Source organism: Maylandia zebra, linkage group LG8 (genome assembly GCF_041146795.1).
Source record: "Maylandia zebra isolate NMK-2024a linkage group LG8, Mzebra_GT3a, whole genome shotgun sequence".
Taxonomy (NCBI): domain Eukaryota; kingdom Metazoa; phylum Chordata; class Actinopteri; order Cichliformes; family Cichlidae; genus Maylandia; species Maylandia zebra.
In genome coordinates this window covers 7270530-7340928 of record NC_135174.1, presented here as the reverse complement: position 1 = coordinate 7340928, position 70399 = coordinate 7270530, and the positions used below count along the sequence as shown (strand labels likewise).

Here is a 70399-nt window from a genome sequence, read left to right as displayed (position 1 = left end):
GATGTCTTTCGGAAATGTCCAGGACAAGTTAGTCCCCGGTGGCTGGCTCTCCTCCAACTACCGAATTATAAGTGTTGTCGGAGAAGGGACATATGGCAGAGTTGCCAAATGTGTCCAAATGGCTAACAAAAAGATTGTAGCCATTAAAATGATAAAGGATCAGGACCAAAAAGACCCGTTTAAAAACCAAGAGCTGGCTGCCCTGCAAAAACTTAAAGCCTGTAACTCCAGCAAGTACAATATAGTCGAATGGTACCAGGCTTTTACAGTCCGTGGACATCTGTGCCTTGAATTTGAATTCCTCGAAAAAAGTCTTCTTGACTTATTGCAAGAAAGATATTGCAATCCGCTCAGTTTAAAGGCTATTCGCCCCATCGTCATACAGATAGCTTTAGCTCTTAGCCACCTCAAGTCCATTGGAACAATCCATGCAGACTTGAAATTAGAGAACGTAATGCTGGTGAATAATCCCCAAGAGCCATACCGAGTTAAACTAATTGACTTCGGTCTGGCCTGTGAGACCTCAGCTGCCAAGGTGGGCTCATACATCCAGACACGTCCGTACCGGTCTCCGGAGATTATTCTGGGGCTTCCATTTACAGAAGCCATAGACATATGGTCTCTGGGCTGCATGGCAGTGTCTCTATACACTGGTTACTTGCTGTACCCGGGATACAGTGAACATGCCATACTAAAATACATAACGGAGACTCAAGGAGAACTCCCAGAGCAAATGTTAAACTGTGGGCAAAAGACTGCAAAGTATTTCTGCAGGGAGTTCAATTCCGACAACATCTACCACTGGAAACTCAAGACAACTGAACAATATTTCCAGGAGTTTGGGATTGAGTTTGTTGACAGAAGAGTTAAAAAATTGAAGTCTCTGGATGAACTCTTATATACCGAGATCATTGAAGATGAGGATTATGCAGATGCAACTGCAAAAAGGTGTGATATCCTGATGTTTGTAGAAATGGTAAAGCACTTGCTTCACCTCGATCCCCGAAAACGAATAACACCCAATCAGGTCCTTGAGCATGCCTTTTCAAAACTGAGCCACATTGCATGGATACGCCAGAGAAGCTCCTATGTTGAGTCCTGCTATGAGCACATAAACTACTTAAGGACAAAGAAGAAAGAGACGCCAGGACAGAGTCTCCATACCAGCAGGACAGAGTCTGCACACAAGCCCACCTCTGACACCAGACAATCTGCTCAGAGGAACTTCCCTCCCTCTGCAGCAGAGAGAAAAACACAAGTGGTCCCCCACAGCCAAAACGGTTCTCCCCATTCAACTCAGAGGAGCAGCCACAATTTAGTCAGGTCCAGTCAGAGTGAAAATTCTGAGACAATTCCAAAGAAAGCACAGTGTAAAAGAAAGCACCTGCAGGAAAATGAAAAGGATACGAGTGACCCAGATCTTAAAAGAAAAAAGACTAATTGGAAAGATGTGCGCAGAGAAACACTGTACCAACATGAAAGGTCAGATCATGACCAGCAGAAACGCCACGATTCTATGGCTCCATCCTGCGCAACCACTAGCTACAGGACACAAAATTCCATCTTGCCAATTAAGAGGAAGCCAGATGAAAGCATCTTTGCGACATCAAATAAGAGGGCCAGAACCAACTGCGAAAACGGCAAGCGCCACACCTTTAACCACAGCTGGGCCGAGGACCACCGCTAGAGAATCATTTTTTGAAATAAAAATGAAGACATCTACATCAGCCATTTCCAGGCTGAAGGCGAATAAGGCACCGGGCACAGACGGTTATCCGTCCGAATGGTATAAAGCATTTAGGACGCAACTAACACCAGTGCTGCTTAATTGCTTTAATCATACACTAAGAACAGGAGTAGCCCCACAATCTCAGAGAAAAGCAGTTATCCCAAAAGACGGCAAAGATAAAAAAGAATGCAGCTCGTATAGGCCAATCTCTATCCTTAACGTGGACTATAAATTATTTGCTTCAATATTAGCTAAGAGACTGGAATCAATTATCCCGGAGCTGATAGACCTAGATCAGACAGGCTTTGTCTCAAATAGACAGACCTCTCTGCATTGAATCATATCTGTTGTTAACCTCTGTCTCTCTTCCTTTTCTCACCCCAACCGGTCGCAGCAGATGGCCGCCCCTCCCTGAGCCTGGTTCTGCCGGAGGTTTCTTCCTGTTAAAAGGGAGTTTTTCCTTCCCACTGTTGCCAAAGTGCTTGCTCATAGGGGGTCATATATGATTGTTGGTTTTTTTTTTCTCTGTATCTATGAAGCGCCTTGAGGCGACTTATGTTGTGATTTGGCACTATATAAATAAAATTGAATTGAATTGAATTGAACCTGAGGAGAACGCTACAAGTGATGGATCATATAACATCAGGAAATATTAGTGCAATGTTGGTCAGCCTAGACACCGAAAAGGCATTTGACTTGGTGGGTTGGGAATATCTATTTAGGGTACTAGCAAGATTCGGATTCAAAGATGGCTTCATTAAATGTATCGAAGCACTGTATCACTCCCCAACAGCCAGGATCAGGATTAATGGGCACCTGTCTCAAAATATTGCTTTGAAGCGAGGGACACGCCAGGGCTGCCCCTTGAGCCCATCCCTGTTTGCCTTGTACATTGAGCCTCTGGCTCAGGCTATTAGAGAAAACTCTGAAATCCAAGGAATAATGATCAGGGGTGAAGAACACAAGACTTGTATGTGTGGGACAGATGGATCTCACGGTTCATCTGAAACGGCAGACGACCGAGGGTCCAGTACAAAACGCTGCAACTGAAAAAAGAGAAGGGAGGGAGAGCTTTGCCGTGCTTACAAGATTACTACTACGCCGCACAACTGAAGCCCCTGGTAAACTGGTGCTCCCCAAACTATGAAGCTAAGTGGAAAAATATGGAAATTACACAATTAGACTTCCCACTACAGTCACTTTTAGGAAATAAGAACCAAGCTGAAAGATTTTACGAAGATTTGAACCATTTGACCCGGTTCACCCTGAAACTATGGTTCAGGGTAGTGGGGAAACTACAAATAGAAAAACAGGTTAGGACCTTGAATTGGATAGCTTATGACCCGGAGTTTGTGCCTGCCAGGCTGGATGGGACCTTTAAACAGTGGTCTCTGAGAGGAATTACTTCTTTTTGTTCACTAGCAACAAATGGGGGATTCCAAAGCTATGAAACCATCTCAGACACATACGGACTGGCAAAGCATGACTTCTTTAGATACTTGCAGGTTAGAGACTATTACAACAAGACGTTACTAATCAGAGATGAAAACGAATACGACCTAATTCAAATCTTTCAAGAGGCATACAAGAGAAAGGACTCTAAAAAGATGGTCTCAAAAATATACGGTAGTATACAAGCCTCTAAAAATCACTCTACGTTGTACATTAAGCAGAAATGGGAGAGGGAATCAGGCTCACTAATTTCAGAGGACAGCTGGTGGGGAATATGTGAGTCTCAGGCTACCACTGCAAATTCAAGGTCTTTAAGAGAGTTTGGTTGGAAGAATGTAGTGAGATTCTTTATCACTCCTAAACTCACAGCTCGGCAAACAGGCTCACAGAGCCAGGGCCTATGTTGGAGAGGTTGTGGAACCCCCATGGCAAACCATTTTCATGTCTTCTGGGCCTGCCCAAAGATCCAGCCATATTGGGGGGAGGTGGCCCTTGAGATATACAAAATAATTGGGATTAAAATAGTCTACTCATTTGATACGTTGTATCTTGGCAAATTGCCTACGGCACTCCCACATAAAGATAATTATTTATTGAAAATACTTTTGGCTGGCAGCAGGAAGGCCATAACCCGAAGATGGCAAAAGGCAGACCCTCCAACTAGGGCCCAATGGCGTGGGATAGTGGAAGAAATTTTTGGAATGGAAAGACTTACCTTTGTCCTTAGACTCGAGCTTGAGAAATTCAAGAAGCTCTGGGAAAAATGGGTTGTGTACTCCCTTTGTATTGAATAATTGAATATTACCATGATGTAAGAAGATGCTATTACTGGAATTGTGTATGTCTCCTATGCTGACCGCAAGTTTTGTATTCACATACTGTAAACTGACAAATAAAAAGTTATAAAAAAAAGAAAAAAAGAAAGCAAAATAAATAAATGAATAAATAAACAAAAGTCTCTTTCAGATTTTTTTGTTTAGATTTGTTTTCTGGAGATTTTAAGGAATTACTGAATTGTGTACACTGATGCTTTAAAGCCAAAGCAGTTCATAATGATTGGCCATGCTTGTCTTAAACTCACAGGGAGATTACAAATATATGATCTAAAGCCAACATATTATTATTTTTACACACACTTTTAACATATTACACAAGTCAGGTTTTTGCTGTTATTTGACATGTTTCCATTAAAATAGGTTCAAAAGAATTGCACAGATTGCATGTGCAAACAGGTGACTCATTGAAGCGCTGATTGCAGTGCTGACATTAAATAGTACATGCTGTGCACGCCATGCACTGTGGTGTCAGAAGTGTCCCAGAGTGCCCGATGTGTTTGCATCTGTGTCTGAAATCCTTTGTGCCTTCTCTCACATGATGATAATAAACCAAATGCATTGATCATTTGAAACTTAAAAAAAAAATACATACAAGTATGTTTTATTATTTTTGCTGAGTGGAAAAAGACCTAAAATCTACCAAACAACCGGAAAGTATATAAACTGGGAACACAAGTGCTATATAAAAGTGGTAACTAACCAACTGCTCTAAAACTAAGCTAACTGACATAGTAAATTTGAAAACAGTTTAAAAAAAAACATCCCCATTCATAGATGATGTCACAATCTCAATGGCTTACAGAGTGATGATGTCACAAACGTCTTAGAATCTTTGATCCTTCTTTTTCTATAAATAGAAGTGAGAATCAGCAGTTATCAGTCAGTTTGTTGACAGCAGTTGAAGCCAGCAGCAGTTCGCAAACGTTCCAACGTTCAAGCAGAGATACATTTGGTCACGCCTGCAAGAACCAAGTTTAACAGTAAACCGTTTGAGCAGACCTTTCACCTTTTCACACTTTGAAGAAGAAAGAAGAACCATCTATTTTATTTCATAATATTTTGAGGTGAAATCTGCTTTACTCTTCTAACTTTTAGTGTTAATCACTTTGATAGCATCAGAGATGTCTTTCGGAAATGTCCAGGACAAGTTAGTCCCCGGTGGCTGGCTCTCCTCCAACTACCGAATTATAAGTGTTGTCGGAGAAGGGACATATGGCAGAGTTGCCAAATGTGTCCAAATGGCTAACAAAAAGATTGTAGCCATTAAAATGATAAAGGATCAGGACCAAAAAGACCCGTTTAAAAACCAAGAGCTGGCTGCCCTGCAAAAACTTAAAGCCTGTAACTCCAGCAAGTACAATATAGTCGAATGGTACCAGGCTTTTACAGTCCGTGGACATCTGTGCCTTGAATTTGAATTCCTCGAAAAAAGTCTTCTTGACTTATTGCAAGAAAGATATTGCAATCCGCTCAGTTTAAAGGCTATTCGCCCCATCGTCATACAGATAGCTTTAGCTCTTAGCCACCTCAAGTCCATTGGAACAATCCATGCAGACTTGAAATTAGAGAACGTAATGCTGGTGAATAATCCCCAAGAGCCATACCGAGTTAAACTAATTGACTTCGGTCTGGCCTGTGAGACCTCAGCTGCCAAGGTGGGCTCATACATCCAGACACGTCCGTACCGGTCTCCGGAGATTATTCTGGGGCTTCCATTTACAGAAGCCATAGACATATGGTCTCTGGGCTGCATGGCAGTGTCTCTATACACTGGTTACTTGCTGTACCCGGGATACAGTGAACATGCCATACTAAAATACATAACGGAGACTCAAGGAGAACTCCCAGAGCAAATGTTAAACTGTGGGCAAAAGACTGCAAAGTATTTCTGCAGGGAGTTCAATTCCGACAACATCTACCACTGGAAACTCAAGACAACTGAACAATATTTCCAGGAGTTTGGGATTGAGTTTGTTGACAGAAGAGTTAAAAAATTGAAGTCTCTGGATGAACTCTTATATACCGAGATCATTGAAGATGAGGATTATGCAGATGCAACTGCAAAAAGGTGTGATATCCTGATGTTTGTAGAAATGGTAAAGCACTTGCTTCACCTCGATCCCCGAAAACGAATAACACCCAATCAGGTCCTTGAGCATGCCTTTTCAAAACTGAGCCACATTGCATGGATACGCCAGAGAAGCTCCTATGTTGAGTCCTGCTATGAGCACATAAACTACTTAAGGACAAAGAAGAAAGAGACGCCAGGACAGAGTCTCCATACCAGCAGGACAGAGTCTGCACACAAGCCCACCTCTGACACCAGACAATCTGCTCAGAGGAACTTCCCTCCCTCTGCAGCAGAGAGAAAAACACAAGTGGTCCCCCACAGCCAAAACGGTTCTCCCCATTCAACTCAGAGGAGCAGCCACAATTTAGTCAGGTCCAGTCAGAGTGAAAATTCTGAGACAATTCCAAAGAAAGCACAGTGTAAAAGAAAGCACCTGCAGGAAAATGAAAAGGATACGAGTGACCCAGATCTTAAAAGAAAAAAGACTAATTGGAAAGATGTGCGCAGAGAAACACTGTACCAACATGAAAGGTCAGATCATGACCAGCAGAAACGCCACGATTCTATGGCTCCATCCTGCGCAACCACTAGCTACAGGACACAAAATTCCATCTTGCCAATTAAGAGGAAGCCAGATGAAAGCATCTTTGCGACATCAAATAAGAGGGCCAGAACCAACTGCGAAAACGGCAAGCGCCACACCTTTAACCACAGCTGGGCCGAGGACCACCGCTAGAGAATCATTTTTTGAAATAAAAATGAAGACATCTACATCAGCCATTTCCAGGCTGAAGGCGAATAAGGCACCGGGCACAGACGGTTATCCGTCCGAATGGTATAAAGCATTTAGGACGCAACTAACACCAGTGCTGCTTAATTGCTTTAATCATACACTAAGAACAGGAGTAGCCCCACAATCTCAGAGAAAAGCAGTTATCCCAAAAGACGGCAAAGATAAAAAAGAATGCAGCTCGTATAGGCCAATCTCTATCCTTAACGTGGACTATAAATTATTTGCTTCAATATTAGCTAAGAGACTGGAATCAATTATCCCGGAGCTGATAGACCTAGATCAGACAGGCTTTGTCTCAAATAGACAGACCTCTCTGCATTGAATCATATCTGTTGTTAACCTCTGTCTCTCTTCCTTTTCTCACCCCAACCGGTCGCAGCAGATGGCCGCCCCTCCCTGAGCCTGGTTCTGCCGGAGGTTTCTTCCTGTTAAAAGGGAGTTTTTCCTTCCCACTGTTGCCAAAGTGCTTGCTCATAGGGGGTCATATATGATTGTTGGTTTTTTTTTTCTCTGTATCTATGAAGCGCCTTGAGGCGACTTATGTTGTGATTTGGCACTATATAAATAAAATTGAATTGAATTGAATTGAACCTGAGGAGAACGCTACAAGTGATGGATCATATAACATCAGGAAATATTAGTGCAATGTTGGTCAGCCTAGACACCGAAAAGGCATTTGACTTGGTGGGTTGGGAATATCTATTTAGGGTACTAGCAAGATTCGGATTCAAAGATGGCTTCATTAAATGTATCGAAGCACTGTATCACTCCCCAACAGCCAGGATCAGGATTAATGGGCACCTGTCTCAAAATATTGCTTTGAAGCGAGGGACACGCCAGGGCTGCCCCTTGAGCCCATCCCTGTTTGCCTTGTACATTGAGCCTCTGGCTCAGGCTATTAGAGAAAACTCTGAAATCCAAGGAATAATGATCAGGGGTGAAGAACACAAGACTTGTATGTGTGGGACAGATGGATCTCACGGTTCATCTGAAACGGCAGACGACCGAGGGTCCAGTACAAAACGCTGCAACTGAAAAAAGAGAAGGGAGGGAGAGCTTTGCCGTGCTTACAAGATTACTACTACGCCGCACAACTGAAGCCCCTGGTAAACTGGTGCTCCCCAAACTATGAAGCTAAGTGGAAAAATATGGAAATTACACAATTAGACTTCCCAATACAGTCACTTTTAGGAAATAAGAACCAAGCTGAAAGATTTTACGAAGATTTGAACCATTTGACCCGGTTCACCCTGAAACTATGGTTCAGGGTAGTGGGGAAACTACAAATAGAAAAACAGGTTAGGACCTTGAATTGGATAGCTTATGACCCGGAGTTTGTGCCTGCCAGGCTGGATGGGACCTTTAAACAGTGGTCTCTGAGAGGAATTACTTCTTTTTGTTCACTAGCAACAAATGGGGGATTCCAAAGCTATGAAACCATCTCAGACACATACGGACTGGCAAAGCAGGACTTCTTTAGATACTTGCAGGTTAGAGACTATTACAACAAGACGTTACTAATCAGAGATGAAAACGAATACGACCTAATTCAAATCTTTCAAGAGGCATACAAGAGAAAGGACTCTAAAAAGATGGTCTCAAAAATATACGGTAGTATACAAGCCTCTAAAAATCACTCTATGTTGTACATTACGCAGAAATGGGAGAGGGAATCAGGCTCACTAATTTCAGAGGACAGCTGGTGGGGAATATGTGAGTCTCAGGCTACCACTGCAAATTCAAGGTCTTTAAGAGAGTTTGGTTGGAAGAATGTAGTGAGATTCTTTATCACTCCTAAACTCACAGCTCGGCAAACAGGCTCACAGAGCCAGGGCCTATGTTGGAGAGGTTGTGGAACCCCCATGGCAAACCATTTTCATGTCTTCTGGGCCTGCCCAAAGATCCAGCCATATTGGGGGGAGGTGGCCCTTGAGATATACAAAATAATTGGGATTAAAATAGTCTACTCATTTGATACGTTGTATCTTGGCAAATTGCCTACAGCACTCCCACATAAAGATAATTATTTATTGAAAATACTTTTGGCTGGCAGCAGGAAGGCCATAACCCGAAGATGGCAAAAGGCAGACCCTCCAACTAGGGCCCAATGGCGTGGGATAGTGGAAGAAATTTTTGGAATGGAAAGACTTACCTTTGTCCTTAGACTCGAGCTTGAGAAATTCAAGAAGCTCTGGGAAAAATGGGTTGTGTACTCCCTTTGTATTGAATAATTGAATATTACCATGATGTAAGAAGATGCTATTACTGGAATTGTGTATGTCTCCTATGCTGACCGCAAGTTTTGTATTCACATACTGTAAACTGACAAATAAAAAGTTATAAAAAAAAGAAAAAAAGAAAGCAAAATAAATAAATGAATAAATAAACAAAAGTCTCTTTCAGATTTTTTTGTTTAGATTTGTTTTCTGGAGATTTTAAGGAATTACTGAATTGTGTACACTGATGCTTTAAAGCCAAAGCAGTTCATAATGATTGGCCATGCTTGTCTTAAACTCACAGGGAGATTACAAATATATGATCTAAAGCCAACATATTATTATTTTTACACACACTTTTAACATATTACACAAGTCAGGTTTTTGCTGTTATTTGACATGTTTCCATTAAAATAGGTTCAAAAGAATTGCACAGATTCTGAAACCAATATGCTTGAATACACGTGACTACTTGCTTTAAAAGTCTAACATTTCAGCCTGTAAACTCTACCATATGATAAGGCAGTAAACAAGTGTACATATAATGAACTATATACTTTTGTTTACCTCATCATAATACGTTTTATTTTTATTTTTGAGTTCTTTTCACAAAAAGACATCTTGGTATTTAGGATAAGTGTCTATGAAGAGGCAGGTAGCAGCACTAGTACCTAACTAGTACCTTGTTAACAGGAAACAGGGGAGTTTGAGGATTAGGCGGGTGACATGAAAGCAGATCCTGAGAAGCAATAAAGAAGGCTGCAGGTGAGCATGTAGATAGGGAATCAAGAGCAGGAGGCGGTAAATTAGGCAGAAGATATGGACCTAAACTTAGTGCTGACATATGTCCATAACACTGGAATAAAGATCAGTAATTACAGGATTGCGTGGACAATTTTCATGAATAAAATGCTAAATTCATACCTAAAGCTTACCTTATGTATGCCAATGCCAAAAGCTCCTCAACATTCACTAATGAGGGCATTGGAAATAATCAAGTTAGTTTTTAACTAGCATCAATTAAGCTAACCTTACCATGGTAGTAGGCGACTAGTGGCAACATATGTTTCACATTACTTTCAGAAATGCCAAATTTTAAGCACCTAAACAAACAAACAAAACATATTAAAGTTAAATTAAATTAAAATAATCCCACAGTGTATGTTTGAATTTGAAGTTTACAGAATAAGGTGTGTATTTGATTTACTGCTAAAAACTGCCTCAAGCTCCCAGAATGCATTGCTGTTTACAGAATGTAAAATCATGTCAATTTTACAGCAGTCTATTAAAGTGTAGATATGATCATAGAATGAAACCGCCATGTGAACAAAAGTGCTTTTTGTGTGTGTTTTTATTTGATTTCATTTCATCCCGTCTACAAACGTCTAAACAATTTCACGGGTGACTTACCACAAGTTACTGTCCTATTCACAGTTATCTACAAAGGTGTTGTGAAACAGACTTACTTTGTCCAGGAAGGATCAGCAGCATAATAAAATAAATGACATACATCCCAGGCCCAGATATCACTTTGTCTTTTTCCCTCTGAGAAAGCTCCCTGAATATACTGATGCCTTCTGCTGAATCATGTTACAACAGCAGATTTCTGCAGCTGAGTGCAGAGGGAGGTTTGTACTGAGCAGTACAGTTTCATATGAGCTGCACACCTGTGCTTAAAAAATGCAAGTCCCACTCCCAAATTTTAAATAATACAAATATTTGACTCCAGATCATACGCGTATAATCTCAACATGTAAAACTGTGTGGAGCAGACCATTTATCACAGGGCATGATTTTATTTACCGGTGAAAGCATGGGCGAACATCTTACTGAGTATTGGAAGAGCTGGCACCTTTTCTGTATATCGGTTAACAGGAAAACATCTTTATTTTAGTAAGGAAAAAAACAACATGCTGAATATAATGGAACACAATGTGGTATAAATTAGACCTTTTTGAAGAAAGAGGAACACACCTGTACTTCAGTGTGGTTGTGCAATAGATTGTCCAGTATATCTCCTTTATAAAAGAGGTCCCCATGTCACTATAAGTTGCTTGGTTTCCTTGAAAAACAATGATGCAGTCTTGTCAGTAGCATGTTAAAAAAGCTAGATTTGATTGATGGTTATTATTCATCTGATCTGATGATGTTGGAGCCATAGTCTCAGTCATTTGTTTAAGTATAGGAGATGTAACTTTCTAAAGGCCAGCAGCAGGTGGCTCCTCTGGTTGCAAAAAAGCATTCTGAGCTGAATATTTATTGGCAATTTACATTAACAATGTCATAAAATATGATGCAACATTACAAAGCGAGGTGAAAAAAACCACCTGCTGTTACAGTGAGTCAGTCCCATCCCAGCTTCTGACAGCCTCAATTAAAGATTTACAGTATGATCATAACCGGTGACCTACTCGCTACAGGCCTATTGCATGATATGGCATTTTTAATATTCAGTCCAGTGTCCATTATAGCCCTTTATGCCAGAGTGGCAGAATAAATGTATGAGTTCTTAGCAAAGGAGATGTCAAAGGAGAAAACAGCCTTCTGATTCTTACCCAAAATATAACCAGAAGTCAGTAGAGAGGGAAGGGAATTCACTAACCTACAGATTGTACCTATAATAATGACGTAAGCTGTCAGTACTCGCCAACTTACATAATGTCAGAGTCATTCATTATATCTGGATTTTTTTTAACCTGAGGGTTAGAAAGGTTTTGCAGTGTGGATGTGTTTGTTGTGTTTGCATCCAGCGTGATTTCATGTGAATATTTTAGGAATTCAGCTGTGGTCTTTGGCTCTGGTTGTGACAGTAAAACATCCACTACTGTGACTGTTAGTGAGACATTTGTCCATCCTTCTGACGCAGCTGCTACGTCATCTTCCAAGCACCTGGATGACTGATATCGATGCTAAAGAGTCTCTGGATTCAGGGAGTGATGATGATGATAGAAGGAAGTGGTTTTAAACTAAATTATGATGTGATATTTAGAATCCCCTTATATTACTCCCTAGATAGTTTTATCTTGTCGATGGAAACAATGGCAGAAAGAAACAGCTTTGAATAACTCTACAGCATTATTATTGCTTTGACCTTCAGATCCATCTATTGAAGGAGAGGTCAGAGGTCAAATGTGACATTGTAAATTTTTATATATAATCTTTATATGATACTCTCTATATGCTAATACTTACCTCACTCGTAAGACTTATAGTTTATCAGTTGTAAGCCTCTTTCTCATTTTTCAACCAATAAATCATTGAGTTCACCTTGAAGACTCGGTCAAATTAACATTTAGTTATTATATAATTTAGTTAACAGTCTGACCCCTCACTACACCACTAAAAAGTTTTATCAGAATTCAGACAAAAACAGGAAGCCCACAGGTCTTTGTCATGTCTGAATTATGTCTTCAACTCATTTGGAACTATAATTAAGTACTGATTTTATTTGTGCTGGTTTAGCTCAGCATGTTGAACGGGTGACCTCATGTCATATGGCTGAGAGTGGCAAGCCCAGGTTTGAGTCCAACCTGCGGCCCTTTGCAGAATGTCTTTCCTGTCGTGTCTTCACTGATCTATCTAATAGAGCTTATTGCATTCAGGGTAGAGCAACAGCAACCCATCTAGTAACGATCACGGAGTCATTCATTCTAAGGTCGTGGCAGGATTACAAGACAGTAATATTGTGGATAGGTCATATGATAGACATAAAGATTAGTGTGATTATCTAAGCTTTAATAGCACTTGTAAATGCAATGGCAATAATGGCTATTCATTGCCATATGACTGAGTAACTACCCAACACCATAACTGACAACAGAAATTAGGGACAGGCAGTAGAAGGAAACTGTTAATCTGAAGGACGGAGGGCCAATAATGATTTGAAAACTAGGAAATGGTTGCATTGCAATTTTCATATTAATCCCACTGTGGTTCATAAACATACAAGAGGTTCTTTTATTCTGATCTCACAGCCTTTTTTCTTACTGGGGACACATGAAGATTTGCCTTTTAGGCTCTTTTACAGTTTTGTGTTTCTATTGTTTTCAAATACATGAACACAACAAAAATACTAGAAAATAATGAAAAGGTTTCAATGTATTAAAAATGACGCATTTAAAGTTCAACACAATTCTTACGTCTTATTATCATAAAACACCGCCTGAATGTCTTTACTGGGGAAAATGGTAAAGACTTTGGTGCTCCTGTGTTCGCCACTTAACAAGGTAACAACACAAAAACATTTTTCTTTCACATTTTTTGTTGCTCTGATCAAAAGGACAAAACAAAAGAATAAATTCAGAGGAGGCGAGGGAGAGGAAAGGCTTCACGATCGCTAGCGCGAGGAGTTGGAACTTGATCGCGACCGATGGCGGCGGCGGCCAGGCGATCGAGACCTGCGCCGCACTGGAGACCGTCGGCGTGGAGACCGAGATCTAGAAAAAGAGAAATTAAGAGAAAAGAACATAAATAACAGAAGAGGTAAAGGTTTCCTCTCTCCTCCTCCCCCTTCTCCACTGTGGGTGCCCATCATTTGCTCATTACCTTCTCCTCATACGAGGGGGAGTCCGGCGCCACATCGGGGGCGGAGGAGGCATCCTCCGGGGAGGGGAAAGCCTGCGAGGAGGGGGGCGCACCGTGGGAGTCAGCACAGCTGTGACAGTGATTTCCTGACCATCAATCTGACCTGAAAGACATCAGCGTGAGAGTTGATCCACTTTAAGCACATGACTCAGAACGTGGCTCTGAAACAATCTCTTCAGTCCTTCCTACCTCCGTCCATGTGCTTCAGAGCCTTCTCTGCCTCTTCGGAGGTCTCGTACTCCACATAGGCGTACCCCTTGGACAGGTGAGGGTGCATGCGGTTCATGGGCATTTCAATCATCTTGATCTTGCCATATGTGGAGAAAATCTCCTGGATGTGCTCCTTTAAAAGACACAGAAAACCTTTGAGATACCTGCTGTTTTTATTGTGAGTAACTTTCAGCTTCTAAACCAAAAATAATTTGTTCTTCCTGGTAGAACTGATTCTTTTAGCCTGATCACGTGACCACTGCTTGCCCATCTCTGGATTAAGTCTTTGGTGAGCCCTCTTTTGATTTTTGATCCATTTGTGGTTTCCCGGTTGTCAGTTGCTGATTACAGACTTCATTCATCATTCTGCTTGAACTTGAAATCTTTGCTCATTTAAAGTCTCAGTAGCCCGACGACTGCACAGATGAGGCTTAGCGGGGAAAACGTCACACAGAAGCAGCATTCCTTGTGGTGGTGGAGTAGGTATCCACATTAACAACAGATGGTGCATGGACACAAACAGGGCCTATCACATTGTTCTCCACACACTGAGGACTTGGCCATTAAATGCTGGCCGTTCAGCAAACTCAGTAATTTCCATCACTGTTCTTTACATCCACGGTTACACAGACACAAAGCTGTGACAGTAACCTGATACAAAACAACCAACAAATGGTTATGAAAAAAGTTCTCCGCCACTTTTTCCAACGTGGATTTTGTAGCTAGAGGGTCCATCATACTTGACTACTTGTGTTTATTGAAACATAACAGCAGCATTCAAAGCATTCAGTCCTCCGCCCCGACCATCAACTCATCAGACCACGTCTCTGTCTTGTAAATTCCAGCATACAGACCTCTGGTCATCAGAACTACGGAGCAGCACTGCAGGATTTGCACAGACTGATCGGTGCTTCGAGGGGCTCAGGACACAGACACTGAGGAGCATGCTAAGGCTCTATGTGGCTAGATCTAAAATTTCAATTCAATTTTATTCATATGCCACAAAATCACAACAACCGTCACCTGGATGTAGTTTATACTGTAAGGTAAAGACCCTACAGTAATACAGAGAAAATCATCAACAATCAAACCCTATAAGCAAGCAGTTGGTGACAATAGGAAGAAAAAAAAAATTTAACAGGAGGAAACCTCAGAGCTCAGATCCAGGATCAAGGAGAGACAGCCACCTGTCATGACCAGTTGTGGCTGAGGTTGCATGAAGAAAAAAAAGTATCAATATCAGAGTGAGTGAGAACCTTATGACAGAAACTCTGCTTTTAATTCTGGAGATTAAGCAGCCCTCAGAATTACAAGAGCCAACCTCTATAAGAAAATCAGTGGCAAAAAAGGCCCTTAGTCACAAAAACCCAAATTATAGAATCAATTTCAGGACCATAGAGATACAACTAGACTGGGACAGGATATTACATGTATTACAGACTCCAGGGGCCCGTTCTTCGTACGTCGCTCACTACATCCAAGATCAAATGACACATCCAAGACCAAACCATCGCGCTAACCGTGAGCTCGCTAATCCGGTTCCCCGAACACACCTGTTGTTGACGATTAGTACAGCTGGACGCAGTAATGTGACATCACTGGGTGTCGTAAAAGGGGCTACGCATCGATAGTAGAAACATTGATCGGCAACCCGCTGATTGGTCGGCGAAAATGTCGAAGGGGCGCGCTCGGTATTTTCCGGCAGCAGAGCAAGAACTCTTGATTGAGGGATTTCAGGAGTTTCAGAGTTTAATTAAAACGCAAGGGAACACTGCAAAGGCTGCAAAAGCAAGGAGAGAGGGCTGGCAGAAAGTTGCTGACAAATCAAACTCGTAAGTAATTCAATAATAACAATAATAATGGAGTGGGTTTATATAGCGCTTTTCAAGGCACCCAAAGCGCATGACAATACCACTATTCAGTCACTTTGTTATTTATTTATAGATTTATTATATTACACTATATTATCCAATATTATATTACATTATATTATATTGTTATATTATATCCCCTTTCACATTAGAGCCACAACAGGACCCACTAGAACATGGGAACAAGTAAAAGTGGAATATAAAAATATTCTACAGAATGGTAATATTTATCACTTATATTGCTTTTCGTCTCTTGGAAAGAGACCCTGAAATAATCTGTTTGTTTGTTCATAACAGCAACCAAGAAAAGGGCAGAGCAAAAAAAAGACAGGTGGTGGTCCTGCACCCCCTCGTCAACAAGTTGGTTAAGTGAATAATACCCTCACGGGGAAATCGATATCTCTCAATGAGCACACTGTCGCGCTGAGCTAAAGGATCCTGTCTGTCCCGCAATACACGCTGAATTCTGAGGACTCTCCTTATCAATCTTGCACCTTCCTCAATGGGTGGCTCGCGTAAACGGACAGGACATGGCTGCAACAGGCTTCCCAAATCCACCTTCGCTTTTATAGCCGTGGTCTCTCATCTTGATTACACGAAGTGATTTGCAATTACTACTCTGAAATATGAATTACATCTGTAATAATCACATACATGTAATAGAATGTTAATAGTACATTTCCCTTTTTTAGGATATGACCTTTATGTATCTGTGTGAAATCAATGAAAGGATCAAATGCTGCATTATCTTTAGTTACATTGATGTTATTTATTTATGTTGAAACAGTGGTGGAATATCGCTGTTGCTTTCGTATAAATGAAGCGGACATACCTGCGTGGCCGCGATCTAATCCTGTTTACATAAAGTAAACCTGCTCCCGAGCAGGTTTACGCTTACGGCTCTGTTGCTATGACAGCAAGTCCCGGATGAGCTTCGGGGAACCGAACGATCCAAGATCACGCGAAATCGTCAACAATCTAATCCAGCTAACTTACTTAGCGAGGTACGAAGAACGGGCCCCAGGATCACCTCACAGCCACAACACTGCATGATCTCAGAAAACTACTTTGTAAATTCAACATCTCATCAAAGTCTTAACAAGGAAAATAATAACAAGGACTACAAGGAGGTGAAACTTTTTGCAGCAATGACAATCTTATTCTGAAAGTGAACCCCCCTCCCCAAAGAGCTGTTATTTGACTATACGCAGCCCGATCTATATCATCAACACTGGTGTGGAAACTGTGCTTCATATAATATTCATGGGGGTTCATGTGACCCCTGCACATCTCCTATGTTTTCAAAAAAAATCTCCTGCACTTCCTACCGAGGTTAAAAAAAGGCTCATCTTAACCCATCTGTCCTCACCACTTCCTACAGAGCCACCACACAGAGTGCACCAACACGCAGTACCAACACTCTGTGGCATGAGAGCAGCAGTGCCTCAAACAGAAAGCCACTGGGGAGCGTGGCGATGGCAGCTGAGATTAATGGGGTCTCACTGCCACCTGTTGGGAGCCTGGCCCAACAACGCCACCTGTCAAGGGCAAAAAGGATCACCAGGGACAGCAGGCACCCCTGCCACAGACTGGTCTCTCTTCTACCTTTAAGCAAAAGCTATCACAGACTGGCGTGCAGCACAGTACGGCTCTGTGACAGCTATGACCTGACCTCCGATTTTTGTTTGTTTTTCTGTGATCCTAATTTTGTTCAGCAGTGCATCTGTGATGTATTGACTGAATGACAGTAAAGAAATCTGAACCTGAATTTGGATGATGGCTGGGTTCATTCTGGGGGTCATTTCTGTGTAACTGGCCAGTCTAAGCATCACCAACAAAAAGTTATACATGTGGTTACACACAGACACACATTACATATGACATATTATAGAATGCCATTTAGGAAATATGTATATATATTAGAATGAAAGCCTGAATATATATTTTAATGATTATTATTTATCAAGCGGGAAACCAATGAATTAAATCATCAAGAACCCCCCACGCCACCCCTCCTCTCTTCTCCAGAGGTCCACAGATGCAGCTCCACTGTTCTGCAATTAACAGTGTAGCGGACAGCTACACACTCTGAATCATCTGCAGCATTAATCCTCTCTCAGTCTCCCAGAGTGTACTAAAAATTCTGGCACACACAGAATTATCCAGAAAAGACTGAACAAGTTTCTGTACTGAGACAGAAAACAAACAGGATTTGAGGGAATGAAAGGCTGCTAATACTTATTAGAGTAAGAAATACCTTCTTGCAGCTAACACCTTATCAGTTCTTTGTAGCCGCATTCAGTGTAATCAGTAACTCCATGCTTGTTTCGTGAGCGTACTGGTAAAAGTATTAAGGTAATAATAGAAATGCAAAGCATTTCATTACAGCCTACATTTGTTTTTTTTAAGCAACTACAAAGATTTGCTTTACAATCAACTACAAATGATCAAATATCTTAAGTTTTCACAAAAATGAAATGTGGCCACTGTGCTTGTAGCTAACAGTGTTTACCAGAGATTTTAATGCTGCTGACTCAAACTCCAAAACAAAGGCTTAATCAGTCCCCTGTGAGCACTCTCCACCATCCCTACGATCCTCTTCTTCATTTGAATCAACAAAAAGTTTCAATACAAACTGTAAACACAAAAACTTTTTAAGAACTGTGAAAATAAACTCTGCTCACAGTTTAAAGCTGTGACTAAGCAGTATGTTTATTACTTGTTATTCTGTTGGCTGCAGTGTCCTAAAGTCCCTCAGGATCTATCGTAACGCACGTATCAACAGAAATCGGGTGTGAAAGAAAATCTGGCTTCATGGTTATCCATTTGCACACTGCTTGTATACATCACACAAAGATTCCCTGCTTTTATGACTTAAATACAAAAGTATGGAAGATAGTTTCCACCACTGGGGGGGATAAAAGAAAAAAAAATACATCCATAACTACATTTTTAGTTTATTTGAAATTTCAAGTTAGCTCTGCCAATCAGAAAGCTCCGTGAATGACGTCATTCCCTAGTTACCCACAAATGGTGCAGTCACAGGTGCACTCAAAATCAGGAATATGTATAGTAAACATGGAAAAATTCCTGTTAATGCTAATAATAACAGCATGTTTCCACTAGTAACACAAGGATGTCATCATTTTAAAACCATTTTGAAAGCAGTTTGCTCATTCGTGACCTCCATCTGTAGCATTGGTAGCTGATGCCTCCACCTTCTGTTTCCGGGTAACAGTGAAATATATTCAGAGAGGTCCTGATTGGTGGAGCTAACGGCTTATCAACTTGAAATTTTATGTTATGGATGACAAAAAAAAAAGCAAAACAAAAAACATTCTGTGACATAGCAAAAGAGCCAGTGTGATAACAATAAAAACAAACAAACAAAAAAACCCATCTTTTTAAGCACTTCTAGTTAAGAATGTACCTTGATGACGTTTCTGGTCAGCCGACCCAGGAAGACCTTGGTCGGTTTGGGTGTGGGACTCCTGCGTCGTCGATCCCTGCCTTCCTTCTTTGGCGATTTAGACCTACAATCACATCTGACTTTAATTTAACATGTGAGCTGTTAATGACAGCGTCTAATATGAAAACTCTTCAAGTACATTTAAGTTCTTTTTATGAAAACATCACCAGAACCAAGACTCACTGAGGATTACTCACTGAACAGGCAATGTACAACCTCTTGCTAATCTCTTACTACATTTAGTTTTTTGGGTGCTTCCTAGTAAACGCTTCCATACTTTGAGCGCGAGCGTCGTCTGTTGTTGTGGCGTTGGCGGCTGGGGCTGGGTGAGGATGATGAAGATGAGGAGGAAGAAGAGCGGGAGCTGGAGGAGCCAGAGTGACTGGAGGCAGAGGAGCTTGAGCCGCTGGAGGAGCCAGAGCTGGAACCTGAGCTGCTGCTGCTGGAGCTGGAGCTCGACCTAAAGAGAACATTATGATAATTTTTTATTTATTTATTTTTAAATGGATGATCTGCTGAGGGGAGCAATAGAAGGGTTTGGTCCCAAAGCTTTAATTAAAATGAGCTAACTCTCATTCAAACCAGAGGGGAACAGGTGGTTAGTGATCTGACCTGCTGCTCCTGCTAGAAGCGCTGCGTCGGGTGCGGTTCTTGTCTCGGCCCCGGCCTTTGTCAGCTCCCTCTTTAGTGGCTCCTGACTTGTCCTTGCTGCGCTGTTTGCTCTTGTCATCGTCCTTCCTTTTTGTTGGAGAAGGCGCCCTGTTAAAGGAGAAAAAACCCAAAAAGATCTAAGATTTAGGGTGCCAGACATCCCCAACACCTTTGCACTGTGCCAAAATAGATTATCATTTGCATACAGTAACATCAAACCATGCAAACTGACAGGCAGGAATGATTTCCTGTGTTATTAAGCGGTGCATTTGGGTAACTCAGTCTCTAAGTGAACGTGCTCCTGTCATAGAGTGGATGGGCTGTATTGTCCAGCATTGTCCTCATCTTGGACAACATCCGCCTCTCTGACACCACCTTAAGGGAGTCCGGCTCCATCCCCACTACATTACAGGCCTTTACGGACTAGATTTTGAAGGAACATTTCTATTTTAGCCTGCACAACTTTTTTTTATAATTTTGGTAAGGTTATTTAAAATCTCAAGGATTCAAGGAGCTTTATTGTCCTTCACGTCATATGATAACATGAGGTTAACATCTGCACTACCTTTCCAAAAATTTACATCAGCGGGACCCAAGCAGACTTGCAAAGTATAAAAGTAAGGAAAACAAAAATGGAGTAAAAGAGGCTTGAAGCTGAGCTGGTCTATATGTGAGATGTAACTCAAGAAAAGAAGAGAAGGGAAACTCAAACTACAGCTTTTTAATATTTTTTGAAGGCAAACCTCATTTTACTTGAAATGATAAGATTATGTCATAGTGAAAATTAATAATAAACTTTTTCCAACAAATACTGTTTGACTATACTTTTTTCTTTGTTTTATTGGACAGGCAGTTTTTAACTTTAAACAAACACTGGTAAAACTGTTAGGTGGCTTCAAAATACGCTGCACTGAAATATATTATATTATATTTTGGACCTGCAAATTTTCTTCATCTTTCTATGTTTTTACACACATACATTATCTTCATAGCCACCGTTGAAATTTACAGTATTTTGGCAGTACGGTTATAAGTGGCTGTAAATAATCTTACATTTTTACTGAATTATATTGTCCCTTTCTAGCTTTTTGAACCTAAATCTTGATTACCTATATTACTGATACTTTTTTGGATTTTCCCCTTTATCATAGTTTTAATTATTAAATCAAAATTCCAAAACTTTTGGCTTAGTCAGACTATGTTGAACACGTTCGTCATTTCTCCATTTTTAACTCCTTGCCTGCTATTGATCACATCCCAGTTGTTAAAGGTAACTAACACTCTGAGGTATATGAGGGAAAAGGATCTTTATTCTCAGTTAAATAATATTCCACTGATGTAACTACAGGGATGCTAAAGTAACGTCTTTCCGTCTCTGTGCAAAAGCATCTGCATCGTCACTTTTTCCAACACTGAGGTAAGAATGACCGCTTGTTTATGGAAGCATAATTCTTTGCGCTTTTGACATGAGCTACAAATTAATTTAGTCGATTTGTCAAATAGATGCTACCAATAGTTCTGTGTTAGGGGGAGAAAACGAACTTCCTTTTGTTGTTATTATTCTGTAGGAAACTCGCGAACCCTCGTTCATTTGCTCTTTGAGCAGTTCTGCAACACATTTCTGTAATCGCCACATATGCATTTTTAAGAATGAGGACAAATGCTGAGTGGCCACAGTATATCTACTCATAGAAAATGCAAAACAAAATCAAGCTAGCTCAAAAGTTAGCTAGCTTACCGTTGGTTAAATATATAAATAATAATAATATGGCTGTATATTGTGTTTGCTTATTAACAATTTCGTGTAAAGCTAAAAGCAGTACCTTTCGCGTTAACACTTTCGTGTAGTGATTTGCAATTTATAAGCCAAATACAAAAGAGAAACAAATTAAAACGACTGCGTTCACTTACATTTTTTCCTCGCGACAGTAGTAATCGCACAAAAATGACGTAAGCAGTTTGAACCAATCAGCACTCTGTACGCGCCTCACACATGCAAAAACATCCGTTAAGGTGGTGAAAATAATTATCTAAATTTAGACTAGCAGGATTTATTTTTCTGAATAATACTTGTTTCCCATAGCTGGTTTCACTTCTTTTTATTACTCTTTTAAATAATTTCTGTAATTTGAGTTAACGTTTAAACTTTAACTCTAAATTTGACTGGGGAAGGATCACTGCAGCAGAACTCTTGCGGGTAGGACGTTGCCTGAAAGGTTAGACTCAGGGAAAAGGCGCAGATTTATATAACCCCGGCTCTAACTGAAGAATCACGCTGCCTTTCATTTGAACCGCATTAGAGATCAGCCGTAGTCTCATATGAGTTAAAAACGCCTCTCTAAGCTACATAAAAGGTTTGGACTGATTGAACAACTAACGGAAGGGGACAAGTTTGCTCTTCCACTTAAAGAGCCTGCTTTGAGATGAAGTCTGCAGATAATGTACCAGAAAAAACCAGGAAACCTTCAGGCAATGGATTGACTCTTGGACTGACTGTGCTCTGTGCTGCCATTGGAGGAACCTTTCAGTACGGCTACAACATCTCCATCATCAACGCTCCTACCAGCTACATCCAAAAGTTTATTAATGACACCTACATAGAGCGCTGGGGTACAGGCTTGGATATCCCAGAGGTGACCCTGGTGTGGACCCTGATAGTATCAGCCTTTTCTCTTGGTGGCCTCCTTGGGGCCCTGCTGGCAGGCCCTATGTCAGTTCGCTTTGGGAGGAAAAAGTCGCTGCTTTTGAACAATTCCTTCATGTTTGCTGCTGCTGTGCTGGTGCTAACATGCCGGGTGGCAAAATCATTTGAGATGATCATCATTGCTCGCTTTCTGGTGGGGATGAACTCAGGTGTCAGCATGAATGTCCAGCCTATGTATTTTGGAGAGAGTGCCCCCAAACACCTCAGAGGTGCTGTGGCGTTTTCTTCTGCCGTCTTTACTGCATTTGGGATCTTTTTGGGTCAGGTTGTGGGACTTACTGAGCTTTTGGGTAGTGAGCCTCTTTGGCCCTACTTACTGGCTAGTAATGTTTTGCCAGCACTGGTCCAGCTCCTTACCCTTCCCTGGTTCCCCGAAAGCCCCAGGTACCTACTCATTGACAGGGGAGACAGGGAAGCATGTCTCCAGGCTCTTGGAAGACTCCGCGGCGGGGAGGCTCCCGTTTTGGAGATGGAGGAGTTGCTTCAGGAGCAGCAAATGTCCGCAGCCATAAATTCTGGAGCTACATCTTCTGCTAAGACGCCCTGGGCCCTGTTTAAGGATCGTAATTTACGATCACAACTCAAAACAGTCATGGCCGCCAGCAGCGCCATGATGCTCTGTGGAAACGACTCCATCTACTTCTATGCTTCCTACATCTTTCAGGAAGCAGGGATCCCACCAGAGAAAATTCAGTACGTCACCATTGGGACGGGGGCATCTGAGCTAACAGCTTCCATTCTGAGTAACCTCCTGATTGAACGCGTGGGTCGCCGGTACCTTCTCATCGGGGGTTACAGTCTCATGTCTTGTTGGTCTATAGTTTTTACTGTAGCTCTTTCACTCCAGAGCCGCAAAGTGACAGGGATGGCATACCTCAGCATGGTGTGCGTTTTCGCTTACATCCTCAGCTTTGGCCTGGGCCCAGCCGGAGTGACAGGGATCTTACCAGCTGAGATCTTTGATCAGACGGCTCGTCCAGCGGCCTACATGATCGCCGGCTCTCTAATGTGGATTAGCCTGCTCCTAATGGGAATGCTGTTACCTTTCATCGTCAATGGCCTGGGAAACCTCTGCTTTCTGCCTTTCCTCTGTGTTTGTTTGGTATCTGCTGTGTTTCTGGGGCTCACCTTGCCAGAGACAAAGGGCAAGACGCTGGCTCAGATTACAGCAGTGTTTGATAAGAAGAACCAAGGGAAAATGAATGAAGTTCCAGACCTAATGACAGAGCACGATCCCCTGAATGATCTCTACCAGTTGGGTAAAATCTGCTCATTTACTTCCTCAACGCATGATCCTGACCTTGACCATAAAGCTGCTGAATGAAATTTGACCTGTGGGATTATAAAAAGCCGTGCCTTTTGAGCTTATCTTCAGGTTTTAATTGACTTCTGTGCAGATTAAATCCTGTGTGTTATTTATGAGATGTGATCCCCTTAATAGTGACTGTTCAAATCTGTTCTTAATTTACAATTTGGTCTAGGCCTTTAATCCTACCCAACACACATTTTGTATTTATTTATTGCAAACCTATATAAAGCTTCTAAAATGTCTTTTAGATCGCCATTGAGAGTGATGGTGCTGAACCCTTTTGTAGGGTCCCTATGCCAAAGAAATTGTCCTCACTCATATTTATGCAGAAATCTCTCAAGCTCCTGCCAAAAACTGGCATGTGTTTGCAGTAGTTTGGGCAATCATTTGAACAGCATGTGCTGTAGGGATTACCTTCTCTAGTTCAACACTTGTGAGCTGCTAGATAACAGTTCATGTTTATTGTGCAATCTGATGCTGTTTTGTTTTTTATCTATCCAGCTCAGTGAACCATGCATGTGTGTTTTCCTATTTGATGACCTTTCTGGGAACGCAGACTGTGTGTAATTCTTTTTTTTTCTTTTTTTTCTCTCATTTATGTTTATGTTTATGCAGCAACTGGACTGCATCTGGAATTTAACTATATTAGTTAGTCCCCTCCAGACTTCTGTGTGCACCAGGGCTTCAACTACATGAGTGTAGCTCTGCAGAATGGCCAGTAGATGTAGCCATTGTGTCTGCCACAGTTTGTGCAGTGATAAACAAGGCAGCGCGTCATGAAAATGAATCACACAGTCAAGGTTAACACTTTTAAATTCACCAGCTTTTAAACTCAATGCAGCCCTTCCGAGCCTTCTGCGAGCCATCTGTCGCAGCGTCTGTATGTTCTGTAATCACCCTGCGTTGCTTGATCGTGTGCTGGAATGAATCCTAAATGCAGACGTCAGGTCTGTTCTTGCACTGTTGTAACGTGTAGCATGTGCTGCGCACTTACTGAATGACACTGTCGCACTTTTCTCTGCCTAAAAATATTATTACTATTTATTTAAATCAAAATACAACTGTGTGTACAACAAAATAAAGGAAAAAAAGTGGTGACCCGCATTCTCGTCATGTTTGTGATTTGGTTAGTGAGATTTATTCTGCTTGCTTTTTAAATTATGTTTAATCACCCAACTTTGGCTCCCTTCACTCCTGCGCACTTTAATTCAAGTACTTCTGCCCACTCTTATTAAAGTGGATGGCATAACACTGTTTATTTATGGAAACAAGAGCTGGGTGAGAACATCTCACTCTCCAGTGGGGTAAGGTGTGCATTTTCATTTGTCTTTATTACACCATCCAGCTGACAGAAAAGTCAATTTCTATTTAAGTGCATCCAGTGTCAAGTAGGATTTGTGAGTGCAAGGAAGAATGTTTTTATAACCCCGACAGCTAATGGGTATTTCTTCTCTCTGTGGCGCTCAGTTCAGCCTACAGGATCAGTTTGCCTTTTCCAGTGAAGCAAACTACACAGCTAAAAGTGACTTTGTGTTAAAGAGGTAGAGAGTTCAGATATAAAAGCAAAACATAAGAGTTTTTCTGCCAGCAAACCCAGCCAGCACTGAGAGATTAGTCCTTAAAGAAGGACTGGACAAATACAGAAGCGCTCTCCACCGCACTCATCAGAAGCAGTTCATCTGTGAACACGCTGCTGTGCTTTGGGAGATGGCTAATGATTTCAGGCCTCAGGCTAGAAGAACCTCAGCGGCTTCACATACTATAGAGTTAATTGCTAAGGCACTCATAATACTTACCAGGAGACAGAATGACTGACATTTACTGCATCTGCCATTTTTCCAGTTATGATTTCGCTGAGTTTCTGGTGAAGGGTCGATCCAAAAGATGTTACATTTTGTTGCAGTTAGGTGCAAAAATGAGTAGCATTATGTTGAAGATAAAGGCAGGAAATGGTTTGCTTACATTTACATACTGGAAATGAGTTTTTGTTTTTAAAATAATAGATTTAAACAGAATGGCTGGATCGGTTTGAGCTGATAAGAAGGCAACAGTAACTCAAACCACTTATTTCAAATAAGATATGCATACGAGCATCTCACACAGCATGTCAAGCTTTTAAGCAGATGGGCTACAGCAGCAGAAGACCACATCGGGTGCTGTAGCCCATCTGTGAGCTAACAGAATAAAAGGTGAGGCTACATTCACACTGGCTCACCAAGACAGACCCTGTGTGAGGTCCTGGCCAGGTTTCTCTTGGAAATGAGAGTTAAATCACAATGAAATAAATAAAGGTTAATAAATAAATAAATAAAAACTTGACAAAAGAGGATTGGAAATGTGTCTGTTGGAAGTGTGCACTGATGAGTCCTGATTTGTGCTCTAACATAGGTACAGGTAGGGTCAGAATTTGGCATAAACAACATGAAAGCATAGACCCATCCTGTCTTGCATCAGCAGTTCAGGCTGGCTGTGTTGGTGTAATGAAGAATTTAGTCAGTCCTGAAAGTAAAAGTTGCTAACCCCGTACTACAGTGGCAGCTGACTGTATAAAATAAGACGTTGTTATTGTCACTACATACAGTGATAGATTGAAATTTCAGTACATACACCAGTCCTAAACAACACAACATAAAGAAAACAGACCAAGGCAGGGTGTGATAAGATGCTGTGAGTGCAAGTCCAAAGTCAAGTGCTGCACTGACTGACACAATATTGCACACATAATGGTGTTAAGCTGTAAAGAACACTGAGTGTTTATCAAGGGTCTGGATCTGTTTCTGTACGTTTTAATTGACCTATACCGCTTCCTTGAGGGCAAAAGGTCGAAAAGATGATGACTGGGGTAAGAAATAGATATTATGATGTTCTCTGGAGAGGAAGCAGATGTCAGCAATGTCCTCGAGTGAAGGAAGAGGGCAGCCGATGATCCTTTGCGCTGACTTTATGACCCTCTGTAGGGCTTTTTTCAGGCTACTGAACAGCCTGAATACCACACTGAGAGACAGTGAAAAAATGCACTGTCACACAGTGGTGGAAAATAATCGCCAACTTCACACATGGGTTTTTCTTTTTTTAGGAGTCACAGATGTTTCTGTGACTTTTGTATCGTAGCAGTGGTGTGAATGGACCGGGACGGATTATCAGATACGTGGCAACCCAGGAATTTAAAGCTGTGGACTATTTCCACACAGTCTCTATTATTGAAAATGGGAGAGTGGTCAGGTCTGCACTTCCTGCAGTCCAGGATTGCTTCTTTTGTTTTCTTTGTCTTTAATGCGAGGTTGTTTGCAGGGCATCAGTGGGCCACTTTTGGGACCTTGTCGAGGTATGTACTGCCTAAGATGAGGCCAAACACTGTGTCATCTACCATCTTTATTATGGAACTGGAAGTGTGGGAGGACATACGTATGCACGTCATGTGTGTAATGTGAGCAAGCAATGGGCTCAGCACATAGCCCTGTGGGACGCCACTGCTGAGTGAGAAGGTGGAGGAGAGGTTAAGGCCAACCCTGACATCCTGAGGACAATTCGTAAGGAAATTACTGTTTAGTATATCTGGGATGATCGTACTGAATGCAGAGCTGTAATCATTGAAACGCCTCTGTGGACCTTTTTTACAAATTTGTCAGGGTCAAAGGTAAGAGGGAGGCTACCTTTTAACAAGGCTGAATATTATTTTCTCAAGGCACTTGGTAACAATGGGAGTGAGAGCAACATCTCTGAAATCTGAAAGTTTCAGCAGCAGGCTTCTTCAGGACTGGGACAATAATTGAAGACAAATATCATTATACATAGTTCACCTGTAAAAGACTGCAGGTGCTAAACTGCCTTGCCTGCAGTCTAGACCTATCACGCAGTGAAAACATGACAAAGGATGTCCTGAACTGCTAAAACACATAAACTCATTTACAAAGTAATCCAAGCAGTTTGTCACATCAGCTCACAAAGTGTTGATGAAAGACAGAGGTAAACATGACTCTGTTCTTGGCAACAAATTTAAAATGAGCCTACACATCTCAACATTTTCTACATTTAATACATTCTTTACTGAAAAGCTTTACTGACTTGGAAAACCTCTCAACTTTAGAAAACAGCTTGTAAGCAGTAAGACATTAGCCAAGTCCATTTTTTAAGTGGATGAATGGTTTTTCCATAATCTCGACATGTCACACACGACAGGCAGCTTGATCTGAAGTTTATAAATGGACCAGGAACAGAATGAACATGACTTTCATGTATTCAGAGTACACCTGTCTTTGCTTTGATCTCTACCCAGTGGCGTCTTTGGTTTGAGCGGGTTTAGTGAAGCGCTTCACAAATGTGAACAACAATGAGGGCTAGAGTGTCTTTCAGCTCGCTCCATTTGTTTGCATCTTCCTCCTCAACTGGAGAGTGCACGTTTCCTTTGGCAACCAGAAGTAGAGTGCTTAAACAGTGGGGGAGTTAAGAGCCTTACCTTTAAATGGACTTCCTGTTTGTTACTATGAAGACATTAGAAGATGTTGCCAGGCACCTGAGACAGTAGGAAATTGGGCAGTGATAAGATTTCTGAAACCAAAAAGCAATGCTACCCCCCACCTACAGAGTGTATCCACCTACACACGTGTACGATGGACAAGAATAATTCAAAGGAAAACAGCTGTGTAAGAGTTGTAGCCTCTGTGTGCATACGTCACAACAACACAGGCTCGTGATATTATTAGGAAGCAGACAGCGGCTAACGATGGGAACCACGTCATTATCCCTGTTGTCTTTCATGCCAGCTGGCTTCTACTTCCAGTGTGAGCAGATAGCACCAAGAGATTGTGTCATTATTACAGTTTGACCTTTCGTTTGGGAAAGGCGAACACAGAGGAAGCAGTGTTATTAAACACCCAATAAAGTGGTGTTAGACTGTCAGCCTTTTATCATAAAGCCTTTTTCCACCTTATATGTAATGGATATGCTTTAGTTTATTACATTTCGATTGTTTCTAAGGGCGTGTTACTAGTTTGATACTGGATAGACCAAGATCAAAAGGGTGAGATTTAGTCATTTGTAGCAATCAATCCACTGAGTTCTCAGCAGGCTCTGCAGTTGCCCATTATTTTGGTTTTATGATATGTTTTATGGCCCTTTTAGTTCCCTCTCAATGCATTATTTACCTTCACTTACAGATCATCAACAAAAAAAATCAACAACACTTTGGCTACGGACTATGCAATGTTGACATTTAAGTTAATAATTACAACTCCAAATGCATGCCAGTGTTGTTTTGAGTATGTATACCAGGCCTGTTTTCAAGGAACAGGTTGATCAAGTTCTTTCCTCACAGTCTAAAGAAAGCAAGTGAGCATAGTTTTAACTCATATTAAATACTTTACCCATCAAGATAACATGTTGGGCTAATTATGTTTGTGAAAAGATTAGCAGCCATGGCTTTGTGCTTCTGTTGGTCTGATTGCCTGTCGGGGTAATCATGGATAGACTTAAATCTTATGGAAAGCATGGGCATAGCTACCATGGGGTCATTACACTCAAAGCCTCAAGTTTGGGATTTTGGCTGCTGCCTAATAAAATGTGCAACATTTATTCACAATAATATTAACTGCTGTAAGAGCCATTTATTCCTGGGTGTTTGTTGTTGCACTAAGGGGAGGTTGACTCTTGAGTCACTGCATTTATATAGGAAGGGGTTCCTTTACTCAGATGCCCCACTGATGAAGCACACCAGTTTTTGGCAGTTTTCTTTAGCAGGTATGTCAGCAGTGACAAGTTGCAGCATATAAAGAGTATTACATGTTGTGACTGCTAAATAATAAAGAAGAAGCAGATGCAAAGAGGTTTGGACTTGTGACTGTACCAGCTTCCTATGAAGCTGTTACTTCTATGCTAGTTTGAAAAAGACTTTCAGAACTAAATTCACTTATAGAAAAAAATGTCTCAGTTTTACTAGAGTAAAAATAGGATGGCAACCTCCTTCTGACTAGTGAAAAACAAGTGGTTGACTGACTGCAAGTAGTAAACTGATTACCCAGAGGCAGAACATGCAACACTTTCAATCCCTGGGTGACCACTTTTGATCTCAAGGCGTTTACAGAGGGTGCCTGGTGCGAGGCAACCTGTCTCCAAACAGTTGCGGTCTGACTCAAGCTGACTGCAATCACTCTCACACAGACTGTTTAAAAACAACTGCCATCTAATTTATAAATGCACAAATTTTGCCAACATGTAGAAATCAGTCTGAGTAAGTCTGCGCTGATGAGAAAACTCCACCTTACTGGTTGTATTCTGGTTATATTACTTATTCCTGTTTTGATGCATCAAAGTCACTTTGAAGATGACTACTGCAAGTGGTCACAGACCTGGTCCCCATCATCTGAGCAACATTTTCAGAGGCACACACTTGTCAGCCATTGGTTTCCCTAGTGTGACTGTAGCATTAGCATTAGCCACTGCTGTGGCTCTGACTGTTTCTCTAAGGTGGTGATATGACAGTCACAGTGTCTCAATCCCCTTAAGCCAGGGTTGTCCAACTCCAGGTCTCAAGGGCCAGTGTCCTGCAGGTTTTAGATAGCACCCTGGATCAACACACCTGAATCAAATGATTCATTCATTACCATGCCTCTGGAGAACTTCAAGACATGTTGAGGAGGTAATTTAGCCATTTAAATCAGCTGTGTTGGATCGAGGCCACATCTAAAACCGGCAGGACACCGGCCCTTGAGGCCTGGAGTTGGACACCCTTGCCTTAAGCATACACAGATGCACAGTACCTATTTCAGACAGGCAGTGCGAACATGTATGTCTAAAATGGCCATTGCAAGGGCAGCAAAGTGGTCCAGTGGTTAGCTGTCTTGCCTCACAGAGAAAATGTTGTGAGTTCTAATCATCTGGATGGGAGTTCTCTCCGGGTGCTCCGGTTTCCTCCCGCAGTCCAAAGACATGCAGTTAGTGGGGCTAGGTTAACTGGTGATTCTAAATTGCCCATAGGTTTGAATTTGAGTGTGAAAGGTTGTCTATCTTTCTGTGATAGACTAGCGACCCGTCCACCCCGCCTCTTGGCCTGTGGCAATAAAGGAAGGGGAAGAAAGTGAAATTTTATGTAGGACAACAACAGGCAAACCCATGTGCGGGCAGATTGTAAAATAGCAGACAGACCACACCAATGGTATAAAAATCACTGGCAGAAGGGAAAAGACCCAGAGGCAGCCAGCAGGCATGGAAAAGCCACAAACGGTGGCTGTGCTGATGGCTAAGAGCCTAAAGGCTGAGCATGCAGGAGCTGGAGACAGACACCACAGTCAGAGTAGATGAAACTGGAAAAAAGAGAAGCTAATCCAGGCAAGCAGGCAAAAACTGAGAAAGAAAATCCCTGGTCATAACATAGACTATGATCCAGCCAACACAGCAGGCTGAGCTGCTTACAGATTGGCTGCAGCTGCTTAAGCTCTACTTTGAATTCAACACACCTGTCTCAGCTCCTGCAAATAGCAAATTTAGCCACTGTCAGAGTGGCAGCAGGTCAAACTGACCAATAATTAATTAATTAAGCCGAATCACTGTTTGTCTGAACCAGACTGCTTCAGTGTCAAGCCAGTGGGGAAACTTTGGTGCTGCATGAAATGAAATGAACAGCGAGTCATGCAAAAATCATGTCAGTGTCCTCTGTTCATTTTATTGCCAAAGAAAGCGTTTTGATTTGTTATCACTGTACTGCTATTGTAGTATTTTTGTGCAAAATATAGTGTGCATTTTAGGGAAAAATCTTTATTTAACCAGATCACTCATTCACCAATAGATGTATTGATCTCTGACAAGATGAAAGTAGAGGAACACAGAAGATAAAAGAAAATAATGATGGTGAATGACAACAAAATTATAAAAAGAAGCTTAAACGACACCTGTAGCTAAATGCCACAGTGAATAAAAGGCTAACCAATGCATATGCATGACTGATATACCCAGGGGAGGCCCAGCGATTATTAAATGATATAAATGATGCTCTTCAGCCTGAGAGAAGGCAGTTATAACAGGTGTCTAGCTCCTACATTATCCCCACCGCCTCTCGCAGGTCCCTCTGGATATCATGACAGGGTGATGGAGAGAAATCACATCATCTCTCTCCTTCATCATCCACCACTAGGAGGGAATGCATTTAGCAGCGAATGAGAGCCATTGCAAACATAATGAGGCACCTGGCGAGCACTCTAACAGCAGATTTTCATCAAATTTGGGCACAGCTGTCATTAGCTGAATATAATGGAGAGTCGGCCCATATGCTTAGAGTGCAAGAGGTGTTTGATAATGCTGCTTATATGTTTGCGTCAGTGCTTTGATATTTGTAAATGCATACAGGTCATATTTTGCATTTATACATGCTTATCATATGATTAATGTTTCAGTGGAGAAAAGCTGTCAGTTGTTGCTTTTGATTATTAAAAGCGCTTTTAGTGCTCAATTAGAGTATAATATGTACTGGTACATTAAAAAAACACATTGTGTGTTTGTATATATATGTGTTCCTAACGAGATGACCAACGGTGTTCTGGGCGATCTCTTCCTAAATCTGGATCAGTGCATCACTGAGCTCCTGGACAGTCTGAGGTGCATGTCAGATGAACTGAGGTATCCCAGAGATGTTCTCTTGGATTTAGTTAGGCCCTCCAATAGCTGCCTGCATACTCTCACCACATGAAGCTGGGCGTTGTTGTGTGCCAGGAGGAACCCAGGACCCATCTCACCAGACATATTTTCCAACAGTAGATCCAAGGATTTTATTTCAATACCTAATGGAGCTCAGGATGCCGTTGCCTAAGCCTGTCCCTCCACGACCCCCTAGACCATCACTGACCCACCACCAAACTGGTCATGCTGAACGATGCTACAGGCTTCTCCAGACCCTTTCATGTCATGCTCAGGGTGAAAATCTCATCTGTAAAAAGCACAGGGCGCAGCGTTAACTGCATTAAAAGGGTTCCAAAAACAGCAACAGGACAAATACAATTTAAAGGTCCTTTTCAGTGGCTTAGATGTTTTAGTTATGAAACAATTCACCCCATGTACAGCTGTAACAAAGACGTACAAAGTGTATGATGGATATTTTTATCATGGCAATATGTGGGGACTAACTCACTGTTGGAGACAGCCTCAAGTGGTCATTTGAGGAAACAGTTTTTAGTACTACTGTACTGACATAATATTCCAACTTTGCTGCTTGTGCTGTTAACATGATGTTTATCCACGGGCGCTGGTCTCATGGCTTCCACATGTATGATGATTGTCACATTGTTACACCAATTAAGGCCTCTGTTCTTAAATAAAAACAATTGAAACATTCCAAAACACTAACGAGCCAATCACGCCACTGCTAATATTTTTATGAGACAGACACTGTTCTTACTCACAAGCCGTTGAGACCGTGTCCTCAAAGCATCGATGTGTGTATCCTCAAATTTACCTTGACTCACAATATTTCTGACTGAAGTATCATGAATCTAATCATAAAGCAGCACTGATGAGACTCTGGTAAATGCATCATCTACTCTTATCTGCTCTTGTGTAAGCAGAACTACTTACAGCTTCTCTACCAAGGCCAGCAATAATTTTACACTACATCATTTTGTCAGGCTACAGGTTCTGTTTACACCCCAGTTACTGCAGATGTGCTACCTGAGATAGCCTTCCCCAAACACATTAGCTACCCCTTTCCTAAAAAGCTTTTTCTCCTGAAACATAATGAAGTGCATAATAAATACCTCGTTTACAGGACACTCTACAATGAATCCGCTGTAAACATTAAAACATCAGCGAGAGACACTTTTCAACCAGCTCGTGGCATTAACATTAACATAATTATCTAGAGTACTGTTAATTGAGCTGGAAAATCAGTGGGTGACAGCTAGAAATAGAAGCCTGCTTTTGCGCCATCACACTGAAATCCAAGACCCAGTGTTTTGCTGATTTTGAGCGATGGGGTGGATGGAAGGTTGGAAAACTTGACAGTCTTTTGACAGAGGAAGGTTTGTCTTTTTTTAAGTAAATTCTTTGTTCTTCTCTTCTGGCATAATTGAACACCTGACAATTAATCTCTAGTGAGTCACTAGTGTTAGAACAACCTTGCTACAGACTTACAGCTTTGATAAATAAGGCCACTATTTTGGGGTTTTACTCATTAGTTATGTACAAAACCCTGGATGTCTGAATATCTGAGCTCGAGTCATTTTTGCACTGCAGCTGCGCGGTACTGGCTGATTATTTTCCTTAGGAAGAAAGCTGGAGGGAAGACCCACAATGCAACCTGGGGAACTGCACCACAGGAAATATTAATCTAATGATCCTTAATTATATTGCCAGTTGTTAGTAAAAACTCATTCATGACAAGGCAGAGATGTGACAGATTCATTTCAATAGTTTCACAAATCAATCAATAAAAAACAAACTCAGCAGGATTGTGGATATATTACTTTATTTTAATATATAATATATATTTCTAAAAAACTATCAAAAAACAACAACAATATCAACAGTAAAATTGTTGAAATAGCAGGACAACCAAGCTAACAAATTAATACAGCTAGCTTGGAGTAACTTGGGGACACGATCTACACTGAGGAGTGCCCAGGAGTGCTACCCACTGCTCACTAAATATTTCTCACTGCAAAACAAAATGGTTTTCTTTGAGTCTGTAGTTCCCACATGCGTTACATATGACCTCTCTTCATGTATGCCTTGTTCCAGCAGCACTTCTCATCAATATATGGGTTTAGAGCTCTGGGTAGCTCCCCAGCTGGGTCTAGAGAGTATTTTAAATTCAGGGAATTTAAAATAGAAAGTAGCTCGTCCACAGAAGGACTGGTAGCTCCCCTTTCGATAAGGGTTCAGATCGCGCGAACAGGTGTGGGATTAGAGCTCTGGGTAGCTCCCCAGCTGGGTCTAGACTGGGTCTAGAGAGTATTTTAAATTCAGGGAATTTAAAATAGAAAGTAGCTCGTCCACAGAAGGACTGGTAGCTCCCCTTACGATAAGGGTTCAGATCGCGCGAACAGGTGTGAAATGTGTGTGTTTAGTTAGTTTGTTTGTTTGCTTGTTTTAATCAATTTTAAATCATGCTTTTTATTTGTTTTTGTTTCTAATGTCTCTGTAAAGCACTTTGAATCACCTTGTTGTTGAATTGTGCTATACAAATAAATTTGCCTTGCCTTGCCTTGCCTCAATCCTCAACATCTGACACACAGCTTGTTAATCTAAACAACATCTAACTTTAGCTATCTCCTGTTCCAAAGACGTTGGTGTTACCAATACACTATTCAGCTGCCCTACTCACACACCCCAAATGATTTCCAGGTTACCCACTGCCTCCCAGGTGGGGTCACACAGAGAAAGACAAGGCGTTGTTCCGGAATAAGTCGGAAGTCAGAAATTTTGAGGTTCCAGTTGGAAATGTTTTGTGTAACATCCCCTCAACTTGGATTTTTCACATGGAAAATTGGAGCAGACCAACATATCTCGAGCTAGCAATCCAAGATGGCGCCACTGAATGGAAACAGTATTAGCAGTACTGTCACTGTTATTATAGCACTACAGAGTCCCTCTCTATGTGGGTAGAGCAAAGAGAGTTATGACATTGCAAAGTAGTACTATGGAGAAACAACCTTTTCCCACTGAGCAAACAGGTGTCTGCTGTGTAGGGGCTACAACCACCCACGCAGCACGTATAGGCTACATTGGCAATATGTCACCTCACTGTGCTGGATGGAGTGCAAATTACTGACGTTACATTCCTCTGTAATGCCAACATTACCATGGTGGAGGGTAGTGACTGGGTCATACTGATGTCACAGGACTTCTGCTTACTTATATAATAAAAATAAAAACAGATTATCAACTCTAAAGAAATTAAAGAAAAAAAAGGCACCTCAGTTAATACAATCAATCTAAAATACAATAGCTGACAGCTAATAACAAGACAGAAGCATCTGCGTGGCCACAAGAAAACACATCGTCACGGTATCACGCGATAACTGTCTGATGACAAAATTTATGTCACTGGCGCCCGAGGGGAAACAGTTGGCCTAAACACATTAAATCCATTTTTCACATGAATGAGACCAAAACACCAATATACACTGGAAAATGGGCTACAGGTGCCCCTTACAGTCATTCTCTGATTGGAGAGTCAGGGCTAATAATACATTGAAGAGCAATAGTCAGTTGAGGAAGGATTTCCTTACTGCTTCTTTTAACCTATATCTAAAAACACAGTAGATATGTTAACAAAGATATAAACTAGGTTTTTGCAAAATAAGGTTAGTTTTGCTCTTGTAATACCTTTTTATATTATGATAAGACTTATTAACCAATGAAAAAAACATGTTTGCATTTTGTTTTCTTCACCTATGAAATTTTATAATGCATGCAATATTTTTATTGGACAATATGAAAGAAGTGTATTGAGATGTAGTTGACATAGCAACTGTAAATTAATTGCTTTAGGCCAGCAATAAATACTATTTGCTTTGTGCAATCTGCTCTATGGTGGCAAGAAGAAGCAATTCTACCAGATATTGTGCCATTATCACTGAAAACACAATCATTTCCCACTGTTGTTGTTTCCATAACAGAAAATGATCCATGCTTAGTAATAAACAGGACATATGGAGCACATTTATCATTATGTCTACAGCCTCGGTACCATCAGTATTAAAAACCAATGGAAGTCTTTCAGCAGCTCATCTTTTTTCAAACAGCTGCAGTAAAACTTCCATTCGCTATCTTGGCACTCCCAGCACTGAAATAAGAAAGGAGTGTAACACAACCGCATATTGTTTTATTTTAGATCTGAGACTTATCTCAAGATTAATGATGTCTTGACTTTCTTTGTTCTTGTTATGAAATCTGTCCTTCCCTAAATGTGTTTGAACTGTAGTTCCAAATCAAGTGTGGCTCTGTTATATTTAAGCAATGGTAGAACTCTGATTTCAAACTCAGGGTTCCAAGTAGCAGAGATTGGTGAGTGGATTTCTGTGGTTTCTTTCACTTTGTTCAGTAGTGGCTGGTGGTGTGCACCAAACATCTCCAAAGAAGAGGCTGAGGGACAAACAGCTTTTTGGAACTGAGCTTGAGCAGGTAATGAGGAAGTAGACAGAGAATCAAGGTTAGCAGGTAGAAAGCACAAACACTTGAAGGTAACGAAGAGCGCCTGTTTTTTATTATAGCACCAAAACGATATGCTGAAGAATTGGAGCCATTCAATTTTAAATACCATGAAGCTGATAATATTTTGTGGAATAGGCGGGAGAAGGATGATGGAAGCAGGGATACTCTGCCTTTGGGGAGATCCAGGAAGCACCACATCACTCGGAATCTGCTGGGTTGGGGGGTATCACGCACACTCTAAAAACTAAAACTGACATTTACTTAAAATTTTTGAGGCAACACTTTGGAAACTAGTCAAATCTGTTCAGTATACTTGATCAATTGAATAACTTACGCTTAAACATATTAAGTTGAAATGAATAATTGTAGTTGTTACACAAACATGAAAGAATTGAGTAAATAACACTGACATGCTTGGTCAATGTAACTGAAATATAGATGGTCAGTTAATCCAAAATTTTGTTCCATTTACTCATTATTGTAAACTGAACGTAATCAAAATTGTACTTAATATTAAATATGGTAAATGGCTTGTATTTGTATAGCGCTTTACCTAGTCCCTATGGACCCCAAAGCACTTTGCACTGCATTCAGTCATCCTGAATGTGTGTGTGAATCATTCAGTCATTCACACACTGGTGATGGCATGCTATATAGCAGCCACAGCTGCCCTGGGGCACCACCGGGCCCTGTGACCACCAGTAGGCTGTAGGCAACCAGTAGGCGACCGAGACTGTCGGTGCTGGGGCTCGACCGGCAACCTTCCGATTACAAGACGAACTGCCAACTCTTGAGCCACGATCACCCCCTAACATTCAAACATGAATGTTATTGTATTTCACTGGTAGTCTAAGTCTAAAAACCTAAACAAACTAATATGTAGTTGTGCTTTTCATAATACATGTATGAAAAATGACCACATGTTAAACATTTTTCCAATTGAAAACTTAATTTTCATAAACATGGCAATAACTTGAAATAAACAAGCATTAAAAATAAAAGAGATTTTTCCCTTTTAGCTGGCAAACCAGGACAGCAAACACAAGAGCTCAGAGTACTTAAAAAACAAAATGAGCAAAACAATGAAAAAGGCTCATGGTACTCAATTACTCTACGTTAACGTGTTTTACTTACACTTTTCAGTTGTAGTTGCTGACAATAAATAATATTGATTTGAATAATTAATGATTTTAGTACAAGATACTGATGAGTATAGATACATATTTCTCAAACATTTTGATTCAATTTTAAACAAAAATATTAAGTACATGCAAAGAAGGTATTCTGTGAACCACATACTGATTTTTTTGTCTGAGATAAATGTAAATAAATACCTTAATTTAACACAAACGTTAACATTTTAGACATTTATTCCAACTTATCAAACTCAAATAATTACTAAAAGGATATTTATAGATTTTATCAGGCTCATCTAACTTATATTTATAGTGATAACTAAGCCTCTGAATTACTTTTTAGAGTGCAAGTACCTGCATTTCTGTCCACATAGTTCAGTTGCTGACTGTTTTAAATGCAGTTTTGCAGACTCCGTAGTCTTTCTTGTGCCTTTTAACCTAACCTGTGCTGCTTTTCTTTTCTGGAGATTCCAGCAAACATTTTGATATTGAATGGCCTGCAGCTGGTGGTCTAGTTTTGCTTGGAAAAATTGTTTCAAAATGTGAGTTTTGTCAATGTGAAAGGTGGAAGTTCACTATTAGTTCAGTGTACTTCTTGTCCCGCCTGGACATCTTTTATACAAGGAAAGCTTGAGGGTCTATGGGTTCTATTGCAGAGTTCTACATAAAGTCAATCATTACAGAAAACCCACAACTAAATAAGTGTTTACACCTCAACATACACTATATGCAAATATACATTTAAGCATACATTTTGACATATATACTAAACTGGAAGGCTCACCTTTATCCCAGAGCATCATTACTAATTTTGAGTAATGCAGTTTCAGTGTTATGATCCTGAGAGAAACCAGATAAGGATTTGTGAAAGATTCAATTCAATTCAATTCAATTCAATTTTATTTATATAGCACCAAATCACAACAAAAGTCGCCTCAACCGGCTAAAAGGAACACGTTGACTCTCTTGGGGATATCATGCATGCAACAAGATGAAAGAGACTGACTGATAATAAAACAGAGAACAAGGGGAGATTACAGGCAGACCCTCTTGCAAGAAGAAACTCATATATAATAATCTCTGTCCAGGAAATCTGTTATCGGAATCAGTAAAACTCAGAAAGCAGAGCAGGGTGAGTAAAGAGGTCAGGTTGATAAGCTCCAGGGCTGAAGTTTAATCTGACACCATATATTTTGCTAACAAAGACATTTAGAAACTTTTCACAGTCATAAGAAGACGTGTGAGGAAACCCAGACTGAGTGGGATTAATTAGTTGGTCAATGGAGTTAAAGTTGATTGAGTGTAATTAATAATTTTATCATGTGAAGACAGTGAGCAAGTTTGTTTACTTGCATCTTTATTCAGCATTCTTACACTCGCTCCTGTGGCGACAAATGTACTTAGTAAACCAAGAGGAAGGATTGGCAGTTTAGAATAATCCATATTTTAATGGGAACATTTTATCTAGCGCTAATGAGCTAAGACTAACTAAACCACTTACTCGAGTCAAATGAAAACTGGAAAACCCATGTTTTGATATGAATATATCAGAGAAGCGAACGGAAAGGCTAGCTGTTGATGGTTCATCAAAGATGACCATACAGATTGCTTGTAACATGAGGGCCTTTAACATTTTCAACCAGCTGAAATGAAATGCAAATTTTGTGTCATTACAACCTGAAGGATCGTTGCTATGTAAGTTAAAGTCTGCTACTAAAAAAAATCGTCAAATTTGAAAAGAGATTAGAGCAAGCAGGAGAAATTTCAAGAAATCAGTGCAGGATTTCAGCGTTTGGTAGATAATAATGTAGCAAACTGGATTTTTGAAGGATAGTGATTCAAAATAATGAAATGGAAAAGTTGTAAGAGGATGGATGGATTATGGCCTCGATGAATTAAAGAAGCTGTAATTATTGTGTTATAAAAGGCCAGCAGTCCCCTTGTTTAAGCCAGGTCTTAGTGACAGAGGTTTTAAAATGGGCAATAAGCAACGGAGAAACTAGCTAATAAGACTTGGAGGGCACAGTAAGCAGAGTGACAAGCCTGGGTGTAGAAATTTAGTTGCGAATGATTGAGGTAGCAGCAGAACATACAAGTGGAGAATTAGATTTAGTACTAATATAGTGAAATCAATATGTTGAAAGAATATTTGCTAATAATGGCTGACATTTGTCAATAAAAAGGATTTTCTAGATGTAATAGTGTAAAGGTTTACAAAAGTGTCTGAGTGTCTTAAATTTATAATTTGAGTTTTTTCTGATTTTTGCAAAAACAGCTGAGCACATTTTAGCTTTGTCATTGTGACTTATGAAGTACAGATATGGTTGGGAAATGCCAGCTTCAACTTCATAAGGGCTATAAATACTTTTGAAATGAGCATACACACCTAATCGGGATACCTACTAATCAAAGAAAAAATGATATGGAATATCATTTGTGTATCAAAGTTCTCTTTGGTGGTTATAGGCAGCAGTGCTGAAATAAAGTTTTAAATGGGAAATTCTTTGCAAACTCTCACAAAGCTATCAGGGATTGGTTGATTTAAAAAAACAAAAAACAAAAAAAGGGGATTGTGTACAATATAGGGCTGTCACGATTAGTCGACTAGTCACGACTACGTCGACGACTAATTTAATAGTTGCAATGTCGTTTGAAGCTTTGTAAGATCCTGAAAGACGCAGGAATAAGTAGTAGGATTTAAGAGTGTAATAACAAACTGAAACAGAAGATAGCAGCACTGCATCTACAAGGATGCTAGCTGCTTTAAATGCCAAAGAAGAAGAAGAAGCAGTCTCAGGTATTGTAGCTGTTTCCAAATTCAGGGGCCGCATCCTTCGGAGGCCGCATTTATAGGCTGATTACGTGACAGCAACGAGATGAACGCTGTCCAAAGCCTTCTCCAAGACTCCTCCAAATGCGTCCTCCTTTTCCCCAGATTTGAAGGATGGGTCGGGTGTGTCATTTGTGGCCCAGCGTATCCCAGAATTTATAGCGCAGCTTAGCCAATTCCAGTTTCCATCAATGGCGGCAGCTACTTAGTTTTAATATTACTCTTATTACTCTTTTTGGGTGACAAAATAAACTTATAAGATATTTTCAGGCGAGAATGTAGCTGTGTAAACTTCTAATATCTGCTTGGTTTATCAAGACATCACATATTTGCAAAAGTGCTCCGACATTTTCAGCTCGATAACTAACAGGGAGGTCAAGGCTCACTAGATCCGGCAAGAACAGCGAACTCCCGGCACATCTTTTCAGATCCCCGCGGTCTTTCGCTACTCAGCTTAAACATGATATATAACTTAAAAATATTTTTGTTTGACTTTTTTCAGTGTTTTATTTGTTTGGCTGAGATTAAAGTTATAGTTTTCACACAGCTGAATAAACGTCAAACAGAAAACTGGTTAAACAGAAGTGTGAGATGGTCGAGATTTTACTCCAGTGTCCTGTTATATTTTAGGGAGCAAAGAGCAGATTGGTGAGTTTATTAAACTCCACAGAGACAATCTTCATTGAAAGTTTAATAAACTACCATCTAAGCACATACCTTAAACACTTCAAGCTGTAAGCTAATGATAGTTACATAAGAGCAGATGCATGCTGGTGCAATAACCTGTACGTTTTACGTCCAATGCATGCACGATTAGTCGACTAATCGCAAAAATAATTAGTGACTAGTCGACTATCAGCCCTAGTACAATAGCACGTCACTACAGTCACTTATCTTACGTCATGTACACAATTGAACCCTTTCCACGTGTCATTTTTCAGTGTTAAATGTCACTCAAATATTAACGGTAAATATAAGTTTCATTGTATTGAAGGGCAAAGACTGTATGGTGAAAAATTACTTGGCATTATTGACACAATGACTTTAGCTAACATTCACTTTTGTATATGAAAATGGAATTTTACAAAATGCTATGGTTCTACTAAACAGAAGCCACTCTCTTCTCTCCTCTTTTTCCCTGAATAATTTGGAAAGCTTAACAAGGCTCCTCAAAGTGGCCGAAAAACTGACAGCTGCTGGAGTCCTTTGGGTGCACTCCATGGAAACGTGCCTCAGAAAGTAGACCTCAAAGGGAAAATAATTAGTGGTGTGAAAGTAAAAACACTATATAACAAAAATAAATTCCTATATTCTCTAGTGTTACACGTCCTCCTTTGCAAAGCCACCATGCATTTGTTTTTTTCTTATTTTTTCACCTTGGTGAGGAGGAGGCTTCTCAGCTCCCCCACAGGTCAGAGACACTTAATAATGATGATATAAAGTGGGGAGATCTGTCTGCGTTAGCTCACTGCACAGCCCCTCTTCATTTATATTAATTGGAGAATATGCACAGGAGAGAAGAGAGTTGGGAGCTTGCTAGAAGTTAACCGACTGTTATTGTTTGTTACAGACTGTGACTGTGCTACCAGTGGAATAGAAGCTTTCTTCCACTCGTAAAATTTTGGCTCCAGCATGGTGTTTCACCCCTGCTTTCACTTTCCTGTCTGGCTGTCTGTGATTTGGAGAAGCAAACCATTCAAGCATGCACAATGGATTCAGAGAGCACTGGGACTGGATACTATTTTTCTGTGGATGTTATTTTGGCCCTCCTTAAAAAATAAATAAATAAATAAATAAATCAAATCATATCACGAATCTTCTTCTCAATAGAATTCTGATTAAAAGTGCACAAAAGTAAACTGGGTTCTTTCTGAAGGGCAATGGTGAGAAGGCAGTTGGGTCTCCGTACATTGCCAGTGTTTCCGAAGAGAGTGTGAGACTAAATGGTGATTTAAAGCTGCATCTTAAGATTAGATTAAATTGCAATTGTAGATATGATATTCTATCTAGCTGTAGGTCACAGCTCATGTGCACCCCTTCAAATGTAACTCCAAGTTTGTGGTGTGATGTTACTACCATGAATCAAAGTCTGGTCGCCTAGCTTACACCTTCATCAGATTTCAAAAAGTATGGCAGCTACAAACATAACTACTGCAAACATGCTGCTGACCAGCAGCTCTGAAAAAAGCAAATTAAAATGTGTATAACTTGGTAATGACACAACAAAAACCAATCACCTGCTGCATTGCTACTTATGCATAAAAGGCACCGACCATCGTCAATTTGTATCTTTTTGAGCACTTGAAAACACAATATGTGAGAAACCTAACCTACTACATACTGTATAATGCAAAGGGAAAAATAGAAAATGACTAACTGATATAACTCAGAAGGTTCATCATTGTATATATAAATAGCTGTGGGGTGGCAGGATTAAAGTGTTATATATTACGCACTCACTGGACACGTTCTTTGGCACATTTAGATACTTTAGGTACATTTAGGCATGTAGCCGTGGTCACAATGACATGGTGAAGTTCAAATAGCACCTTGGACACTTTACACCAATCCTTTTAAACACAGAAGAAAAAAAAATGACAAAGTAAATTAACTACTAACACTAGTACCAGAGCTGTTTTCTACACCCATCACAATTTCCCTAGTGTGGCCTATCTGTATGGGAGAGAAGGCTGGGTTAACTGAAAGCCCAGGACTAACAGATTATAAGTGTGTCCAAGTTTTTACTCCACTGCTCGCATATAGTTGTAAAAACCTGTAGTGTGTGTGCAAAAAAAGTGATCGCTGTTGTCATGTCTGCGTCTCCTAAATGTTAACTTTAGGTGAATCTGCAGAAATTCTTTTTATTTATGATGAGTTTCTCAGGTAGCCTTTATATACAGCTAGTTTGGTTTCAAAGTCCATGTGGCTCTCCTTTTCCTCTCTATCCCGTTGACTTTGTGTAATACTGCTCCCCTTATGTAATCCTTCATAGAACACTAGCCATCTGGCCACAACATCATCGGTATGCATTAACAGTGACCTCCTAGGGAAGCAGGATGACTCATTCTTCACCCTCTGAAAGCATTTATCCTGGGTATGGTGAAACCAGCAAGAAAGGCTTGAGTGAGGGGATTGGGTGGGGGACAAGAGGAGCACAGAGAAAGAGAGAGCGATGTGAAAGTAAAAGTAATGACTAGGAAAGGCTGTGGAGGAGAAATGAGCCCTGTTCTGTTGGCCATCTATGTAGAAACCAGAGAGAGGATGAGACAGCTAAGGGAGAAAATCACTCCTGGAGTTCTGGGATGAGTCACCAAAAAGCCCTTTTGCTATCTTTTGCTGTTGGCATCATTTGGAAGTACTGTAAATACTGTAAGAAACTCAATAGAAATGATAGGGAAAAAATATCTGTCATATACAATATATCTAAAGACGCAAAAATAAAACAGTTATGTTTCAGTAATGTGCTGCAGCAGAGAAAAAAATAACCAGAAGGGAGCTGGAAGACAAAAAAAACTCTAATCAGTTTAGCAAGGAGCCTCAATTCTGAATAATTTCATTACTGTTGTAAACAGAATAACAAAGGTGTGGCTAATGAGGGCGAATTACCAATTAGCAGCCTGTGTCAGCTGAGTCAGAGACACTTATGTGAAGGAATTGACCAATTATAGCAAGCAAATTGGGCAGAAAAAGGCTTGGCTTTCTACAGGGGCTCACAAAAAACTTCAAGTGGTATTAAAAAATCTGTCGAGAGTTAATCACTTCTTAATGTCAAGACATAGATGAATGTTAATCCTCTGAGGTCACAACCCTAACCCTAATCCTACTCCTTACTTTAACTCACGAATACGATTTGTTTGTTTTTATTAAATTGCTCTCCATGTTCAGACAAAGGTTTTTGCAGTTTTGCAAACTTAAACCGCGCTGCCATATACTTTTTTTTTTTGTTAACAGGGATCATCCACCCAAACAAGTCATACTTGTTCAGTCATTTTTGCAATTGTACTGTCATGAAGTTTAACAATTACCATGCTAACTGAGCCTTGTAGAGTGTGATATCTAGCTCATGTGAGTTCTCTAAACAAACTGCCCAAACCTCTGCTTTGATATTCAATAAATCAAGTGTATTTAATTAGCAGCACCTGGCTGATTTCAGTAGATGACCTCGATGTAGGGTAGGCCGCTCATGCAGCCTTTCTGCTTGAGTCTTTCTATGGCACCGAGCTGATGTAATATGTGGTAAACGTGGTCTGGTGTGATTTTGCTGAAATAAGCAAAGTCTTGCCTGAGCTACACATGATTTGGATGGCAGCGTGTCTTCTACAAAACCTCTGTGATAAAGGTGGGCAGATCGATCCAGATATCAATAGTATCAATACCAACACTAGTACTTGTATCAGATCAATACTAGCACAATTGGATCGGTACTTTGCTTTTATCCATCAAGTTCAGTATGTAGCCCGCTGAATTGTGTTAATTATTTCTTTTTTGAAAAATAAACCTCAAACATGCACTATGAAAATCTTTTTGTGTGCTTTAAAGACAGAAATATTTATATTCCAGGTCTCCAAAAACCCAGTTTCAAAACACACGAAAAGCTGAAAGGTGTGATTTGTTGTGATAGCTTATTGTGGAAAGTAACAATCACAGTGATATAGTGGTAATTAAAATGTGTTCAGAATTTGCAAATTGAGAATTCGTCTCATAAGTCATGGCACACTACGCTCCACCAGTCAGCTGCCTGAATAACTTAAAATTACTGGTACTGACATCGGCAATACTGGCCCTGTATTTACTTGGTATTGAATTGATATTAAAATTTGTAGTGTCGGCACAGCACTACTGTGAATGACTGAAAGTATGAACGTTGAATGTTTTTGTTGAAATGTCCAGGCAAGTATTCAAATAGCGTCAATTAACACACAACTCCAGTTTTTTTTTTGTTTTCAATATGATAACTCTTTACAATTAAACATTAAGAACAAGTAGTCTGATGTTCTGTAATCACTATGAAGCTAACATAGTGATTACTATGTTAGCTTCATAGTGAAGCTAACGTAGCTTCACTATGAAGCTATGTTTAAATTGGTTTAAAATTGATTTGAAACCAATTTTACTTGGTTTCAAATCAGTGGTATCGCACATTACTTCTCTGTGATCATTACATTTCATGACTTCATGTGGAAAAATCAAAGCCTGATGTAAATTTTGCCATGATGCAAATCAAGGTCGTGTTTTTTGCACATCTGGAAAGTAGGTATGAATGTGATTAGGTGTTTATAGCCATCAAGTTTTATAAAATGGTGACTACTGATAGTGAAGTATTAAATATTCTGATCAGCAGTCCATTACCTTAGAATTTACATATATATTGAGTCTGTGCCTAACAAATGGCTTTGACTGGAAATGAGGGATCCTGTTATATAGCTGCTGTTTTTAAAAACATTTTTTTTTTAACATGTCTGTGAAGGTTCTCAGTCATCCAGGTCATCGTAGTCAAAGAGCTTGCAAAGAAAAGCGTCTGGACTTCTTTAAGTTGCTTGAAGACGTTTCACCTCTCATCCGAGAAGCTTCTTCAGTTCTAATGTCAAATGGTGGAGAGTCCCAGATATAAACCTAGTGGGAGTAACCCCCCACAGAGGGACAAAAGGACCCCCTGATGATCCTCTAATCGCCTGAGCCAAGGTGTGAAACTGGGTGTGGGTCCCAATCAGCCAGGGTTTCGGGTGAGCTCATTGTGAAACCTGGCCCCACCTTATCATGCGAATTCCTGAGGTCAGATGGCCCAGGATGTGAGTGGGCATTAAGGCGTCTGGGGAGGGAACTCAAAACTGGATTATAGATGGCAGACAGTTGGTGTCGTAAACCACCGCCTCTGTTCAAAGATGGTCGCTCACAGTGGACGTAGATGACTTCTTTCACTCCTCTTTCAAGGACAAAGGTCACTCTTTCGAGGATGCCAATGTTCACATTTTGGACAGAGACGACAGATGGTTTGAAAGAGGAGTGAAAGAAGCCATCTACGTCCACTGTGAGCGACCATCTTTGAACAGAGTTCAAAATTTGCATGACAAGGTGGGGCCAGGTTTCACAATGAGCTCACCTGAAACTCTGGCTGATTGGGACCCACACCCAGTTTCACACCTTGGCTCAAGCGATTAGAGGATCATCAGGGGGTCCTTTTGTCCCTCTGTGGGGGGTTACTCCCACTAGGTTTAAATCTGGGACTCTCCACCATTTGACCTTTGAACTGAAGAAGCTTCTCGGATGAGAGGTGAAACGTATTCAAGCAACTTAAAGAAGTCCAGACGCTTTTCTTTGCAAGCTCCTTTGACTATTTTTTTTTTAACCTTTTTCATGATCTTTAACTCATTTTCTGGGTTTCAGTACTCAGACTCTACCAGTGCTTCATCAATAATAAGCTGGATTGCCCCTATTCTGCCTAAAGACACTTATCAGAGTTAGAGACCCTTTTGTCAGTGTTCAAAGTGCAGAAAAAAGAGAAACATAATTATTTTTCAGCTAGTTATTGGGTAACATGCTGTTTTTTTATGGGTGCAAGTAGACGCCTTTGTCATTTGGTCTAACTAGCCCTGCTGCGATCTGAAAAACCAATAAATAACACTTCTCAAAAACAGAACATTGAGTGTCTTATCGTGGTCTGTGTTTGCTCCAACAAAGAGGTAAATATATTAAAATGTACTGAAAACATTATTGAAAACTTCTTCAAAATTAGACATCAAAGCCCCATGGATTTATTATCCAGTCATCAATTAATCCTCTTGGTGGTATAAATAACTGAGTTCTACAAATAAATAAAAAATGTGGCACAAGAAAGCTGAGTGAGAGGAGAAGAGGAAAAAGGAAAGCTGCTGATGCATTACCAAATCAATAACACTCAGCAGGCTTTTGTTGGAAGACTGATTCAAACACAGTATATCTTGAAAGAGCAGGTCCTTTAGCATTTCAGGGCGGATTTGTTGGTTCTCTGTCAGGAGTTACGTACAATTATCCCTGTTAGTCCAGTTAGGTCACAGTAGCAAATCCTAAAAGCATTTTTAAAGTAAAGATTGTAGAGACTCGACCCAGTGTTTAAAAAGCTTATTTAGTAATATTAACTGAATTTCATAGAGGGCCAGACGGTAAAAACACAATATTAGCATCTTTATAAGTCTTAAATTGGATGTGTTAGCAAACAGTCACCTACCATCCAGCAAACAACATTAGGAGTATTGTTTCATGGGCTTGTCCTACCAATTTTGTTCAAAGTAGAGTAAGTGGAGTGTTACAGGTGCAATATATTGAAACTGTAGTGTAACCGAGGTAACATCTGACCCCACTTCCGGAAATCCCTTTATTGTGGCGGGAATGAACTCTTTATAAGTTCCGGGTCAATCAGCTGCACATCCCCTGCTCTCATTGCTGCTGCTATCTCTGTGGTTGGTGTGCTTGTCAGATATTGACTATTTACGGACTCCATATCGATTGACAGCGTGCAATAACCCGGCCGATTTATTCAACTTAATACCCTCTCTTGATTTTGTTCGTTTTGGATGTTTTTTGTTACTTTTCTGATATAATGCCAAAACGGCCTATGGGACTTATCCTTTTAGGTTATTGAACTTGTTGTGCAACACCTAGAGTTAAATCTGTTTTGTAGATATTTAATTGACCTTGAATAATGTTTAATAACTTTATTGCTAAATCACTTTACTTTGATGGGACCCATTTAAATGTTTTTCTATAACTTATTTTGAATGAAATTCATTATAAGAATGAGATATTAGGATTTGTTTGGTTATTGGTTTATTGATTGTTATATGAAATAATTATTTGACTTTGTTATTTATGGATTTATTTATTCTGTCAAGGCAGTAGAACGCTGTTCTAATTTAATATTGAATGATCATTTATGTTTTTTGACCATGTTTTGGTCAGGTTTTTTTTTTCTTCCCCAATCAAAGCCCTGATCAGCGTGGGATGGCGATCCACCCGACCACCGCTGCATTGCGGTAGGACCTGTGAATACGTGAACTGACAAATGGACTAATTTGAGCTATTGAACTGTTGAAACATGACCTATCACAGGTCAACAGAACTAGACTAGACTGAACTGAACTGGACTCAGTCTTGTTCCACTTCCCCTTTGGGACCAAATTAGTTGTTTTGTACTATTATTGTTATTCTTATTGTATATCTGTCTATAAAATCACCTCACATCACCTTAACATACATAATACATTTATTTTTGAGCTCTTTTTCTGTTTCCTGTGTTTTATTCACACACTCAGGCTCCATAGTCGAAGCACTTCTGATTAGCTTATTATCCATCAAGCTGCAGTCAGGCGCTCTGGTCCTTTACCACGTTACAAGGGCAATTTTCAGATACACAATTTTAATCCTACACATGTTCTGGTAACTATCATTTTGTTTTATTTTATAAGACTAACTTTTGGTTTTTAATTCCTGTTTTAAAAAAAATCTTGTGTGTATCTGGTGTTTTGTTTGCTGTCTTTGCCTTATTTCCTGTGTAGTCTGTTCTACACTCAGTGTGTCCAGACCCAGACGCGTGTGTATACATAGTCCTGTTTTGTATACATAGTCCTGTCCTGTTTTCCCCCTTCTGATTGTAAAAGATTTGGATTAAACAGAGCAACAAAATTTGAACCTTTTCACTATTTTGTCACTCAGTATGCATTTGACTCTGTCGTGTAAGATTGGAGATCCATAATCCATAATGTTTCATAATGTATTGAGTCACAATGTTTGTCCATTTTTATTTGAATACAATTTTATACAATTCCCTTCTTCCACTTCTTCCCATAATGTTCTCATTTTTCCACATTGCCAAAGACAATGAAACAGTGTTCCTTAATCATCTGTGGATTTAATGCACAGAGGCTACACAGCAGTTTTCAGTTTACAAAACTTTGTTTAACACATATAGTAATGTTTTTTGATGTTATGATCATTTCAGCAGGTTTTGTGGAGGAACTAGAAAGTTAAAAAAAAAATTATTATACTTTGAACTTGTGTTCCTTCCATGCTGTATAAATTAAATTCAGATAAAATAAATAAATAAATAAATAAACTAAATTAAACGACATGATGATGCCGCAATTTAGATGATACAGCTAAAAATGTAGCACACAAGAGCAAAGGGGCGCTACTAAACCCCAGACTTAATTTGGCCTGCAGTGTCCTAAAAGCTGAAATAACTGAAATTAGTGTTATTTAAGTCATGAATATGACCATGTGTTGTGTGTTATCTGTAAATATGAATATTTTCTTCACTTGTAGTACAACTGCAAGAGATAACAATCCTTCAAAAATGGATAGAATTACCAGGTTATGTGTTTTTTGTTTTCAAATGGCCATTACGTCTGACATAGGAAAAAGTTATTTTATTACAGTTTTACTACAGTATAAGTTCTACCGCTGAATCAATATCAGAGCTCTAATTGTAATTTTAATGTTTTGGACGTTTCAGTTGAATGCATTTTAATTTAACAACAGATGTCTCAAAGCAGAAAACTCATGTATGAGATATGATATACTTGGAGTTACAAGTTTAAAATTATTATAATATTCCACCAGTGTTGGTCAAGTTACTTGAAAAAAGTAATCAGTAACTAATTACTGATTACTTCCCCCCAAAAGTAATCCCGTTACTTTACTGATTACTTATTTTCAAAAATAATTAATTACTTAGTTACTTAGTTACTTTTTAAAAACACGATTTACATCCTGAAGAGGTGATAAAGCGATAGATCTTTCAGCCCAGTTCTACTTTTTCTACATAATCCATCATACAAAATGTAATCAAATGGAAAGGTCCCTTTTTAAAACTTGTTTTATTAGTTTTAATCTTTTAACTTTATGCATCAAGCAAAAATTTAATTATATGCAACATTCTCTGATTTTTGCAGATGATGTGGTTCTGTTGGCTTCATCGGGTGAAGGCCTCCAGCTCGCACTGGAACGGTTCGCAGCCGAGTGTGAAGCAGCGGGAATGAGGATCAGCACCTCCAAATCTGAGGCCATGGTTCTCAGCCGGAAAAGGGTGGAGTGCCCACTCCGGGTCGGGGATGAGTTCCTGCCCCAAGTGGAGGAGTTCAAGTATCTCGGGGTCTTGTTCGCGAGTGATGGGAGAAGGGAGCCGGAGATCGACAGACGGATTGGGGCTGCAGCTGCAGTAATGCGGACGCTGCACCGGTCCGTCGTGGTGAAGAGGGAGCTGAGTGTAAAAGCGAAGCTCTCAATTTACCGGTCGATCTACGTCCCTACCCTCACCTATGGCCACGAGCTGTGGGTAGTGACCGAAAGAACGAGATCGCGGATACAAGCGGCAGAAATGAGCTTCCACCGAAGGGAGGCTGGCCTCTCCCTTAGAGATAGGGTGAGAAGTTCGGCCATCTGGGAGGGGCTCAGAGTAGAGCAGCTGCTGCTCCACATCGAAAGGAGCCAGCTGAGGTGGTTCGGGCATCTGACAAGGATGCCCCCTGGGCGCCTCCTGGGTGAGGTGTTCCAGGCATGTCCCACCGGGAGGAGGCCCCGGGGCAGACCCAGGACACGCTGGAGAGATTATATCTCTCGGCTGGCCTGGGAACGCCTTGGTATTCCCCTGGACAAGCTGGAGGAGGTGGCTGGGGAGAGGGAGGTCTGGGCCTCTTTGCTTAGGCTGCTGCCCCCGCGACCCGGCCCCGGACAAAGCGGATGAAGATGGATGGATGGATGGATTCTCTGACTGGAAGAAATTTGTGTAATATTTAAACCTATTTTCTGCACATTCCAGCACATAATTTTTTTTTTTTGTGTTAACACTCACTCTTTCAAATAGATGCAAGTAAAACACAGCAGAAAATAAATAAAGTCAAAGACTAGCGGTCCTGTTGCTCTATTTTCACCTGTAAAGCAGGAATATGGCAGGCGGAGGTTTACCCTGGTGCAGGTGTGCCGCAGCGGTCAGTGGAAGAATCCGCGAGTTTCTCTGTGAGTTTCCCATTACGTTGTAGCACACTCGGTGCTTGCTTGGAAGTTTAGGGGTTTTTTTTCGCTGTAAAAAGAAGTTTTCTTCCCACGCACAACGGACACTAATGTTTTTGTCACTTTTTACGGAATCAAACTTAAAGTAAGGTCAGTACTTCCACGCTTTAAACGCTGCATGCTCATATATTATCCATTGTTGATCTGCACACAGCTGTTGTCACGAACGGCGCGCTCGCTTACGTCACTGTCATGAGACATTCTCTCAAAAAATCACGGTTTTAGTAACGCAGTAACGCAGCGTTCCTACGGGAAAGTAACAGTAATCTAATTACCGTTTTTGCAATAGTAATCCCTTACTTTACTCATTACTTGAAAAAAGTAATTGGATTACAGTAACGCGTTACTGCCCATCTCTGTATTCCACAGACATAATGTGATGACCTGCACAGTCTCAAAATGAATTAACTTTTAATTAATTAATTAATTTTTATTTTTAAATAAATAAATTGCTTTTAATGTACTTTTTATTAATCAGTTTCTGCCATACCTATTCCCTTATTTTTGTGGGAGTTTTGGTTCAAACATTATAACTATTGATAAGAGTGATCCGTACATTAATTTTGTTAAATATACAGTGGAAAAAGAAAATTTAGTGACTCACATATGTGTCAAAGTTACAGGCACCACTGGAGTGACATTTGAAGAAATGGTCACTCTGCAGTTGGAAGTCAAGGGACTTTCCTTTTACCACTCTGATAGCACTTTGATACTACCAGGGACGGGTTTTAACGTGGCCTACAAAGAGGCCGGTGATTCACCCAGTGCCATTTAAGCCCACCGCAAGTGGATAAATGTCATGAAGGCCCTTTTACCCTGGCTCTCCTGAGTTTTTACCCTGGCCCACCCTGTCACTTCAGGCCTGACATTTTACCTAACCATCCATCCATTCATTTTTTTAAAAACCACTTATCCAATTCAGGGTCATGGGAGTGCTGCTATGCTTGATAAGAGTGGGTAAGAGACTGGGTACACCATGGACAAGTTGCCCAGCCATCAACAGACAAATGGAGACAGACAATCCAGTTAGCTTTGATTTACTACAGTATCATTACTATTAAGTTTATCTGGTTAGTCAGCTGACACTGAGGCAGTCCCAAGCCCAATAAATGCAGAGGGTTGCATCAGGAAACACATCTGGTGTAAATTCTTTGTCAAGCATCCAGATCATTAAAAAAGAGCGTTTCACACCGGGTCCAGGTTAGCAATGACCACTTCTGATGCTGTTGGCTGATGCTATTTGCTAACAAGGTGAAAACTATAGTGCTGCTGGCTGAAGATGAAGGCAGAGGAAAGGGCGAGGGCATGGTTGGAGTAAGCGAGAATGAAGGTAAGACAGGTGTATGATCGTGGGAATAGGGATTAAATGTAGAAAGTATGACTGTTAAAGGGAGAGAGAGTTTAATGATAAGATGGAGAGACCAAGTAGAAAGGAAGGAAGGAAGAACAGTGGAGATTGGAGATTGATTCAAGCTGTTCTACCATAATGTAGGTAAGAGGAGGAACGGAGTACAGGTAATCTTGGAGATGAAGAGATTGTCGGGTAGGGTCCCAAGTCGGAAGCTGGAAGCTGAATCAGTTTGAAGAGAAAGAGGAATTCTGTAGTAAGTTGGATGAAGTTGGCAAGAATATCCTCAGGGGGAAGGAGTGGTGATTGGAGCAGATTTCCATTGACATGTAGATGAAGGGAACAATGGTGAAAAGGAGTTGTAGGGTTAGTATGGTATTAAGGAAAGAAATGTGGAAGGAGTGGTGGTAGCAGTAGTAAAATACACTACACGTAATGCAGAAGGTGCAGTCTGATAAAGATAGGAGACTGCAAGGTGGTGTCAGGGGAGAATGTAGCTAGGCAGTATCGGATGTCTGTAGGATGAACTTTAAGGAAATTAAGAAGAGGAAGCAAGTGAAAGATGTGTTAAATATATTAGATGTGCAGAGCTGGAGAAAGTACACAGGGATAAACCCAATGAACTCCATGAAGAAATGGGAAAGAGTTATGAGGTGCAACTGAACAATATACTAGATGCTTAGATTTGAAATTATAAATATCGTGCCAGCCTTGTTGATATAAGTTTCTTGTGTATTGTGTGGAATATGTGATGAGGAGAATTAGGTAAATATGTGGGATTAATAAGATGTTGAGCAGGGGTAGGAGTTAATAAGTATGTGTATACTTCTTCCTACTCCTTTTCAGACCAAACAATTGTTATTTCATGTTAGACGAATGTGTTTTATTTTATTATATTTCTTTTTTGCTTGTCTGTACAAATACGTGTGTGTGTGTATATCTACACATATATTCGTATCCGTAAACGAAAGTACATGTAGACGAGTATATATTGTTTTTTTTGTTTTTTTGGTTGTTTGTTTTATTATGTCTGAAATAAATAAAGATACAATACAATACAATTTCTGTTGGGAGTGAGCAAGAGGAAAGGGATTAGAAATGAGTAAATCAGAGGTGTAGCTCAGGTTGAGTGATTTGGAGACAAAGTTAGAGAAAGGACACTTTTTGCTTGGCAGAGGAATATTTGGGGAACTTACTGAGATGGAGGCAGACGATCCCCCCTAAAAGGAACATCTGAAAGGCGAAGATGATGTCAGTAGTGCCAAGAGTCCACCTATGACCAGTGTTGGTCAAGTTACTTAAAAAAAGTAATCAGTAACTAATTACTGATTACTTCCCCAAAAAGTAATCCCGTTACTTTACTGATTACTTATTTTCAAAAGTAATTAATTACTTAGTTACTTAGTTACTTTTTAAAAACACGATTTACATCCTGAAGAGGTGATAAAGCGATAGATCTTTCAGCCCAATTCTACTTTTTCTACATAATCCATCATACAAAATGTAATCAAATGGAAAATTCTCTTTTTAAAATTTGTTTTATCAGTTTTAATCTTTTAACTTTATGCATCAAGCAAAAATTTAATTATATGCAACATTCTCTGACTTGAAGAAATTAGTTTAACATTTAAACCTATTTTCTGCACATTCCAGCACATAAAATAAAATATTTTTTGTGTTTACACTCAGTCTTTCAAATAGATGCAAGTAAAACACAGCAGAAAATAAATAAAGTCAAAGACTCAGCGGTCCTTTTGCTCTATTTTCACCTGTAAAGCAGGACTGCGGTAGGCGGAGGTTTGCCCTGGTGCAGGTGTGCCGCGGTCAGTTGAAGAATCCGCGAGTTTCTCTGTGAATTTCCCATTACGTCGTTGCGCACTTGGTGCTTGTTTAGGGTTTTTTTTCGCTGAAAACAGAAGTTTTCTTCCCATGCACAGCGGACACTAATGTTTTTGTAACTTTTTATGGAATCAAACTCAAAGTAAGGTCAGTGCTTCCACGCTTTAAACGCTGCACGCTCATACTCTCTCCCACAATCGATATGTGATCCATTGTTGATCTGCACATAGCTGTTGTCACTACCTGGCTTACGTCACTGTCGTGAGACATTCTCGCAAAAAAATCACGGTTTTAGTAACGCAGTAACGCAGCGTTCCTACGGAAAAGTAACGGTAATCTAATTACCGTTTTTGCAATAGTAATCCCTTACTTTACTCGTTACTTGAAAAAAGTAACGCGTTACAAGTAACGCGTTACAAGTAACGCGTTACTGCCCATCTCTGCCTATGACATATTGCTGATAACAAGAAAAGTGCTAGCTCTACCATTATAAATATTACAAAAGGTTCAGTTGCTAGTGTAGACAGCAGTGGACTCAGTGGATCCTTGGTTACAGTAATGTTCATCAAGAATTCTGTATTTGGCTTTGTAGAAATGAAATGAATCGAACTGAAGTTTCATTTGTATTTTCTTATCTACCATGCCAAAACTAAGCCCTGTGACAGAATAGCAACCTGTCTGGAGTGTTCGTGCCTGGCACCATTACCAACCAGTCTCCCCAAATCGCTATTTGGGGTAATTGGTTAAGAAAATGGTTGGAAAAACTGTATATTATATGCATCATGGCACATAGATTAACTACTAATGGTTCTATAATTTCTACTACGGTGGCAGTGCTATGCAGCAAATCTCATACTTTGCACAGACTTCATGCACCTTGATAAAAAAACATTGTGGTCAGTAATTGCTATAACTGCTTTTATCTGAGCCAAAGTGCAAATGGCTCTTCTGGGATATCTTAGGAGGTGGACAGCATCAGACCACAAAGGTTTCTTTGTTTTGCAGAAAACGCTTTACTACTGATCTTGTTTCTTTATCAAGAAATTCATTTTGTTAGCATCTACAGTTTGTCATGTGTTGCTCTTAAAGGTCATCTCTACCAGACTAGTTGACATAAAATGGACCGAAAGACAGCATGTGGCTCAGACGGAATGTCTTGAATAAGAGACACACTCTGTAAACAGGGTCTGCGTGTCTGCATGCCCAAAGACACGCAGACAAGCAGAATGTTCTGCAGACAGATGAACAGGACCGTGCAAGGCTGTGAAATCAGTCAGTGCTCACTACAGCTGTGACTTGAGACATTTAAAGGGTAGTTTCTTATCTCACCCTGTGCATGCACACGCACACACTGACTTCAATCCAATGCCTGATTGAACTTTTTCTTTGTATGTTACACAGAGAAGGGCATGGCAGACACTTTCACATATACACAAATGCTTCCCTTTTCGACCACTTCACACACCCACCCACAATAATGCAATATTCATGACACGTGGGGCCATACACATGAAAACTTGTGTAGATTCAGAACTGAAACTATGCATAAGCATTCTTTTTCGTGGACTGCATGATGATCTTTTATAAGTCTCGAAAAATATGAAAATGCAAACCTGGTTTCCGCTTCCATTTTAAGCAATGAGTGGGCTGAACACTCACATGTCATTATCTGCACATAAAATCCCTGTTTGCACCACAGCTCATCAGACATGTTTTGTTTTATGGTACATTAAAATGTCAGTGAATCAACAGCAAGGAAGAAGTGTCTTTAACTCAACTTAAAGAAGTCCAGTTGCTTTTCTTTCCAAGCTCCTTAGATTTTGTTGTGTTGAGTAATTGTTGTGGAAAGTAAAAATCACAATGATTTATTAGTCACTAAAATGTAATCAGAGTTTGCAAATTGATGTCATGACACATTGTTCACATTGTTCTAACACACATAAGCTGCATTTATAAATTACAAGTATCTGTACTCGTATTGACAGCATTGTCTTTTGTGTTTAATCAGCATCAGACTGATACTAAAATGTGCAGTATCACACAGCACTGGTGCACACTAAATGATTTCCAATAAAGGATGGGAAATAGTAGTTTTGTTTTATGGTGCATTAAAATGTGCAGCTTGCATTCCTTCTTTGAAAAACGTGTGTGTGTGTGTGTCAGAGGTGTGTCTTGGGCCTTCACAATTTTTACCACAGATTCTTGCTTTATGAATGCCAGCTTTGTATGTGGGGACATGGTGAGTGCACGGTCATTGTGCATGCACACTGCACCCTTGAAATTTCTAATATTCAGATAAGGCTAGAGCAGGGTAAGAGTGTCAAACATGAGAACGCCAGAGAAAAACAGGTCCCATTCTGCAGACTGGATCACCCTGAAAACTGAAGGTGGAAGAGAAGGGCACGATTCTTTGGACTTTTCCCTTTATTTTGCATTAACAAGCACTGTGCTGTTGTGAAGAATTACTTATGTCATTATGTGGTTCTCAGAATTATCAATTATAATAGAGCTGAGAACCCACCATGTCATTGGACAACATCATTGTTTACATTTATACTTGTGTGCCAATCTGTCTGCATTGGTTTACAATCACATGAGAAACAAACGAGCTCATGTTGGACTTCAGGCTGATAACACTTTATATAGTTACTGATCAGGCATAACAATGTGAACACTTACAGGTGAGTAGCATAACACTGCTGATCTCTTCATTGTGGTCATGGGAGGCTAAGATTCATGCATGTGGAGATCGAGGGCTGGCCTTTGTGGTCCGATCCAACAGATGATTACAAAATGTAGCTGAAATTGTCAAAAAATGTAATGAGCCTCAGTTTGTTGTGTTTGGGGCAACATTGCCACAGACCAGTCAGGGTGCTCATGATGACCTCTGCCCACCACCGAAAGCGCCAACAATGAGCATGTGAGCAACAAAACTGAACCGAATGCTCTTCTGCAGACGTTGATTGTAACCAATGTTCCCTCTAAACTGCACGCGTGCGCAATTGCGCACTGCTGGCACGGTCTCTGTGCACGGAAAATCTGCATTGCGCACAAAAAAACATCTAACCTGAATTGAAATTAAAATGTATACTTTAACAATTCTGTTTTGCAGTGTTAGTCAGTAAGTGACTGGCTGGTCTATATGGGATTACAACGATGCCACTTTATCCCGTAGTCCAATAATGCGATTCACATTCGTATATAGGTAGCTAAGCGTTGACAGGCTATGACAGCGTCCTTATGTGCCGACACCGGTGTTTTAGCTAGCAAAGCGGCTGATGTGGAGTGGAGCCACGTTAATGATAATTTGTACAACCATTGAAGATGTGAGCAGGACAGACGGAACAATTGACGGAAAAAGTGTGGACTTTATACCAGTTTTTAAATTGTGTTGATAGGCCACGTAAAACCAGAGTTATGATAAAAATATATGCAATGTTTGGTTTTCTTCCTGAATACTGTCGTTGTTTATATTTACTGCGGGAAGAAACGGTAAAAACGGCCTTTTATAAGGAAAACGCTCTAAAGCACTCTCCGCCTGTGAGCAAAAACAAAACCCAAAACCCCCACCCTTTCCTATTGGTGGAAAAATGTACCATGTCGACCAATCAAAAAATGATATGTCAACATGGCATTTAGCTGTTAAGGAAAGGGGAGGTTTTAGGAGTGATGGCGGTGTTTTGAGATGTGAGAGATTTGCAACGTGTAGCGCAAATCTTGTGTAGTTAGTGTGTAGTGTAGTCAATAGTTTTGTTGTGTGTGTCAGAACAATGAGGCGACTGCTGAGTGTTACAGGTGTTACAGGAGTGATACATCTCCTGTAGTCAGGCCTGCAGGTATCAGGCTGTTGTTCTCCTTTATCTCATAGTGGACAGAAATTATTTTTTGGAGTGGCACAAATAATTTGTGCAGCATCAAATTTGATGCAGAACAGCTGATTGTTCTGTAAATATTTTGAAATGTTTATTTTAAAAAAACGCCTTGGCTGCATTTTTAGGTAAACAGCTGCAAAAAACTTTGTTGTTTGCAAAACTCAGTTACTTTTTTGAAGAAGTAACTATATAATTTATTGCCCAACATTGGTCTTTATATACTGTATTTTGCAGACAGAGTTACAAGACTCTCTCCCAGACCACAGACTCAGACTCATAATAGAAGTCAGAGCTTTATTAAAAAAAAATATATAGAAAGTTTTGTTTTCAAAATTGGAGTTCAAGTTATTTTTACTTCCAATAGTGTTAACATACTGCACAGGTCATGAACAAGATTTTTTTTCAATTTTCATTGTAAGTGGGCTAAAGCAGTTAATTAAAAGTAGTCTAACATAAATGTAAATGCTGTAAATTGATTATTTTAATAAACATGTAACTTAGATGGATTCGATGCTGGCGTGACCACAGTGCACACGTCTGCTGTCGCTCACAGTGGTCCAAGGGACCGCTCAGGGAGTTTGTGTGTTCGCTCAGACATGTGAAAAATTAGAGGGAACATTGGTTGTAACAAGTGGTTATTTGAGTTACTGTTGCTTCCGTATTCACTCAAAGCAGCCTGGCCATTCTCTGTAAACCTTGGAGACAGTTGTGTAGGAGCACTCCAGTAGATCAGCAGTTTCAACCATGGCCCCTTCAATGTCACTTAAATCACCTTTTTCCCCACTTTGATGCTAGATTTGAACTTCAGTGGGTCATCCCAACTGTGTCCACATGCTTAAATGGATTGATTTCCTGCCGTGTGATTGGCTCATTAGATATTTGTATTAACAAACAAAGTGATGTATGTGGCTGAGTTTAACACTCCCGATCTTGAGGCTCGATCTTGCAACGGGAACACACCAGCCATGGTATGTTAATATTCCACTTCTGAGTACTCAGTATGAGCTCAACCTGTGGGTACTTAGTGAGGTGATTATGTCAACAAAGACTGCTAAGAGACAAGAAATCTGCCAACTGACACAACGGCATCTTTTCAAATATTTCAGCTACAGCAGGTGTCTCCAGGAAAACACTTTTTCCATTATAGGCACACAGACACACACAATCACAATATCAGCTACGGTCTTGAGGCCGGTAAAAGTCTGAGAGAAGTGAATGGAGGGTGGGGAGAAATGCAGTCCTGTGTATAAGAGCACCACCCATATATGAGTCATCAGTTGCAGCGAACAGTGGAGCATTTTCCATCTGCATCTTCCTCTCTGTCTCTGTCTCTCAACGCCTCACTCCAGCACACATAAACACAACACAGTGACAGTATATGCAGTTTGTACTTTTATTTACTTTGTCTCTCGACTCAATTCTTGCCATAACCAAATGAATCAATTTTAGAGATAAAAAGCAAACACAAAACAAACAAAATAAGAATAATGAAACAAAAAAGAAGTGTTTGCTTTGCAGGTGTGTGTGTTTGTGCTCTTGTGCATCGACACCATATATCACTCTGGGGATGTATGTAAGGTCTCAGCTTTAACACACTTGTTAAGATAAGTCCCCAGAGTTTAACGTCTCGACTGAGTGTTTCGTCTTCTCTCACCTGTGTTTATACACTAATCATTAGTTATTATTCTCCAAAATGTTGATTCTGTTCATCTGGACGTAGCGTTTTGTGGGAGAAACGTTTCGTAACTCATCCAAGTGACGTCTTCAGTCTCAGCTGACTGCAGGTTTCCCCGATCTTATAAACAGTACATTTGCATAATGACTGAAACCAGCCCACTGAAGGAACAATGGGCTGGGAGGTCAGTTCCTTAATCTTAATTAAGCAAATTCTCATGACCATTGATCAACAACCACTGACCAAAACTCACTGATCAAAGACCACTGATCAATGGCCATGAGTACCATTCACAGAGAGTTGGGGAATGGCTGCAATCACAGCATTGTAAGATGGTGGCAGATGTACCCTTAGGCCCCCTCCTTGATTCAGAGATGCTCTTTCCCTTTTCACGTAAATGGCCTCCTTGACTCCACGCTCAAACCAGCGTTCCTCCCTGTCCAAGATGTGCACATCCTCATCATTGAAAGAGTGTCCACTGGCCTGTAGCTGTAAATAGACTGCAGAGTCCTGGCCTGACGAGGTAGCTCTGCTGTGTTGTGCCATCAGCTTCGCCAGAGGTTGTTTGGTTTCCCTGATGTATAAATCTTGGCAATCCTCCTGGCACTTAACAGCGTACACTATGTCACTCTATTTGTGTCAGGGGACCTGATTGTTGGGGTGGACCAGTTTTTGGCGCAGCATATTTTGGGGTTTAAAAGCCACAGAGACAGTGTTTAGAAAAAATGCGTCTCAACTGCTCTGATACTCCTGACACATATGTGCATATGGTACTCATGGCCATTGATCAGTGGGTTTTGGTCAGTGGTTGTTGATCAATGGTCATGAGAATTTGCATAATTAAGATTAAGGAACTGACCTCCCAGCCCATTGTTCCTTCAATGGGCTGGTTTCAGTCATTATGCAAATGTACTGTTTATAAGATTGGGGAAACCTGCAGTCAGCTGAGACTGAAGAAGTCACTTGGATGAGTGACGAAACGTTTCTCCCACAAAACGCTACGTCCAGATGAACAGAATCACCTCACTGAAATGAGCAAATAACTGACAGACTGACAGCAAGAACAGACACCGAAGAAACAAATTCTTATTAAATCTACAAGATCACGTCCACCGATCTTCCTGGATGCTAAAACAGTTAAAAAAGAACACAACTGCTTTGTCAAGCAGAATATTGTCTTCACGTGACGTCACAGCTATCAGTATCAGCAAACTCAGGGCCAAATTTTCTCCACATTTTCACAGACTTTTAAAGAGGAATCATCCGCATCTCCCACTATAGTTAAAATACGTGCCGCACAGCCACCCCTTCTTCCCCTCGGTACAGCTGCTCACATTTTCATATAGCTGAAGGTTTGAGGGCAGCCTGGCCAAGCCTTCTGCATGTGGTCAAAACAAGAAATGGAGCAGAACAGTGAACAGGGTGTAATTGATGATGTCCCAGCATGATGTCCATGGGCATGGATGGGATGATAGTGGATATGTCACCATGATTCATTATTTATCAATGTCCTTATTGTTTTCTCCTGGGTTTTCTGTGTGAAATGTGTGAAGCAGACTCAGGTGTGCAAAAGCTCCACTGTCATTAATCTGACAACACTGTGTTACAACGAGCAACTGTCAGATAAACATGCCAGCGTTAATCAGAATGAATTGATCCCTCGGAGGCACGCGGCTCAGATGGAATTTGGTACTGGCTGTCCACTGCTTGCTTTCCATCCCTGCTCTGCAGTGTGTCATAATTTATGTTGGCAGCTTGCAGCGTTTCTGAAAGAATGTCCTTTGACTCGACAAAACAAATTCACAACGTTTTGGTTAGTCACATCAATTCTATGTTCACAAAAGAAACAAACAGCTTTCTGAAGAAGAAACCAGCTTCCCGCTGCGACACGCAGAGGAGATTTAGTTGTATTATGGGTCTGCTCTGCTTTGTCTGTGCAGGGTACAATGAAATCAATAGATCATCAAGGCGAGGGAAAGATACCTCCAATGTCAGACAGCCTGTCTCAGTCGCAGGTCACAGATGCTTGAACAAAAATCTAAAGGCACCTAAAATAGATTGGACAAAAACAGTTAAGCATTTGGAAATAGCCTCGTTTGAATCCTGATCTCAGTCTGACTGAAAGTGGATGGAAAGAACTGAAACTGGCAGATAGGAGAGGGCGCCCATCCACTGAGGGAAAGGGAAAAGCTGCTCAAGAAGAGAGGGACAAGCTTGTTACTCGCACGAGCCCATCAGTGCAGAATATCTTTCCTCCCTAAGGTTCATAACTGTTAATGGCTTTAGAACACATCATTGTGATATATGTGAGTCTTTGACACTGGCAACAGAACTACATTATGTTTTATTTACTCAGCCCTTCTTGGCAAACCTCCAGGGTGAGTCACATATCTACATTTCATCACCCTGCACCACGTCCTGAGATTAATGTATTTTGCAGGCATACATGCATCTTGAGTGACTCGTTTTTTGTTTTTTTTTTCAACGCTGCCAGTGACTACAGCTTAATATCAGTATCCTTATTCTGTATGCCATCTCCTGTCCTTCAACAGTTTAATGACATCCAGACCAAGGAGTGGACTGGCTATTGAGAGGACCGGGATATTTCCTGGTGTGAGGGTCACTTTAGCCTGCCGTGAACACTCAAGGCCCAGGCGCAGCTCTCTCCCTGACACACACTGTGCTTTCTCTTTGAGGTCTCCATGGCATGTAGGTCTGTACAACAATGATGTACTTTAACGTGTGCATGAAGGCCCTCTATCACAGTAAGGGAGGCAACGTGAACTGAGTAACGTCAGACGCTTGGATCAGATAAAAAGATATAAAAAAGATACAGCTAAATGCTGAAAGGTTAGTCCGAAACACTAAAGTCAGTTTTACACTGTTTACAGCTCATCATCAATTCCTCCAGTGAATGTGTGTTTTTTTTATTCTTGATGCTTCAATGTTAAAAGACTAAAAAACTCTGTTTAAATAACACAGGTTCATTATTTTTGCTTTTCTTTGTACCTTCTTTGTACATCAGTGACCTCCTGACCCAGTATGAACCTTCCAGATCCCTCAGGTCATCTGGATCCGGTCTTTTATCAGTTCCCAGAGTTAGAACCAGACACGGAGAAGCTGCATTCAGCTTTTATGCTCCATATATCTGGAACAAACTCCCAGAAAGCCTCAGATCAGCTGAAACAGTCAGTTTATTTAAATTCAGGTTGAAGACTCACTTATTCTCAGCTGCATTTAAATAAAGCACCACACTTAAGCTTAAATTTCAAAACTTACATTTTAACTACTGATTTTATCTACTGTTCTGATTTTATCTGTTTTGATTTTTGATTTTATATACTGTTTTGTTTGTTTGTTTGCTTGTTTTAATCAATTTTAAATCATGCTTTTTATTTGTTTTTGTTTCTAATGTCTCTGTAAAGCACTTTGAATCACCTTGTTGTTGAATTGTGCTATACAAATAAACTTGCCTTGCCTTGCCTTTCATGTGATTGGTCTATTCCTAGCAAATATAACTGATACACCCGCAGCCATGGCATAGTTTGAATTTTGTATGGTACAGAGTTAGTTTTTACTTTTAATTATACAGGTACTGTTTTTAATTAAACATCAATTTGATAAACAACGTTCATTTTCTTTGTTTTCTTTTTAAATTGTTATCATAATATTAAAATTATATTGAACTCTTTTGATTGCTAAAATCTGACAGTGGGACTGACGAGAGCAGCGGGTACGTTCAGCCTCTGATATCAGCAGTCAGCTGCTTGGCTGAACTTCTGTTACCGAAATAATAAACTACGCAAAACTGTCAATAAACAACATCAATAAAACACCTCTTTTATGTTTTATTACTATAGCTTGATATTTTGTGTACCATCTGCTGTGCAAAGCTGTCATTTGAATAACATCCAGACGTCCTGTCAAAGCATCTATTGCACGTTTGATTCAGTTGTGTATAACTGACTTCAGTAACAGAGCGTTAATATTTTAAACTCTGAGTCCCAACTTTTTCTCATGTGGACTGTTTTCTGTCTCGCTGTCCCCACTGGGAGAAGGATCTAACAAGGCAATCCTACTATTTTGTCCAAAAATGAACATTATGTTCACTTTTTCAAATAAAAATGTGCGAAAAGCAGTAAAATAAAAACAATAATTATTATATTTCGAGCCAGTAGTGTGAATATCTTTGTGATAATATATGGGGTGACATTCGAACATAAAGAGAGCAAAAGAACGGCTGAAGGTGCAAAAATAATAGAAAAAACAACTTTAAAAATATCACATCAGAAGGCTTCTGTTCACCTTCACAGACACACACATGCATCCAAATAAATATCCCCATTTACAGATCACTTTAGTTGCTTTCTAAGGAAAGAAATCATGCCTTCTTACAACATGTGGTCCTGTGACCATGTGTCAGAAAATCAACCATCACATGATGCTTGATAATGACTCCCACACCTTTTCTGTTCTTTGGTACTTTTGATCATTTTCAGAGCACTGCCTTCAGCTAGAGGAGGCGCAAAAAGCAACACTGAGTGATTCCATAATTTTTCCATCACTCCACTGTTGCCACTGATTCTCAGTCTAGCTCTTGTTTAATTTGGCACACCTCAGGCTTTTCTTCCTGTTTCCCTTTCTTAATGCTGGCTTCTTACAGGCACCCCTGCACCGAGACCATTTGGGATCGGGCTTCATCTAATAAGATGGATCAGTTTCAAGTAACGTGTCAGGTCTTTGTTCATGACCATTTGGTCATGTTGCCTCCTTTAGTGAAGCGGATCCCTTTAAAGATAATAAAACAAAAGTATGAAGTATCGTATCATGAGTCTGAAGGTGGAGATACAAATTAAAATCTGCCTCCACAGCACTCCAGTACCTACAAATTCTCTTCTCCTCCACCTCTGACACACCACATATGTGGCCAGTCTCTACTCACATACATAACACACAATTAGGCAGAACGGTCATCTCCATCTTGACTTCCACAAAGCATGATGTACAAGTACAACATGTAACTGCACTGCTTTTGTGTAAGAGCTTTACACACATCCCAGTATAACGTTGGAAGAAGTGTATAAATGAAACCCGTGGGACTGCCCGGTGAGCACTTGCATGAATGTTCACTGTGTAAGCTTATACATTCTTGCAAGTAAACTTCATAAGAGAATTTTCTAACAGCTTCGGTATGAACTGGGACTGTTAGTGCCTTCTCATTTTATTGTAAATATATAGAAGCAACATTCATTCCTTGAGGTGACCTTTTTTTATCCTTAACTGATTCATAGGGCAGTGTTCATCAGCTTAACAAACAAACAAACAAACAAACAAGCCTTCCCCTTGAAACCTTGTATTTGCCAGTTTTTCTGACCACTCCCACGTGTCTGGGTAGCTTGTGTTGTGTAACCATCAGAGAACATGTTAATTAGTTTAATAGACAAACAGCGAAATGAATCGCCTCTTATAAATGTGGAATACGGGAAGCTAATTTGACCATGACAATGAACACTGAGTATGTTCACTCTGAGCTAAATGCATATGTACATAATGAAAATAAAAAGCCATCATCGGTGCAGCTCAGGTAGCACGATTCACCATGGCAACAGGTGTTTTTTTGTTTTTTTTAAGCCTCCATTTTAATCCAGAAGAGCTACACATATCGCTTCAGTGTGAACAATGGCACTTCTCTTATAAAAAAGAAGAATGGGACTGGTAAACACTCAAAAAACAATTTTAAAATTTCCACTCCTTCATCATTTACCCAACTGGAATTTTTCTGGATGTTGAAGCTAGAGTCCTACTGTGTGTTTGGTTAAATAAAGATGAAAAATCAAACCAAATCAATTTATCATTTGGCCAATGTTCTTATGTTTCCCCCTAAGTTTGAGAGACAAGTAGGTGGGGGCTTTTGTGCAGAGATGACCAGATAAGGGCTATTCGCTGATATCACAGAGAGACTTGTAGCCAGGTGTGAGTATTTTGGCTCATATACTGACCTCATTATTTTAAACTTGAACCATGTTTGAACAGTTATCCACCATTGTAACTGTCTACAACGAGAGAAAATGAATGGACTGGTTCTTACACAGCACATTTCTCCTTCAGCACTCTGTACTACAGAGTATTCTCAGACAGTTTCCTATCCGAGTCCTGGTTGATCCCTGCTTAGCATCTGATACCCGAAGCTAAGCAGCACTAACCCTGCTTAGCTTCTTGGATCAGATGAGATTGGATCTGCTCAGAGCAGTATGGTTGTAAGACAGTCTGCCTCATTCAGCCATTCATACAAGAAATTCCTCTATGCTTAAACGCTTTGTATCTAATGCAAACACATCAGAGAGCAACTTGGGCCCATGCTTATAATTATTCTATAGTAACTGTCAAATCACCTCCCTCTCCTCACCCACAATAGCAGATGGTTCCACCTGCCCTGAGCCTGGTTCTCCTGGAGGTTTCTTCCTGTTAAAAGGAAGTTTTTCCTTCCCACTGTCGCCAAGTGCTTGCTAATATGGAGTTGTCTGATTGTTGGGGGTTTTCTCACTAATATTATAGGGTCTCTACCTTACAATATAAAGCACCTTGAGACAACTGTTGTTTTGATTTGTAGTCACTTTACTGTATTATGTAAAATTTAGGGCAACATGGCGGCGTGGTGCATCTGTCCAGGGCCTTCCTGTGTGGAATTTTCATGGTCTCCCCATGTTTCGGTTGTTTTTTCTGGGTGCTCTGGCTTCCTCTCACAGTTCAAAGACATGCATTTAGGTGTAAATGTGAATACAAATGGCTGTCTGTCTCTCTGGTATCTCTGCATCAGGTTGGCAACGTGCAGCCAACCTGATGCAGCCCCCTGTGGCCCTGATATGAAGAAGTAAAACTGAGTGGATGGATGGATTATATAAATTATTTTAAGAAATTTTAAGATATATTTTTCAGAAAGTGATATATCGCTATTGTAGTTTGGCAGAAATACTGAGTTTGTCCCCAATTCACTTCCGTGCACAAACCTTTCTTTCAGACAACTATGGCATATGATGTGCGTGCATGCATGGATTGATGACTACCTTATGTACTATGTGAACGTGGGCCTTACAGATGAAATATGCAGGCAGGTGGAGTATGAAAACACTCCAGACTGTAAAGGGGCAGGCATGATGGAGAACGGGGAAGCAGCCCAAGGAGTCAGTGATCGTGGCTGCATATACATCCATCTTACAGACACACTGCAAATTTCTTGTAGCTTAACAAGATTTATTGTCCTAAATTGATCCAGATTATCTTGTCCATCTTGTTTTGAACATTACAAGCTAGTTTCCAATCTCACGTCTTAGATGATTAGACTTGTTTCAAGTAAATATTACTTTTTGTTCTTATTTAGTCTGTATATCTAAAAATGAACCATTTTACACTTATTTCAAGCAAAAATAGCTTTCAGATAGAGTTTAAAACAATTTTTTTTCTCAAAATAAGAAACATTCACCTTTTTCCTTGAAATAAGAAAGTCAATCATTGGAAGGTATATTTATTTCAGGTTTTTAAAGCAAGGACATCTTCAAGGTTATATTTTGTCATAACATAGACACTGTTTCTGTAATTGACTGGGTAATATGACGTAAAATCAAGTAGGTTTTCAACATCAGTCAGTTCAGTTGCTTGGGCAAGGTTGGGAATTGCAGTTTCATAGGCAAGAAAGTCTTTGTTGAAACCCAAGGTTTCATACACCTGGTATTCAAAACAATAAAGTACACTAGGAGCTGTGACTAACAGAGCTACTTGTGTTCCCTCATCCCTTGCTTTTTCTTACCCTCTCTGCTTCTTTCTTTCACCATCACCTTCAATGCCATTTGGCTGCAGCTCCTTTATTGTGTTTTGGTGTTATTTAGAAAATAAGCTCACATGCAAAAACTAATTATGCATCAGTGCATGAACACTGAGAATAGATTGAAGAGTATAACAGTGTGGAAAATATCGCTGGTAAAGGTCAATCCCCACTCCTGTTTACATCTTGCAAACATCATCCAATGTGGCATCCTAGATAAAGTACCCATTAAATGGTACACAGGTACCTTTGAGCCCTAGCTGGCTGAATGAAAAGCAACAGTAAAAATGAGTAAGAGATGAGTAACCAACAAGTGGCATGATACCACATAAAGACGGTTTCACTGTTTCAGTGCCCTCCATTGGGTCACCTCCCACATCACTCTTTACCATTTAGAAAAGTGATCCTGAGAGAGAGCTACTTAAGGTATAACACAGGGAATAGAGAGGGAGTAGGTGTGGAGGAGGAAGCCACTTGTGAGGAGCACACCGGTAAAAGCTAACAGCCTTGATGCCTGAAAATAAGCATGTAAACACAAAACACCAGAATAAGCGCATCCACATCTTTACTGAAGAACGAAAAGAAGTTTAGTCTGCCACACATGCCACCGTCACATACTGAATCGGGTCTGTTAACTTAACAGCACTCATGTGACAGTAATAATACTCTTCACAAATAAAAAGAACACACACACAAAGATAAAAAAAACAGGGGACTGGCTGGTAGCGAAATGAAAAAGCACATTAATAAAAAGTGAAAGATAGAAAAAAAGGCATTAGCACCGCAGGAAAAAATTAGAAAAGTGAGTCAGAAATCAAGATGGTGCAATGGTGACACGGAAGCACCACGGAAAAGCACACAAAACACAACAAAAGTTGAATGAAACACAACAGAACAACCCCTCAAAAAACAATGGAAGAGGTTTGCAGGATGTGATAGCATGACAAACAGTTGGGGAAGTGACAAGCTAACAGTAAACGGCTAATAGCAAACATGTGTATACAGTGTTATATGAATCACACAATTAAACACACACACACACACACACGTGTTTCAAAGTTTTAGAAAAGGAAGTAAAGTTAATCCCCCGCCCCCAAATAAGACCACACTCCAAAGAAAAAATAAAACAAAGACAGAAGGACCACAGGAGACAAACAAGCTTGTTTGCTAACATTGTGATTTCTAGAACTGAAAAGTGCGCATACAGCTCACTTTCTAGTAAAATGATTCCACCTTTTCCACACCCGTTTTCATTCATAACCATGAACAATCTTTAGTTTTAAGTTGTATTTATAACAATACAGTTCCCATTGGAGGGAAATATTTACCAGAAAGGCGAAAATTCTTTGGTTATTACTATATTAGTGTCCCATGGTTTCTTAGTCAGATCCATGGTGGTCAGAATGCTCAGGTTCGGCTTCACAAACCAATGGATGAGTGTCAGGGACCAAGCATTAAGGCATAGAGGACACAGGTGTTTAATTCAAAAATGGGGTTTTATTGACCAAAAAATATGAAAAATAATTAACAAAGCCAAAAACTTAAACAAGTAGGCCAATAAAAGAGGTCAACTCAACAAACTAAACCCAAAATAACATCTAACAAAACCTCAAACTGACCTGCTAAAATGACACATGACGGAACTTAAATACTGGCTTAGCTAAACCATATGGTACACAAGTGGAAAACAAAATGGTTGTCATATAACCAACTAACACAAAATTAAAATTAAACAAACTTCAAACACCCCCCAGGCAATGAAGCATGTGGTTCAGTCCAATGAGGCTGTCAGCAGTGCTTCAGAT

The 70399-nt window shown here is 40.2% G+C and overlaps 1 protein-coding gene and 1 pseudogene across 1 annotated transcript; one reads left to right on the top strand and one right to left on the bottom strand.

Annotated features, from left to right (window-relative positions):
- Positions 1–13030: 13030 nt before the first annotated feature.
- LOC101472848 (RNA-binding protein with serine-rich domain 1) lies at positions 13031–21922 on the bottom strand. Its single transcript, XM_004557506.5, has 7 exons — positions 21794–21922; positions 19844–19990; positions 19509–19691; positions 19193–19295; positions 13871–14024; positions 13643–13784; positions 13031–13533 (listed from the first exon to the last, which is right to left on the bottom strand). Coding segments are annotated over exons 1-7 (831 nt in total). The 5' UTR covers positions 21796–21922; the 3' UTR covers positions 13031–13433.
- Positions 21923–22049: 127 nt separating this feature from the next.
- LOC101472564 (solute carrier family 2, facilitated glucose transporter member 11 pseudogene) lies at positions 22050–24999 on the top strand (annotated as a pseudogene).
- The last annotated feature ends 45400 nt before the right edge of the window (positions 25000–70399 follow it).

Excerpts from the sequence above, each read along its gene's own strand:
- LOC101472848 (XM_004557506.5), bottom strand. Across the intron at positions 19,692-19,843 it reads GCTTCTAGCAGGAGCAGCAG|GTCGAGCTCCAGCTCCAGCA; the intron begins GTCAGATCACTA and ends TGTTCTCTTTAG. Across the intron at positions 13,785-13,870 it reads TCTGAAGCACATGGACGGAG|GTCAGATTGATGGTCAGGAA; the intron begins GTAGGAAGGACT and ends GATGTCTTTCAG.